This window comes from Lagenorhynchus albirostris, chromosome 4 (assembly GCF_949774975.1).
Source record: "Lagenorhynchus albirostris chromosome 4, mLagAlb1.1, whole genome shotgun sequence".
Lineage (NCBI taxonomy): Eukaryota > Metazoa > Chordata > Mammalia > Artiodactyla > Delphinidae > Lagenorhynchus > Lagenorhynchus albirostris.
In genome coordinates, this window is record NC_083098.1 from 124,511,786 (window position 1) to 124,583,874 (window position 72,089).

Below are 72,089 nucleotides of genomic sequence, written 5' to 3' on the forward strand. Positions count from 1 at the left end.
CCACACCTGACCTCATTACTAAAGGCCTATTTGTAGCACTTGCTTTTACCTGGTACATCACGTCTAACAAGAAAACATTGCAAGGCATTTCAAAATGCAATACATAAAATTTGAAGAGGCAGAGCAAGCATCAGAACCAGACATGGCAGGAAAGTTGGGATTATTGGACCCAGGAATTTAAACCAACTATGATTAACATACTCCGTGATTAAAGGGCTCTAATGGATAAAGTGAACAGCATAGAAGAACAGAAAGGCATTGTAAGCAGATGAATGAAAATCCTAAGAAAGAACCAAAAACAAATCCTACAAATAAAAAATACTATAACTTTGATGGGTTTAACAGTACACTTTGGACATGGCTGAGGAGAGAATCTCTGAGTTTGAAGATATATCAATAGAAACCTCCAATAATGAAAAGCAAAGAGAACAGCAAATGGAAAAAAAAAAAAGAACCCAGAACAGAATTTCTAAGGACTAGGGGACAAGTGAGACAACTATAAAAGTTATAGCATATGTGTAATGGGAATACCAGAAGGAGAAAAGAAAGTAACAAAAGAAATACTTGGAACAATAATGACTGAGAATTTCCCCAATTTAATGTCAGACACAAAACTACAGTTGAAGGAGGATCAGAGAAAACCAAGCAGCATAAATGTCCAAGAAGCAACACCTAGGCATATCACTTTCTAAATATAGAAAATCAAAGATAAAGAAAAAAAATCCTGAAAAAGGCAGAGGACAAAAAGCACCTTTGTACTCTATAAGCATATAGAGAAACAAAAATGGGAATTACGTCTGACTTCTCTTCAGAAACCATGCAAGAAAGTAGAGTGTAGTGAACTATTTAAAATGGTCAGAGAAAGACCACCAACCTAAAATGCTGTACCCTGTGAAATTATCCTTCAAATGTGAAGGGAGAAAAAGACTCTTCAAACAAGAAATTGAATTTGTTGCCAGTAGATCTGCCATGCAAGAAATGTTAAAAGCAGTTCTTTAAATAGAAAAAACTATTAGGTATACAATAAGCTACAAGGATATATTGTACAACATTGGGAATACAGCCAATATTTTGTAATAAGTATAAATGGAGCACAACCTTTAAAACTTGTGAATCACTATATTGTACACCTGTAACATATAATAAAAAAAGAAAAATATGTCGGAAACTTGGGTCTACATAAAGAAATGAAGAGCACTGAAGATGAAGTGAAGGTCACAAATTTCTTATTTAGTTGATCTCACATCAGCTTATTCAAAATAATAGCAACATGTATTTGATTATGTATATTTATGTACACAATATATATGCTTATGTACGTTTACAAAAGTGAAATGAATTACAGAAGTAACCAAAGGGATGGGAGAGAGGAATGAGAATTATTTGGTTAGTATAAGGTACTCACTGTACCCTTCAACTAGTAAGCTGTAATTCGAAAGTGAACTTGGATTAGTTGTTAAGCTATATTGCAAACTTGAGGGCAAGCTCTAAATTAAAAAAAAGCATAACTGATATGCAAATAAAGGGGATAAAATGGAATTACAAAATGCTCAGTTAAAACCACAAAAGGAAGAAAAAGTTGAAGACAAAAATAGGAAGAACAATGGCAACAAGTATAGTGATGAACATGGTAGATATTAATCTATCTATATCAATAATCATTTTGAGCATCAATGGTCTGAATACACCAACTAATGGACAAAGACTGTCAGAGTGGATCAAAACACATGAGTCAACTATACATTGTCTATAAGAAACCTACTATAAATATAAAGCACATGTAGATTAAAAGTAAACAAATGGAGAAAAATATACCAAGCTAACACTAATTAAAAGAAAGTAGGACTAGCTGTATTAATTTCAGACAGAGCCGACTTCAAAGCAAGGAAAATTAATCAGGAATAGTGATGGATATTACAAAATGACAAAGGGGACATTTCTTCCAGAAGACATAATAGTTCTTAATGAGCACACACCTAACAGAGTATCTAACTACATGAGGCAAAAACTGATAGAACTACAGGGAGAAATAGGCGAGTCCACTATAGTTGGAGACTTCAACACCCCTCTCTCAAAAATAGATCCAGCAGGCAAAGAATCAGAACATATTGAACTCAACAATACTAGTCAACTGCATACAATTGTTATCTATAGACTACTTCATCCAACAAAAGAATACTTCTCAAGCTCACATGCAGCATTTACCAAACAGACTACATTCTGGCTCATAAAACATAAAGAAATTTAAAATGGAAATCACACAATTTATCCTTTCAGACCAACATGGAATTAAACTAGAAATCAATAATAAAGAAAACTGGAATCCCAAAATACATGAAGATTAAGCAACACAATTCTAAATAACACATGAGTCAAAAGAGAAATTTCAAAGGAAAGTTAAATATTTTGAAGTAATTGAAAATGAAAACACAACCTATCAAAATTTGTGGGATGCAGTTAAAGCAGAGCTTAGAGGGATTTATAGCATTGAATACATATAACAGAAAAGAAGAAAGACCTACAATCAATAATCTAAGCTTTCACCCAAGAAACTAGAAGAAGAGCAAGTTTTATACAATGTAAGTAGAAGGAAATAAATAAGAATTAAAGAAGAAATCAATGAAATAGGAAACAAGAAAATAGAGAAAATAACAAAATCACTGAAACCAAACACTTGTTCTTTGAAAAGACCAATAAAATCAAAAAACCCCAGCCAGACTAACTCCAAAAAAAAAGAATTACCAATATCATAAATGAAACAGAACATTGCTGTAGATCCTGTGGAAATTAAAAGGCTGCTACAGGAATGCTATAAAGAACTCTATACCTACAAACTTGATAACCTAGATGAAATGGCCAATTTCTTTAAAGACATAAAACTCCAGAACTCGCACAGGAAAAAATAGGTAATCTTAATAGGCCTATATGTACCAATGAAATTGAATAATTAATAACCTTCCAAAACAGAAAATACCTGGCCCAGTTGAATCCATTGGTAAATTCTATGAAGCACTTGACAAAGTAATTTTACCAGTTCTCTACAATCTCTTTCAGATGTTAGAAGCAAAGGGATTACTTCCTAACTCATTCTGTAAGGCCAGCATTACTCTAATACCAAAACTGGAAAAAGACATTAAGAAAGTAAAACTACAGAGCAATATCTTTCATGAACACAGATGCAAAACCCTCAAATTATCAAATTGAATCCAACAATGTACAAAGTATACATTATGATGTGAGATTTATCCCAGGTATGCAAGGCTGATTCAAAATTTGAAAATTAATGTAATCCATCCTATCAACAGGCTAAAAAGAAAAATCACATGAGTATATCATTAGACGTAGAAAAAGCATTTGACAAAAATCTAACGTTCATACATGATAAAAACTCAGTAAACTAGGAATAGAGAAGAATGTTCTTGATGAAGAATATCTACCAAAACACAAAACAAACAAAAAAACTACAGCTAACATTTTGGAATAGAGAAGAACATTCTTAACTTGATGAAGAATATCTACCAAAACAAACAAACAAAAAACTACAGCTAACGTTTTAGTTGATGATGAGAAACTTGAAGTTTTCTCAGTAAGTTCAGACACAAGGCAAGGATGTCCTTTCTCAATGCGCCTTTTTCAATACCTTAGTGGAATTATTAGTAAGACAAAAAAGGGGTAAAATAAAAGGTATATAGATTGGGAAGGAAAACATAAAACTGCCTTTGTTCACAGGTGACTTGATTGTCTATGTAGTAAATTTGCATGAATCAACAAACTCCTGGAACTAATAAGTTATTATAGCAAGATTGCAAGATACAAGGTTAATACATAAAAGCCAATTGCTTTCCTATATGCCAGCAATGAGCAAGTGGAATTTGAAATTAAAAACATGGTATTATTTATAATACCACTCCCCAGAATGAAATACTTGAGTATAAATATAACAAAATATGTACAAAATCAACATGAGGAAAACCACAAAACTCTGATGAGTGAAATCAAAGAAGAACTAAATAAAGAGATATTCCATATTCATGGATAGAAAGCCTGAATATTGTCAAGATGTCTGGTCTTCCCAAATTGATCTATAGATTCAATGCAGTCCCATTCGAAATCCCAGCAAGTTATTTTCTGGATATCAAAAAACTGATTTTAAATTGTATAAGGAAACGCAAAAGACCCAGAATAGCCAACACAATAATTAAGGGAAGGAAGATTGTTGGAGGTGACACTACCTGACTTGAAGATAATAAAGAAACAGTAATCATGACAGTGTGGTACTGGTGAAAGTATAGACTAAATAGAAAAATGGAACAGAATGGAGAGCTCAGTAATAAACTTCTATAAATTTAGTCAATTGATCTTTGATGAAGGAGCAAAGGCAAAACAATGGAGCAAGACAGTGTTCAATGAATGTTGCTGGAACAACCAGACGACATCCACGTACCAAGAATGAAGCTAGACACAGACATTACTCCCTTCAAAAAATTAACATAAACCACAGGCCCAAATATAAAAGTCAACCATAAATCTCCTAAAATAAAAACTAGGAGAGAGCTTCCCTGGTGGCGCAGTGGTTGGGAGTCTGCCTGCCGATGCAGGGGACACGGGTTCGTGCCCCAGTCCGGGAGGATCCCACATGCCGCGGAGCGGCTAGGCCTGTGAGCCATGGCCGCTGGGCCCGCTGGGCCTGCGCGTCCGGAGCCTGTGCTCTGCAACTGGAGAGACTGCAACAGTGAGAGGCCCGCATACCGCAAAAAAAAAAAAAAAAAAACAACTAGGAGACAATCTAGGGTATGGCAATAACATTTTAAACACAGCATAAAAGGCAAAATTCATAAAAGAAATAATTGATAAGCTGGACTTCATTAAAAACTTCTGGGCCACAAAAGTCAACGGCAAGAGAATTAGAAGCCATGACACAAACTGGGGGGAATATTTGCAAAAGACACCTCAGATAAAGAACTGTTAATCAAACTTACATTCTGGTAAAGACAAAACTATAGAGATAGTAAAAAGATTGGCGATTGCCAGGGTTTGTGAGGGCTCTGAAAAGGAGAACAGAGGATTTTTAGGGTGGTGAAACTGACCTATATGATACCAGAGTGGTGGACACAGTTCACGTTATACATTATGTCCAAACACATAGAATGTCAAACACCAAGAGTGAACCCTAGGAAAATATAGATTTGGAGTGATTACAATATGCCAATGTAGGTTCAACTGTTCTAACAAACGTTCCGCGGTAAGGGGGGATGTTGACAATGAGGGAGGCTATCTATGCATGTTTGGGGATGGGTGCATATGGGAAAACTCTATCCCTTCTCAATTTTGCTATGAACCTAAAGCTGATTTCAAAACAGAAAGTCATAAAGAAATACACTGACTTGGAGAAATGCTCCTTTTATTTCCTTTATTCTCTCTAGCTGAATGTATACATGTGACCACCCAATTCTTGACCCATAAAGGAAGGATATCTTACACCTGTATTAATTTGTTGCCTCTATTACCATTCAGAGGCAAAGGTTTTCATAGACTCATGGTTTTCTGTCCCTAAGAGGAGGAACTGTGCTAATTAAGTACATTTAAAATGGAAAAACATAATCCTATTTTGCCTCTGGCGTTGTTCAGCCTCTGTTTATTTACTGATGCTTGTTACAATTTATTAACCATGAATTATACCTGTGAGTAAATTAAACCTTCTTTCCTTTCTGCCATACCTGTACTCACCCAATTTACCAGATATTAAAGTTGCATAAATTTGCAAAGCTGCCAATTGGTTTTCTGAGCATACAATTAAATTATGGAACAGTTTCCTGCAGTGCTAAATCCCAGATGGATTTAACAGCTTCTGTGAATTCAGTGCTGAGGCTTATTTTCAAGCCAGGAGCAAAATACCTAAATCATGTTCAGCACCCTGTACCTGTCTTCTGAATACTGTTTACAGTTATGTATACATATTAGTTTTCCTTGATTTAAAGCAATATGCTTTTTTTTCCTCTTTCTCTCTCCTTTCTCCCTCTCTTACACACACCAATGACTATCAAAAGTCAACGTGGTACATCAAAAAGTGCCAGTTATAAAAATTATTAACTGTCCAACCTATATCCTTTTATCATTGTACCCTGAATTGTATCTTTTGCTCTCTTTGACTGTTTACAGATTCCTTTTTGCTATTGAAATGTTCTAAGGAATGTGTAACAATTTAATGTTTTTTAGTACATATGATTTAAAAAAAATTGACATGTTGCTAGGTACACACAACACCCTGAATTTCCTATTTAAACTGAAGACTTTCTTAAAACTTGCAATATATATATATATACATATATATACACACACACATATATACATATATATATATATACACATACATATATATTTTTTTTTGTGCCTCTGCTTTCCACCTGTAAAATGGAGGTTGTGAGCTGATTAAATGAGATGATATATGTGGAGTGCTTAGCATAACACTTGGCACACAGTAAAGTTTGTACCTGACACCAAGGTTACAGAACTGTTGACTGGAAGAGCCATGAGTCAAACCTGGGTCTGACTCAAATCCGATGACGTTGGTAATGATAACTGATTTAACAACTCAGTGTTATTATTCTCCAACCATTTCTCTATCTCCCGAGACTGGCTATGCATTCAGGATTAAAAAAAATATTTTTACTCTGCACCCTCCATTGCTCTTAGAGACAATGTTTACAATGCAGCATCAGGTATTTATCTTACTTGGGAACAGAACATTAGGGATTTGCCTGTGTTTCCTATCAATGATGTCCACTATGGCCCAGGTTTGAGCAATGCCATATTCTTATTGGCTCTGTTGACAATTTTTATTCCTACATTGCTTATATGATTATGACTTGTGCTAAATTTCAAATCTTTCTCAAAAATATTTATGACAATGTGGTATCTCTGAGAAATCCAAGTGTGTCCTGTTCCATATTGTGTGGTGACATCTCAGGGACCATTAAATTACACTAAAATTGTGAAAGTTGTAAAAAGGCTGAAGATAATAAGTCATAAATTCAATTAAATCATAATCACTATTTTAAATTTGATATGTAGACTCTTAAAAAAGCTTAGGAAGAACTCATCCAAACAAGAAGTTGAAAAACATCTCCTCCTATGGTCATAGCTGCAATATTCACAATAGTCAAGACATGGAAACAACCTAAATGTCCATCGACAGATGAACGGATAAAGAGGATGTGATATATATGTGCAATGAAATACTATGCAGACATAAAAAAGAATGAAATAATTCCATTTCCAGCAACATGGATGGATCTAGAGTTTATCATACTAAGCAAAGTAAGTCAGAAAGACAAATACCATATAATATCACTTACATGTGGAATCTAAGTTATGACATGAACTTATCTACAACAAAGAAACAGACTCACAGACAGAGAGAACAGACTTGTGGTTGCCAACGGGGAGAGGGGATGGGGCAGGGATGGACTGGGAGTTTGGGATTAGCAGATGCTAACTATTATACATAGAATAGCTAAACAACAAGGTCCTACTGTATAGCACAGGAAACTATATTCAATATCTTGGGATAAACCATAATGAAAAAGAATATAAAAAAGAATATATATAAATGTATAACTGAATCACTTGCTGCACAGCAGAAATACAACATTGTAAGTCAACTATACTTCAATAAAAATAAAATCAAAAAAAATCTCCTGTTACATAAGCACATGGCATTCTTTTTTCTTTTACCAGTTCTGTGTTGAAAGTTCCTAACAGCTTCTTTATGTTGATATAAAAATATCAGGGAGAAAGACAGACTGACTTTGAAATAAAGTATATTTTAGATTTACAGCTTAATTAAGATGTTTTCTGCGAACTCTTCTTTGGCAGGAGTAGGCTATGGCAGTTTTTTGACAGTAACAGCAGTGTCAGACATTCACATCATGGCCCTGAGGTCCTGAATACGTCTATACAGTCTATTGTTTGTTTTTGACTAAAAGCATAGGAGAACATAAGAACTGCTAACATTATGACGGCTTCTTTCGCTACTAGGCTTTCAACTAGTAGACACACTAGATTCTTCCCTATTAAGTTAGTGAGGGTTGTGTCTCAAAGAAGGAAAGAGCATTTTCCTTTTCTTGTTTGGATCCTAGAATAAAGATTATTAGCCAAGACTGGGAGATTTTGACAGTTACTGGAGATAGTGGTTATCTATAAGGTTTATTAATGAAAGTGAAAAATTGTAGGATAATGACAGGATTTATAGTTGATATATATTTTTAATGTTTTTGAAAAGTATATATTTTTTTTTTTTACTATTTATTAAAGTGAGAAATTGGGTACTTATTCTTCAGAGCAGTGTCTTTGAACACCTATTTTTTCCTTAGTTTTTTTTTAGCTAGTACATCACAGTTGTTTCTATAGTATCCTTTCTGCTTAAAGTATCTACATTATTTTTTTTTTTTTTTTTTTTTTGCGGTACGCGGGCCTATGGCTCACGGGCCTAGCCGCTCCGCGGCATGTGGGATCCTCCCGGACCGGGGCACGAACCCGTGTCCCCTGCATCGGCAGGCGGACTCTCAACCACTGTGCCACCAGGGAAGCCCCTACAAGTATTTTTATCCTGTGTCTCCAGAATGAGGTCTTAAACTGTGAGACCATCAGTTTATTCTGGGTCATAACATTTTGTTCGAGGGCATTTTCAAAATGTACACTAATGAGTTGGAGATCTGGCAGTGGGACTACTTTCCATTCTATTTCTAACTTTGATTTTGATGCTTCTATTAATAACTAATGTCATTCATAAAAGTGAGGGGAACATTGAACTTCCTTTAGGATCTCTTGCTGTGTACTGTATAAAGTGTTAATCTATTCCTGAAAACTCCAATGGGTTCATATTTTTTCTTTCCTCTCAGGACCAGAAAAATCTATTTTCGTAGTAAAGCCTTTGTAAATAACTCCCAAAGAGCTTGTCAACCATTCATAGCTTTTCTAAACCTTTCTAGCTTTTCATGAAATTAGCTCTTTCTTAGGCCACCCTCAGGGTCTTCCTACATTGCTTTATTTTTCCATAACTTGCCTCTCATAACATAGGAAATGATATAGATATGGAAGCTCTAGATTGTCTAATAAATTATTTAATAAATATTATTCTAAATTCCTTTGAAATTGTCTTCCTTGCCTAAGTTTTGAATAATCTGACAATGTCTTTTAGCTCATAATGAGACTAGAGTTTAAAATTAAAATGTCTGTTCTTCAAAAAGTTTAACATGAAGAAGCGATTGAACTTTGGGCTTTCTAAACTGAAAAGAAAAATGAGGCTGATCAGAAAGAAGGCAGAGGGTAATGGAAAATAGTAGGGTAAGAGCCATTAGGCTCAGGTTGTGACTTGGAGGAAGCTAAAGTAGTATAGTTTTAGATGTTTTGCATCTTCATGGGACTTGGCAAACAATCTTTGAAGGAAGCAATTCTGGAATCTAATTTTTTGAAAGCTTCTAATAAGCTTTTTTAAAAAAAAATATATCTCCTTTCTTGTTCCAAGTTGTTTTCTAAATGAATATTTTTCCTATCAAATGTTTCCCCCAAATCGTCATGGTAATTCTAAATCATCTTTGAACTGTTGCCATGAAGAGTAATACATAAAATAAAATTCTAGAGACAATATATGGAAAAGATGGAGGTCTAGCCTAGAGGAGGCAAAGTTTCAACTGAGTTAAAACCTTCACTCCAATAATGTGATTTAATTATTTAAAAAACAAAAAACTCAGATCACCACAGATGGGCAGATGCCTAAGGGCAAATGCCAGTTTTGTCCTTTCTTAACTCTTCTGATTCACATTTATCACAATTTCTGACCTTGATGTTTCTTTCCTCCCTCCTGCCCCCATCCTAGTACCCAGTCATCAGAGACTGAATATATTGAAGATGGGCAATTCCTGATTCACAGAAGTTTTGCAGAGGAAATCTGGCTCTCACAGACAAAACAAGAAAGGAATAAAGTTCTCATTAGGTTTTGAAAGATGATTCAGGTAAATTTATTCCAACAAGTTACCACTGTGATGAGGCCTTCAGAATTTATCAGCTCTCAGGCTGGCTAAAGAGATAAATTCAACAGATCTATTCTCACCATCCTCTAAGCTTTGTTATGAACTCACAACAATAAGTAAGGAGGATTGATAGCATAATGAACAAATTTACTTCATTGTCAGAGTTGGACAGACTCCTGGGTACAAGGCTAGATCAGCACAGAGAAATTGCCTGGTTCAAGTCAAGGGTCTTGAGTCTAGAGTGGGGAGAAGGTCATGACTGGATCTCACTGGGGCCTCCAGGTTTGCTGACAGCCATGTCCACAAAATGAGCACTGGAATAATATGTTGATCAGGCAAGCCAAAATGTATAGAACCTATAGGACTCCACTCTGACATTCTTCATAGTGCCTCAGAAGGGAGAGGACACAGAATGATATTTATAGGGTTTTATGATCTGGACACAAATTGTTTTAGGCAGGTGTTTTTTTCCTTTTGTTAATACCACATTCTATTTTTTGAATTATTGAGGAAGTAAATATTTCCTTATTTCCTACACACATCTTAAGTTATGCCTCAAGCCTCATATAAATATGTATGTGTAATATTTTGACTTTGCATCATACCAATTTGCATATTGACCTAATTATGGGGTTGTTTTATTAATACCTGTACCTATGTAAATAAAACAGCAAAAAAATCTAAAATGGCATGAATAAACATGGATATTGTGTACTTGCATACATATAATCTCAAAGTTCTTTAAAATTCTCAAATATGATGGCTTAGTAAAGATAGTAACAACCTAGAATAGTTTTAAGGTTGAAATTATAAAGATCAAGAAGATAGCCCATTAACTTTTTTTTTTTTTTTTTTTTTTTTTTGCGGTATGCGGGCCTCTCACTGTTGCGGCCTCTCCCGTTGCAGAGTACAGGCTCCGGACGCGCAGGCTCAGTGGCCATGGCTTACGGGCCCAGCCGCTCCGTGGCATGTGGGATCTTCCCAGACCGGGGCACGAACCCGTGTCCCCTGAATCGGCAGGCGGACTCCCAACCACTGTGCCACCAGGGAAGCCCACCCTTTAAATTCTGAAACATTAAATTCAGAAGATATAACTTTGATGGTGTTGATTATAAAGCAGTGGAAATAACCAGATAACATTGTTTGCTATATAAAGTCAATTGCTCCATGTCAAACAGTGATGCACAAAACTACACAGAGTAATGCACAGAACTATGTAATATTATTCTGTAGAAAAATCATCCCTGTAGTACTTTTATACATTCAAATCTTCAGTGCAACATCAATAACTATACTATTCACCTTTATGCAGTATTTTAAACAAGGGAAGTAGATAAAACATTTTCCATATCAGAATACTTTTCATATATTTTATTGAGAATTATCTTGTTTTTCTGAACTATACATGAAACTGTTGAACCAATGAAGAGCAGGTACAAGCTTCTAATGCAGCCATTTTTTTGTGTGCGATAGTTTAGCGATAATGAGGTATCTCCTGATGGCAAATACTGAATAACACTTTAAAAATCCATTAGCCCCATTAACCTGCTACTGTATTTGGTATAATGAATGATGTTTATTTGCACGACATCTTTGCTCTTCTTGGGATCACACTCTCAAGAGACTGGGTAACCAAGCAGCCATAAGCCCAGATTCTAAGTAAATCAAAACTGTATATTTATCTACACCAAGGGAGCCTGAAAGAGAATGCTATTTCATAGAGTGAAGAATAAAAGAACAAAGGCACACAGTTTTGCATAAATGATGTAGTAAATGCACATCTCCTCTAAGATTCTGAGATAAAAGTGTGGAAGAAGGGAAAAGAGCTTTTCTAAAACATTGCTGAAGCAGGTAAACTTCATTGATCCTGGCACTCACTTGGGTGCCCCAGGAGACAAAGTGTCTGGGATCCCCAGGATACTAACATTACTGCATGAGTCTCAATACCAAGTAGGAACTAAGGACTGGAGACAGTGGAAAAAAGTACATAATATTCTGAGTAGTTTATGTGGCATGCTCAAGTGTCCCAGCTGGAGGCATGGGTTCCCTAGACATTGTCTGCCATTTCTCAATCTCTGAACTGAACAACAATCTGGTATTTCTTTATTTGGTCAACATGGACCATCTCAGAAAAAGTGAAATACCAATAAAAGGAGAGTGGGAGAGGGAAAATTGAGGCTTGTAGAGGAAATGAAAGAGTAAGATATACATTTTTAAAACTATAAAACCTACTACACCTGTTGATTTTTCTACCAAGAAAATGAAATTATAAAGTGTAGTCACTAAAGGCAGAATAAAAAAATAGTTAACTCCCTATCCACTAATTTCCTTTCTGAGCCCCCCAAAACATGAGGTTTTATATGAATAACTAACTTTAGCATTCTATAGAAATAGATATCCTGATAAGTTATGTATAAAAATTATTATTCATATTGAAATAAAATGGGATCTTTTTCTAGGGTATATATAGCTTCATATGGATTTCACATGTAGTATTATGTGGCAATTAGATTATTACAAAATATGTAGGAATAATAGTAAATATATTATAGCTATAAAGAACCATTAAAATATAAGTTTAAGAAAATAATACTGACAATGTTTATTACAAATGTGAAGGGAAAGAATTTATGCATAGATAAAATATTCCTGATTTTATCAAGATATAATTAGATATGCATTTGCCTGGCTAATAGGTACATAAACACAACTAGGATAAAGATGAATTTTATAATCAAAATGTACAATAAATATTGACTCAAATTATATTGGTATATTTCAAGTAATAGATAATTTCATTTAGAAATCTATAGATTTTTTGGAGTTTTAGTACGTTTCTGAAATATTTATAAATGTATTAATGTTTTATCAATATCAAGTTGAAAATTCTCATTGTTTCCTTCACAGTCAATTTAATTTTTGTTTACATTATAGTACAATATATATGTTTAGTAGAGTCCCTAATATGAATTAATTGCTCAGTGAAGTTGGCTACTATTAACGTCTTCTATTATTATTCACATAGTCAATGAATGTTTACATGCCCACTACAGCTTTAGGTTGCAACAATGTGTAAACGACAAAAATTCTTATATTTATAAAGTTTATATTCTAATCAGAGGACAAAAACATAACAGGTATGTGGCATGTTTAGAAGTGAGAAACGCTATGGAGAAAACAAAAAATGAAGCTGCAATTGTAAATAGTAGTCTGGGAAGGGTCACTGGAAGATATTTCAGTAAGGTTCTGATGAGGTAAGGGAAGCCACAGGGTATATAGTAGGATTATTAGTAAAAGACATTAAAGTTTAGGAACAAGTGATGCTCACAAACCCCTGTGAAGTACAATAGTCACATATTCTCATTTTCTCAATTACAGAAATTTAAAAAACTTTAGACTAATAGAATTTAAGTCTATTACAAATAACATGTAGGTTTTGAAATCAAGCTCAAGAATCCAATTCTTGTATTTATTTTATTCTCCCAGGGCAAGGGAGTATGATAAAGATCTGCATAGAAATGCCTGATAACTTTTTATCCCAGAACAAATCCACAGGAAATTATACAAAACACAACATTATGATAAGCATTTTAGTACCTCACTTTTGCATTTGAGAATAGGATTGGTCATTACCAGATAGTGAAGGAAGGAGCCACTAAAGAAAAAAGAGCCTAAAGGAATAAAACAAAATGGATGTCTATATGCCAGAAGGTGTTGGTCTATAGATGTTAATGATATCCAATTGATGGATGGTATTGAGTTCAACTATATCCTCACAGATTTTCTGCTTCCTGGATCGATTTCTGAGAGAGGGGTGTTGAAATCTCCAGCTCTACTAGTGGACTCATCTCTTTCTCTCTGCAGTTCTATCAGTTTTTGACTCATGTAGTTAGAGCTCTGTTAGGTACAAACACATTAAGAATTGTTATGTGTTCTAGGAGAAATGTACCCTTTGGCTAATGTGATATTATTCCTGATAAATTTTCTTGCTTTGAAGTCTGTTCTGTCTGAAATTAATATAGCTAGTCCTGCTTTCTTTTGATTAGTGTTAGCATTGTATATTTTTCTCCATCCATTTACTTTTAATCTACATGTGCCTTTATATTTAAAGTGGGCTTATTGTAGACTACATAGTTGACTTGTGTTTTTTGATCCATGCTAAAAACCATTTTTATTGGTGCATTAAAAGTGATTGGTATATATACACTACCAAATGTAAAACAGATAGCTAGTGGGAAGCAGCCGCATAGCACAGGGAGATCAGCTCGGTGCTTTGTGACCACCTAGAGGGGTGGGATAGGGAGGGTAGGAGGGAGGGAGACGCAAGGGGGAAGAGATATGGGGATATATGTATATGTATAGCTGATTCACTTTGTTATAAAGCAGAAACTAACACACCATTGTAAAGCAATTATACACCAATAAAGATATTAAAAAAAAGTGATTGGTATTAATCCAACTATATCTACTATATTCATGACTGTTTTCTACTTGTTGTCCTCATTCTTTGTATTTGCCTTTATTCTTGCTTTTGTGGTTTTGAGTATTTTATGATTCCATTCTCTATTTCTTAGCATACAAGTCATAAAAAAAAAATGCTTTCAGCATTCACCCTTGATTTTGCAATGTACATTTACAACTAATTCAAGTCCACTTCCAAATTACAGGATACTAATTCACAGGTAGTACAAGTATCTTTTAGTAACAAATAATTCCTTCCTCCCTTTGCTTAGATTGTTTATTTCACACATAAAAGTGTGATTAAATCTAGTCTTTTATTGAGCCTATGCCTCTGGACTGTGAGCTCTAAGTGGCTTTTGTTCCCCCCCACCCTTCCCTCCTTAGATGGGACAACATGGCTAGAGTGAGCTGGGGTTGGGTATATTCCTTTCCCCAGATCAGTTAGACTCTGATGGTACCCCAGCAGGTTAAGGTCTGGTAACTTAGTTTCTGAGGGCAGGTCTTGCTAAGACCAGAGTGGTCTGGTGTATTTCAAAATGGTTTCTTTTACCCTTCTGCTGGAAGCACAAGGAGAATTTTCTCTAATGTTAATTGTGAGAACCTGGGGGAGCTCCTGGAGGTAACTATCACTAGGGTAGGAAAACCTGAATTGGAATTGACAAACTGCTGTTGGCCAGTGTGGGCGACCCAGTTAAAAATGCCAAGTGTACCCAATCATTTGAAATACACCAGAGCACTCTGTTCTCCTCAGTAAGGCCTCTCTTAGGAGAAACTAGCCAGAATAATGCTGATACATTGTATGTAAACCACATTTTCATTACCTGTATCCATTATGATGGAATACATTGCCAGATGATTTTAAAGTATACAATGTTTTCTAAAGTTGTTTTCAGAATATTTTAAAATTCAGACAAGACACATGTGCTAGCTTCAAACCAGAGCAACTGGTACACTAACTCTGTTCATTTATTCTGAGTAACAGAAACATGGTCTTAGTAATTGAACTCAAGTACCTCTTTTATTTACCAAAGTGAGTATTGGCTTAGATATGGACTGCTTTAGTGGCAGAAATACTTTTCACCTGGAATCGCATAGCGAAAGATTGGAACACTGATCTAATCAAAAACAATCAACTGGCTTAATTTCTATATACATATTTGTAAAAAGTGATTGATATTTCAGATTTAAAAAACAGAGGCAATGGATTTATGAAAGTTAAACGGTAATTTTATGGGGAGAGGGAAGAATAGGTAGTCTAATTCTCTGAACTTCAAGACTTTCATGTAAGTAAAAAGAAATATGAGGGTTAACATTAACTATGGGAAAAGTGTTCTTGTCATTTAATTATAAAAGATTTTATTATCTAAATATTTTTATAATTGATGGGAATTAACTTTAAAGATACATTTTTTACCCAGGTATACCATTCAATTTTACATCTTCATAGCTTTTCAAAATATTCATCATGAGTAACTAAATAAACAAAAATATGTTTTAGATTGCTTTGTGCTTCCCTGGTTTACTGAAATGACCTTACTTTCCAAAGAAATTTAATTACCCATCCATTTGAATAGGTTAATCAGAGCACAATATTGAGTTAATCAAATAAACAGCATATAATACTATCTAAAGATGATGTGCTCAGATAAAGAAATGCTAAAAAAAGGTAATTAAAACCAAACACTTATAAGTGACTGAAAGAATAAAGAAGAACCAAATAAGCTGAGCAGAGATTCACTCAACACGGAGAAGGGCTCTGTATTTCAAATGTATTTAGTCTTACGCAGCAATGCAATGTCAGGTGAGAAAGTTTTACCCTCATTTTTGTGTTTTTTCCACCTTGTAATATGGTTTGGTGAAATAAGCACGCAGTCTGACCTAAATCAGGACACAGTCCTCAATGATTTTTTCTTACTGTAGTCAACAATGGATGCATCTTTTACATGGATTTGTGAAGAAACCAATATTTACTTCTGCATAATCCAGAATATTAAGACATTTTAAGTGCCAAAGAATATTTATAATTACCAGATATGCTGTAGAGGTCAGCTTCTGAAACTATGAGAAGCTGCTGGTTTAGTTCTAGAGTTATCCTAAACTTAAAACATCTAACAAAAAAACCTTGAGAAGTGCTATACAGATACATAAAATGAGAGAACTCATCTGTTGCTAAGATTAGTTCTTTTAATGCTGAATAGCGTTTTCATTTTAACTTAATAGGTAAAAATGAGTGATTTGCTTTCACTGTTATTTCCATGAGGAAAAATTATTTAAAAGAAAAAGCTAAACTGTATGAATTATGAATAATTCTCTTCTTTTAGTACAAAAAAACCTTTTCCTGGCTGACTTTGAACTTTCTCATGTTTTCAACTATCCCTTATATTAAAATGATCTTGACTTCTATATTTTCTTGATTTCCTAAGCCAAAAAGATTAAGCAAGTAAACATCTAAACAGGAACCTTAAATTCAATAGGCATAAAAAGCGAAAAATTATGACCTCTAATGAGCTTCATTATGATCCAGTGCCTTCCACTATTCTTTTGTTTTTTGGAGAATCAAACAAAGCATCAATATCTAGTAACCTACAGTAAAAATCTGGAAGTTTCTCGCTTAAAGTCTCTGCAACAATTTTGTAGCCAGGCCACTTTGTAAAAACTGGACAAACCTCCACCCAAAAGTTAGTTTGAATGTGGAGATAGATGACACACACACCCCAAGAAAGTATGAAAAGATTCATAACTTACGTAAGTGAGGTCTCTGGGATGAGCAGAGCAGTCACAAACAGGGCGAAAAACAGCTTGAGGGAGCAAAGGAAAGCAGCCTGGCTTGGGGCTTTTATTGTGGTTAGAGGGCGGGCCTGGGTGAGGACTCCCATAGGAAGGCAGGTGACTGGATAGTTTGAGTCATGTGCTAAAGAGGGGAACACCTGGGCTTCATTATCATAGTGCCCACGTGACAGCAGAGGCAGAAGGTGAGTCAGGTGTGAGGCTTAAAAGCTGTTTGCAGTCAAGCATCAAAATATGACAAACACTATTCACACAATCACCAACGTGGTCTTCCAATGTCACCACCCAAATTTTTCTTAGCTTTTCTTCACTCTCCACTCCTACTACCCCTCTTTTAGTTTTAAGAAGTTATCTTTGTCTGAATCTCTGTGATAGATTGCTGACTCATCATACTGCTGTAATCTTGTATTCAAATTCTGTCCTTCATACGTATGGTTTCTAGAACACAGAAAAAATTACACTAATCTTTCCACAGCATCCTCTGCTCCCAAAATCTTTTGTGCTTAAAAAAAACTAAAGTATATCTTTATTATGACACATGCAATATATTGATCTTTTTATCTATTTTTCATCTACCCATCAATCCATCTCCCTCAATAAGCTCTTTAAATAGGAGTAACATCTACTAATTATTTATCACGTTAATCGCCTCTGTGTCTGGCACATGGAATGGCAATAACAACTGCTGAAAAGTGAAACTTTGGAGGCTCAGGACTGAAGATCCCAACCATCATTGGAGGCTCCCTGTCCACGGAATTAGTTTTCTGAGGTACAATCTCACATGCTATTTAGAATTAGATCAAATAATTAGAATTATTTCAATTAATAAAATTAATTAAGAATTAGATCAAATCTCAAGTAATTCAAAACAGATCTTTTCAGTTTTCATATAATTAGAAAATGTATTTCTACCTAATGATGAGCCGGTGATAAAGTTAAACTAGTTCAATTCCTCCTGCGTGTGTTTGGTAGGCTTTTCTCACTGCATACTCTTAGGAAAGGGCCTAACCTTAAAAGCAAAAAGGCACTGTCTACTTTGAATAAAATTCCATTTGCATAAAAACTCATTAATGGCCAAGATACCATATTCTAAGATTTCAGTAAATAATAGCATATGAATAAAAAATTTTAAAGTTTTCAACACAATAGTTTGAAATGGAAATTTGGGCCCGAAAAATTATGTATATTCTGTTCTTTCCAGCATGTAATGCATTTGAACCTTTTCTTCAGCTGCATATACAGTACTGGACTTCAAAAATAACTAAACAAAAATGAATATAACTTCATTATTAATTATTTTCTATTATGTTAAAGGACACAGACTAAATATTGCCGAGTATATGGAGTGTTTTTGTTTTTTTCAGTCTTCACACACTCAGGTGTTAATAGTTAGTGTATTCTCAACTTATTTAACAAAAGAATTCACATCACTGATATTTGGGAGATATTTCATACCTAGAGAAAATAATGCGTCTTTAGCAAGACATAATTTTGCTCCCAAATTTGATCCTAGATATTCTCCAAAATTGACAGAATAAAGATTAGGAATCAAATATCTCTGCCTGCATTTGTGAGTAATCAGTGTACAATGTAAAAGAGATAAGATCATCCAGTGATTTGAATGAAAACTGAAATAACTGTAGCTTTATTTATAAATTTTTATTTATATTTTATTAATAATAAACCCTGAGTCCTTATGCAATACAATGTGTTCGAAATATTAAACATCTTTAAATAATCATTTATATAGATGCAGTTTACACAATGAGAAATAAAATATAATTCAAACACAGCACAATGGTCTTCATATGTGTACCTAAGAGTGTTCCATAAATTTGGACAGTAAATTTAAATCTTCATGTTTATATGTGTATGAATGGTTTTTGTGTGCATACCTCTCCCTACTTAAGATAACTTTCAGAGTTCTAAAATAATATAACAGAAATAAATAGTATCATTGGCTTTCCAAAAAAATTCTGAATTTGCCATATGTACAAATTTTAATTCATAAAAACTATTTAAATAATTATTATCAAGATGTACTGATCTTGATTTCATAGTTAAGCTAATTAGACTAGTAACATGATTAATAGTTTCTTCAAAGGCATTTTTTAAAAATGGTGTCCACTTCGTAATGGTGGATCCACACAGAGAACAGTTTTAAGATCATGGCACACATACTTTGATACTTCCTTCATTTTTCATAATTCAGGGAGAGGTGTATATTAGTTTGATCTGAGGCAGAGAAGTGAAGTAAGATTCGAAATTTTGAGGTAACAGACACCTACCTTAACATGACTGGTGATCATCATTGCTTCCTCTGTCCCTTCAGAGGGACATCATCAATATTCACAACAGTGGACCTATCCAAAGATTGCCAGCTACTTCCCTGAAAGGGAGATGACATCTATGAAGATGCTCTTTTCCAACCAAAAATCAAGTCGTTGACGAAAAAGACTCACTGAATTCCATTATAAAGCCCCATGTGTGTGATAGTAGCAAACAAGATAACTTTAGAGATGGGAGAGAAGGGTTTTCTGGGGTCTTTACTTTGGGAAATACTATTTATTGATTAGTTCATGATTGGATAATGATTCATCTAAGAAAAACTATTCAGTAAGGTAACTATCATCAAGGATAGAAGATTTGGTCACAAGGAGCAACAGAGAATGAGAGTAAACAGCTATCTGCTACAGCAAGATCCCTGTAAGTGGAAAACGGGAAAGCTTTCAACTGTAAGCTCTGTTAAGGTCTTGTCATTGGTTTTGTGGAATCCAGTGACATCCACAAGTGTTCTACATGTAGTTATTTAAAATATCTTGGTCCCAAGGATCCAAATTTACATATACTCAGATGTTCTCATAAACACTGAAATATATATTTATGTAATTTAGCCTTTAATTTTTGGAAGCCCCCCCTTTCCTGAAGCCATTTTAATTGATACTGAAATCTAATTGATTTCAAAACCAAAGTTTTGACTTGGGAAAAAAGATGAACTCTGGCTGTCCACTTGCAGAAGTGGCGGACTCTCAGGAGATAAACTGCTCTTGGTGAGTAGGAAAACCCTTTCCCTCCCCTTGATCTGGGTGTGGACATTGAAGAGGGTGGAAGGAAAAAACGCCTCTGGTGGGAAGGTCGTCTGAGAACACAACAATTGAACAGAGAGGAGACTGGCCCCTTGTTAAGTGTCTCAATATCCACACTATTGAAAAGACTTTGGATTGACCTACAAGGAGTTTCCTTCATCTCAATAAGCTGAGCGCCAAATTCCGTAACTAATACAGAGATTGTATCTGCAAAATCCACCGCCATTTTATCATCCACATAGGCATCACGTAAAGCTTAGCTAAGCAATTTATATTTGATTTTGCCTGCCGAACTGTCCAGAAAGTTTAGAAATATTTCATTAAGTGCCTCTGAAAACTTTTATGTACAATGTCTTTTGTCAGTACATTTACATTTTGAATTCACTAGAGCAACAAACTTGTGGTCAGTTTGCAAATAGGGTTCCAGAATCTAATTTATTGTCTTAGAAATGTGAATATATATGTTCATGTTTCTTTTATATCAAGATATTCTTGCGGCTGTGAAAAATTAAGCACTTCCCGAGACAAAATGAACTCTGGTTACAGACCACAAGGTTGGTATATATGCCTAATAAAATATTTATTAGAGTCATTGTCTATAATATTGCATTTATGTTTGGGGGGGAAGCATGATTTTGTGTGAAATGTATTTGAAATATTTTTACCTACCAGAAATAGTTAAAATAAGATGAGATATCCTGTTATACTATAATTTAAAATCCCTTTCAAGTTTTAGTGACTTAAAAATTAAGGGAAGTTTCTAACAAGTAATTTGATGCTTCCTAAAGGAAAAGACACTAGAATCTTGTATGTTCATATTAGTGAATCTCTATGTTATCAAGTGTTTCTAGATCACCTACTGTGTTGGCCATGAGAATACATCTCTCCTATCTTCAACTGCATAGAGCATAATGACCTGATAGCCCCAGCCGCTGAGCTCTGCAAGACGTCATCGCGTTTGTTTGGGGGCCACACTTCCCACAGGCTGCTTCCAGCCAGTGACTATACACGGCGGGGATACTCCCATTCCTGGGAGACTCAGGGGTCTTCTGGTGATGATTTTGGTTTAAGGGCTCCCTGAGGATTCCCCAAAGCTTTGCTGACCTTTTCTTAGTACTGCACCAAGTGTTCTTCCAACAAACTCTTTCCTTCTTTCCCTCTCCTTCACTCAGGATCAGAGCTGCACGGAGGTTGGATGGCTCTCTCAACCTTTCTTATCCCCCTTTCCCAATTCTCACTGGTTCTTCCCCTAATGAATTTCCTGAACAGTTTAATCCCATTTTGATTTCTGCTTATCTAAGGACCAGATTAACGTACTTAATGCCACGCAGTTTGATAAGTGCTATGAAATGTAAAACTTTTTTTTTTTTTTTTTTTTTTTTTTGCGGTACGCGGGTCTCTCACTGTTGTGGCCTCTCCCATTGCAGAGCACAGGATCCGGATGTGCAGCCCCAGCAGCCATGGCTCACGGGCCCAGCCGCTCCACGGCATGTGGGATCTTCCCGGACCGGGGCATGAACCCGTGTCCCCTGCATCGGCAAGCGGACTCTTCAACCACTGCACCACCAGGGAAGCCCTGAAATGCAAAACTTTTAAACCAGGGTCATTTGACCCATCTCTGCCTCCTCAAACCTTTCTTCGGTACCCTCACTTGTAAATGGTGGGATTTGATTAAATCATTTCCAGGAAACGTTTGGCTCTAAAATTCTCTTGAGTTTCACCTATAGAATTATTAATGAAGAATACTGTGGTGAATTAAAGATGGCCACAAATTCTTTGTCATTTCCCTAGTCAAGAAGTCCAGGAATCAAAGTTGGCCCTATATCTGTTTAAACCATAAGCGGTGGAGGAAGTGACACTGCCACTTCCTGGCTAAACCCTAAGAAGGGTGCGCAGCTTCCATGTTCCATATAAGCAGTTTAGCTGTCTTGCTGCAGAGAACACTCGGAGGTCTCCTGTGGGGAGGAGAGGCCCTAAGATTACATGCAGAGGGGGAGCAGCCCAGCAATCCCACTGACCCAGCCCCAGGCCCACCTGGCTGCCCAAGTGAGATCAGGAAGAGAACTACCCAGTGGATCCCAATTAATCAACAGAACCATGAGAGATATTCAGATGATGTTGCCCAAGCCCCTAAGTTTTAGAATTGTTTGTTATGCAGCAATAGGTAACTGAGACAAATGTAATGTCTCAATATCTCAATGAACATAATTATATTATTTACCTTTAAATGATATATTTCAGTTGACTTATTGAACAAATATTTAATGTATATATTAAATGTATTTAATACATGTTTCCACAGACACATACATATATACACATGTGTGTATATATGTGTGTACATATGTACACAATGTATATGTATAGGTATATGTGTATGAATATATGTACGTGTACGTGTGTGTGTGTGCATGTAGCCATTTAATTCTATAAAGGATTTTCAGTTACAAAGCAAAGGTGATGATGGGAGAGATAAACAGCTGTCATTTGATAAGAGAAGAAAGAGAACACTGTAACCAGGGCAGTTAGTGTGATGTTCCAGGAGGAGGGAGGATTTAGACAGAGCCTTGAAGGAGGATAGGATTTAGATATGGAAACAGAGAATGTGGGGAAGGGATGGAATGGATATGAGGGACACTGCTATGTCATAGCTCTGTATCTACCCAGCTACGTGTAATTTAAGCAAATACAAATAACCTGAGGTAAGGGAAGATCTAACTGAACCTGAAGTTTCTTCCTATGAATGATAGTTAATGGTATTGCACTTTTAATATTACATAACTTACTAGAGTAAAATCATAGGTTATAACTGCAGGGTATATCTCACATCTTTCTATGCCTGTATTACAATTATAGCTTTTTAATGTCTTTGTGAAGTGTTTTTCACTAAATATAAAATGTATTGCAACACTTTACATTTCAGATGCCAGCATTTCAGAGTTTGTTTCTTAATGTCAGAAGTGAAAGGCATGTCACTGGTGGATTACCTGTGATTATGCAGAGACGTATTTGCTCTCAACATTTGCAAATGATATCAGGAAACCACTGAGGGCATTTTTTCCTTTTAGAAGATGTAAAATACTGAATCATATATTTTTTTAGTTAACACTCCATGTCTACTTCTGAAGCCAAAGGTAATGCAGTGGTACACTGAAGTTCAAGAGAAATGATTGTCAATATAATGTTGATGTCAATTATTTCAATAAAGAGGAGAGAGAGAGAGAGAGAGAGAAACAATTCCCATCGTTTCCCAAATCCACATTCAGTGACATTACATTGGTAGACTGGAATACCAAGGTGGGAATATTTACACAATAGAGATTTGTGAATGTTTCAAACTGGGTTTTTATTTTTGTTTTTTTCCCTGTTTTCTTGAGAGTAGCTGGTTAAACATATACCAGTATAACTGAAGGTAAGATTTGGTCCAATGTATTTAAATAGATACATTAAGATTTGCCTAAAATCAAGACTTTCTACAATTATTTTATTCAACTGTACTTTGCCGTGGCCCCGTTTAGGCTTTGATGTAGACTCCCCCAAAATACTGTCCCTACTGAGACCTGGTCGTGTGACAGCTACTCCTCATTTCTTCTCTGTCTTCTTAGCTCTGAAAACTTCAACACACACTGATCAACTGCTGTCACTTCTTCTGTAGGCGATGGCGCTGTAGCAGCAGTTAGAGACAAAGGTCTTGGCCCCTCAAGTGCCCTTCACTCTCATTAAGAGAGCAGGTACATGTGAAAAATTATGCTCTTCCAGACAACTCCTCTGTGAATCCTTCTCTGACCTTCCAAACTTGGTAAGATCCAGTCATAACATGTGGTCATTTCATATTTCCTTTGTATCTTTCCCACAATTATCATATTGTACTTGCTAACTGAATCCCTTACCCTGTCTTATAGGGCAATTTGCCCCCCTCCTCAATTTGTCTCAAGATGACTATGATTATTTGATGCACCCTCTACTAAGTTCCAGGCAAAGGGGTCCTTTTTCAATTCTCCAAATAAGCCCATCTTTTCTGCCTCAGGGTGTTATTACAGCCACTTCCTTTGTCTAGACATGTTCTCCTACACTTTGTTTGGCTTCACCTTCTCAATCCTCTGGCTTTAAGTTTAAATGTTCCTGCCTCAGAAAATATTCCCCGATTGCCCAGATCAGTCACTTCTCCCTGCTACATACTCTCCCATCAAGCATTACTTTCCCTCTGTAACATGTACTTCAGCTACTGAGTTAATTGTGTAGTTGTGTGATTATCTGTGTACTGTGGAAAGCTATAAACCAACAAGGACCTGTTGTATAGCAGAGGGAACTCTGCTCAATACTCTGTAATAACCTAAATGGGAAAAGAATTTGAAAAAGACTAGATACATATATATGTATAACTGAATCACTTTGCTATAGACCTGAAACTAATGCAACATTGTTAATCAACTATACTCCAATATAAAATAAAAATTAAAAAAAAGAAGTCATGTTTACCTCTCTATGCTCTTAAATAGTAAATAACAGTGTGTCAGGACATGATATAACAGTTTTACAAGACAGCAGCACAGTGAACATCTGTTGCATAAGCGAATAAAGAGCCATCACTAAAATCCACAAATAGGAGTTCAGTCACTAGGGCAGTCTTTAAGTCGAACCACTTTCAATGAACGGACACTTCCATCAAATCCCATGCACTTCAAACTTGGGTGGCAATATCAACACTGTGAATGGTAGTGACTACTAGAACCATGTATCAGGCCTGTTCAGATGTAGGATGTACCTTTCACTGAATCTCACTTGAGTATCTAAATTTTCTATTCTGGAATTTCCAGAATTTTGTATATACATCTACTTACTGTATATCTATATCTATACTCATATATAGTCAATATATTATATTTAAATATATAGTTAGTATATATATTTACTTGCTTATTAAATATATACACATGCTTTTTTCTTCTCCATCCTCAGAACTTGACCAAGGAAAAATTTTCCGTTGTTTTAAAAAATGCTGTTTAAGAAAACCTAGAGGTACTAATTATTTTGTGGAATCACAAGCCAAATCACATAATCAGAGATAAAACCAAATTTATGTAACACAAAGCACACTCTGCAAAGTTTTGCAAAGTATTGATTGCAAGGTTCTGTAACATCAGCAAGGGGGCACACTTAGTTGTCAATGTAATCTATCTTTTTGGTTCCTCCAATGCCTGAAACTATGCCTGGCATAGTTTATGAAAAAAAAAAATCCTAAGTAAAACGAAATCATCGTGGAGTTAATTGCATAAACAATATGAAAGAAAAAAAAGAATGTCATCTGGAATATGTTTATTAATAACTAAAGAACATCAGGTGCTTTCCAATAATTAAAATCTATTAATTAGTTCTTGACTATTAATTAAAAAGTTTAGTTCTATCTTTCACAAAACTAACTATAAGAATGTAAAAATGTTTATTTGGAGGTCTCAAAATACTTTACATAAAATTGCTGAAAGTAATTTACTAATATTATACTCCAGTACAGAACATGTTTTGCTTGGAGACGAATGTGTGAAATTGTGTTGTTTATTAACTCTGCTGTGGTAGGCAAGTCAGAAGCAAGTTTGCCTGCAGTATATCCAAGAAAATTCCCACGTCTAGAAATTTTTAAGACAGGATAAGAAAAATGTACTTTGAGACATTATCTAGGCTTGACACATTAAATGGAATATGCGTTCCCATTTCAATGCACCCTACTTTTTATTTATTTGCATTTATAATTGTATTTGTTTTTATGTGCATTTATTTTGTATTGATTTGTATATAGAAACTAGGAAGAAATGAAAACTTTTCATACTATCTACCCAGCTAGTAAAGGAAAAGTTAACAATTACCAATTGATTGCAATCTTACACAATTTTAAGGGGGAGATCCTCTTATTACAAAGACAGGATTTAAAAATCAGAGTAAGAAGAAGCAGTTCCTTTTTCATAAAACCTACTTAAAAGTTTTTATTGCACCTAATAGAACAGAAGTAGATGCCATCTCAACCCTGAATGTCTTTGACTAACTTTAAGAGAAAATAGAGTTCAGTTTTCTAAGACTGAGGCATTATTAGTGTACGGTGCACACAAATAGTTACACTTACTGAATGAAGGCAAAAGAGCTCAAGAAAGTTTTAAGAAACAGGATACGCGAACCAAGCATTGCAGTATCCACTCCCATCAGCTTAGGAAAAAGGCTTCACAGGGGTAGAAGAACCAGCCCTGACAGGTACATTCCTGTTATTTGATACCTTACTAATATTAGCCATCAAAAGGCTGTCAACCTGCTGAAGGTCCCCTAAGGAGAAGTGTCACATGCAAAAACCATTCCCAAAGGACCCATTGGGTACAACTATATGAAGACAGAAGTGGAAAATAACAGCACTCCCAAACGCAGCAGCCAAGTTGTAATGTGCCTTTAAGAACAGTTTAAATGTCAGCGTTCAGAGTAGCGAAACATCAACAGGCTAACAGGCAGGCACACGTAAACAACCACAGCAAGCAAAAACTTTCAGGATTATATTTGGAACCCAATCGTCACCAAAAGACTCCCGGGATTTTTGTTGCTTAAATAAACTTGTTTAAAACAGGAAAGGAAAAGCTGGTTAAATGAGTGTCAGTTTCAGGACTCCTTTTCGAACCGCGAGAAACTTGCCCTGACCGTGCGCGCCGCCTCTGGAGTCCACATTCCAAGTCGCCGAGGACCGCCCGGTCCCTGGTGTTTCCTTCGGGCTGCGGGCGTCCGGGGATCCTCCTTCCCGGGTCCTCAGCCTCCGCGCCTCCTCGCGGCGGCCCCGCCCTCCCGGAGGCGCTCGGGGGCTACGTGGTGCCGGGAGCCGGGCCTGGACGGCCCCTCCCCTCGTGCGCCCGGGTCCCAGCGGCCGCGGCCGGTGGGCGCCTCGCGGATCCGGGAGCGCGGGTGGCGCCGGGGACTCGCGCGCTCGCTCCGACGCGCCCCGCGGCCCCCGCTCGGCCAGCCGCGCCGCTCCCCGCCCGCGCGCGCCTGCCCGGGGAAGGGGGCTGGAGGCACTTCCGTCTGCTGAGAGTCCCTGAAGCGGCGCCGAGAGGGCAGCTGTTCAAAGCTCCCCAAAGTTAGGGCGCAGTCACACACAGGATCGTTTACTCTACACTCCTAGGACCGTGGGTGGGAAGAGACCCATTATTCACTACATAAAAGAAACTCATTAGCGAAGTAGGATGACTGTCACTTAACCTGACAGTGAATTAGACCAGGTCACCTTTCTCCGATGGCTTTTGGTGCCGTCAGCATGAGTCCTTAGGGTCGCAGGTTCCTGACAATACAAATCACAGACTGAGAGCTCCCCCAAAGAAGAGGCTGAGCCGCTGCTTCTAAGTCCTCAGAATCCAGCAGTGTGCCTGAGCATGGAAGACACACGACAGCAGATGGGCTTGTTGAAGGAGTGGAATGAAATTATACAAGGAGGGAAGCTGAGCGTTTCCCTCTATTAGACAACTTTTTAAATGATCATTTGTCCTGGGCTCTAGCAGGCAAGGGCAGGCTAGAATTGACATAATTTGTTGTTTTGTTCTCCAACATCGGTGTTTGATTAGGGGGCTTAGTCATCACCCCCCTCCACCTCATTTTGGTTCCAGTAACACAAAGCACAGAAGGGCCAATCATCCTTCCCTCCTTCCATTCACTTTAGATGATCCAAACTCCTGCCCTGACAGCAGGTGACCTGATGTAGACTTGCCATTGATGTCATTATATCTGCCTAATGATAGGTGTCTTTCAGAGATAAGATTGTGGCATGTCACGTCCTCCAGAGACAGAAAGATAGCCATCCTTATCAACAGTTTTCATTCACTTAGAATGCACAAGAGTATACATTCACACTCTACATTTATGTTAACTCTCCCACTTTTTAAAAACGATCCTGTCACCTGTTACAGTAGAATCTGAGAAAGTCCAAACCAGCTGGACATCCAGCAAAATGTCACAGTGGTCCATATAATAAACAAACTGGATGTGGAAGAAGCAACTAGTGTCTTGGAGGCCTTGGTAAAACACACAGACTCTAAAAGGCGGTACATAAATCTTACAAAGATACATATCAGAAAACTTTTGGGGACCCTATGGTCTGGGACGTGCTAGTATATCCCTTCCAAAGTAAAGGATGAATTAATCCATCTCACACCTTCCAGAGCTAATAAGGAAGTTCAGTGCCTGGTATGCTTTTCTGAATCCTGAAAGCAGCATTTTCCATGCTTGGGAATACTGCTTTGACCCATATACCAGTTAACATTAAAGGCCACTAGCTGTGTGGAGAAAAGAGTAAGAAAAGAGCCTGAAGTGGGTCTGGGCGGCAGTGCAGGCAGGCTTGCTGTTTAATCACGGCAAATCCTGTGGAATTAGAGGTATCAGTGTGGGAAGAGATGCCAGGAGTTAGTAAGCCCCAGGCTGTGGGTATTAATGTCAAAGTTTATTTTTAAGAACAAAAATTATTGATTCTTTTTCCTCATGTGAAACTCAATCATTTGTCTTATTTTTTCCATAAAATAGCAACGATTTTATTAATATTTTAAGGTGCTGATAAAAATTATGGCAATGCAAATTTCCACTTTCTTAACTTAAGCTACTTAAAGTTTGAAAATTTGCTAAATCATACTTTGAGAGGTATCTTATTAAACTTCGTAGAAAATCTAAATGCTACCCTGTGTGTACAAGTTCATTCACCCCTCAGCTTCTGCAGCGACTGTTCCCTGGTTTAAAACAGAAGTCTGGGGCTTCCCTGGCGGCACAGTGGTTGGGAGTCTGCCTGCCGATGCAGGGAACACGGGTTCGTGCCCTGGTCCGGGAGGATCCCACATGTTGCGGAGCGGCTGGGCCCGTGAGCCATGGCCGCTGGGCCTGCACGTCCGGAGCCTGTGCTTTGCAACGGGAGAGGCCACAACAGTGAGAGGCCCACTTACCACACAAAAAAATAATAATAATATTTTTTTAAAAAAAAGAACTCTGGGATCACCATTGTTCTCTTTCTAGTAATAGCATATTCTGTCTATACTAGTGATTCTCAAACTTTGCACCCTATTAGAATCACCTAAGGAGATTTTAAACAGCCTGCTGTTGAGGCCACACTCCACACCAATTTAATCAAAATCTCTCTGGTGGAATTTATAGACATCAGTAGTTTTTTTTAAACTCTGCTGGTGATTCCAGATAGAAGCCAAGTTTGATAACCATGGTATACACTTTTCAAAGGGCATTACAGGCTTCCCTGGTGGCGCAGTGGTTGAGAGTCCGCCTGCCGATGCAGGGAACACGGGTTCGTGCCCCGGTCTGAGAAGATCCCACATGCCGCAGAGCGGCTGGGCCCGTGAGCCATGGCCGCTGAGCCTGCGCGTCCGGAGCCTGTGCTCCGCAACGGGAGAGGCCACAGCAGTGAGAGGCCCGCGAACCGCAAAAAAAACAACAACAAAGGGCATTACACACTTGCTACTTCCTTACGTTCTTGACATCCCAACAAAATGAATTTCCATGAGTAAATGGGCTTTCCTGTCCTATCATTCATATCATTCATTTACTGATCTGCATATGTAGAGATTTATTATGTGTTTTGTTAGACAGTTGATGAAAATAGGCTTTTTAACATCTTAAACTTTATTAATAAATAGCAATATTTTTCTTATTAAAATATGAGGTGGAGTTTTCAAATTAAAATTTATGAATTTATTTTATTTTTATTTTATGTATTTTATTTTTTATTTTATTTATAAAATAAATTTATGAATTTATTTTATATTTTATAGGGAAAAGACTTAACAAGAATATATAAAAGAAAAATGTAAACATAAGTTTCAGAATTCTATAAAATATCTGATATACATTTTTTTAAAGAGGTATGGCTGATTGTCATTATCTTTTTTTTTTTTTTTTTTTTTTTTGCGGTACGCGGGCCTCTCACTGTTGTGGCCTCTCCCATTGCGGAGCACAGGCTCCGGACGCGCAGGCTCAGTGGCCATGGCTCACGGGCCCAGCCGCTCCGCGGCATGTGGGATCCTCCCGGACCGGAGCACAAACCCGTGTCCCCTGCATCGGCAGGCGAACTCTCAACCACTGCGCCACCAGGGAAGCCCTGTCATTATCTTTAATATGCCTTGTTCTGAATTGAAGCAATCCTGTCTGTATAATTGTACTATATACCTTCAGGAAATACAAAAAGTCAATGAAAATACATGAGCATTACAGAGTGGAACAAGAAAAAAATATAACATTTTATGAAGGTTGCATTTCTATAAATCAGCACTCTCTAATTCAAGTTGAAAATAATTATTCATACTCAAAGGCTGTCATGTTTAAGAGGCACTTCATAAATGTTAAAAAAAAATAACAGCAGTGTTCTTTTGGGGGAAAGTTTCATAAGATGTATACCTATTACGTGATACTGTAAGACTATAAAAACAAGGATCCAAAATGCACATATTTAGGGGATCTAATGAAATAGTTGCAAAATATTTTTGATAACTTAATAAAATTTTATTTGTAACCTCATTAATCAATTTTCTAATCAGCAAACTAAAAAACAAGATCAATGGGGTGACATCATAATTTACAAAATATTTAAGGATTGTCATCTCATTGAACACTGAGATTGTTTTATGCCTTATTAAACATCTTGCTCATGATGTAGTCACGGCTTAGGAGATGTACTAACTTATTCAACCTGTAAGTCAGTGACAGAGAGAAGCCTCAACTGCACTCTTTCATCTCAGAGTCGTCATTCTTTTTTTGATTAAAAAACCCATAATACTTGGGGACTACTTTTACTGTGGTGGTAAGGTATTATATAATAATACCATCTCATATATTTAAAAAATAAAAATTTACTCCGACCATTTAAATCTCTGAAAACAGATTATTGTTTTCAAACAACACAACAGGGCTTTTGTAATACCGCAATTGTTTTCTTTCTCTGAAGAAAAAAGTATAAATAAACAGAATATTACCTGAAATTGGTACAATTTTAGATATAATTTCTTTTCTGCTTAAGAGAGATAGTGGGCTGACTTATCTGCCTACTTGTGGTAAAATAGAACGCTGGTGAAAATAGAAAATTTCTATTATTGTTTTTTTCTTTCATTGGCAGGTCATTTAGTACTTTTGGTATAGAAACTCTAGAACCCATTTGAATGAATTTTATACTCTGAGGTTTTATATAAGGTCAAATATTTCAATGATTTGCCATTTCAAGAATAATTCCACATGTCAGAATTAAGGAGAATCAATGATTTTTTTAGTAATGTTTATTTAATGATAGCAAATCAATTGCTGCCACAAATGTCTTGCCAGAAATGTTCCCTGAAAATCTCTGTAAATTCATGACCCAAAGGTCATATCTGTTTCCCCAGCTATACCTTTGACTAGAATGCTCATATCAGATCTTAGTCAGCCTCCTCTGTAGCCGCAACTACAATCATATGGAAAAAGCCAAAGTAACTACTGTGTAGCTAAATAGTTGGGTCTGAGTACTCTTCAGGAGAATGGATGACATCTCTAGTTAATAATATCAAGAATCTGTGATCAAGAATTCACTGCATACTCTGAGTCAATTTATAATTAATTTACCGTATATCATTTATCATATATACTCTAGGAGCTTGTGGTAAAGCAGGAAAAGTATGGAACTTGGGAGTGAGGGGCCCCCTTCCATGTCCCTGATTCTCCAATGTGCTTCCTGGATAAGAGTCAGTTGGAATTCTCATTAGAAAGCATATTTTGGATTCCAGCACAAAACCATACTTTAGAATATCTGATAGAGATATGGGGATCTATATTTTTATGAACTACTCAAGATAAATCCTGAGAACCTCTGTTATTCCCACTTCTATCTAAGTTTTTCTTATCTATAAAACAGAGTTTCTCAAACTCAGTACTGTTGATATTTTGGCCCCGATTATTCATTGTCTGGAGGCGGTACTGCACATTGAAGATGTATGACAGCATCCCTGACTTCTACCAACTAGATGCCAGTAGAACCATCCCCCAGGTGGGAAAACCAACAATGTCTCCAGACATCACCAAAGCCTCTGAGTGACAAAGTACCCCAGATGGAACCTGATTTTTTTTTTAAACTTAGAAATTATTGTAAAACAAAAAAACACTACGACCCAAGCAAAATGATGTCAGCCTGTTTGTGACTTTTGGTTGTAGTGCCAATCCTTTTACTTTAGAAATGTTATACTTCTTATAAAAGAATGCTTTGTTACAGCTACTTTGTTACAGAGCTGGTAATAGCAATGAGAGGTCATAGATCATTCCTTAAACACACACAGGTACTAATGAAAATCTTCGTCATTACAAATATTTTTAAAAATCTATTTTTAACACAGGCATAAAAGTAAAATCTCTATTAATATTTCTGGCCATTTGGATCTACGAAATATAGAGAATATTTTGTTACCTGAATATCTAATAATTCTAGAATATCTGAAAATTCTAAAGCTTCTCTTAAATGGATTCTCCTAAACCTTCACATTCCTAATAAGGACAAAATAATTCTGAGTGTGGTGAATCCCACTAGTACTATAAAAAATTATTTTCTAAAAGAAGAAATCACAAAAATGTGGAAATTTAGCCACTTTTTTACATCCCAAATGGCATTGGCATTTCAAGACAATTATTCACATGGATATGTTTGGCTGCTTAACTTGATAATGTCTATTCTCAGGAGTGGGATTTCAGAATGTTGACCTCTTTCTTTTCTTGCAGTTATTATTTACACCCTAAAATTCCTTATGTATAATTGGTCATCTCCTCTAGCCTAACTTTAAGCATTTGCTTGCGTTCTGCCTGCCTTCTCAATGTAGTCCTCCTTTTTATAACCACCTTTACTTTGCTATCTAAGCACTTCTAAGCATGTCAGTTAACTCAATGACATATTCACTTACAATAAATTACCACGTGCCAAACAATTATCATAAAAGGAAGACTCAGAAAAATAAACACCTTGGTTATGCCTCTTGACTGTCCACTGAGTTTGCCTTCCTTTTGCATTTCCCTCCTTCAATCTATGGCACATTCTAGCCTGGAATGATTCTTCCCAAAGCATCACTTTAATTAGGTCATTCCTCTGCTCAAAACTTAAGATGAAACTTGTTACCTAGAATTTTATATACAAATTTTCTTCAAATATTCTCAATTTTAATTTAGAACATTTCTATGTTTTCTCTATTAAAATTAGAATTATGGACAATTTATTTATTAATTGTATCTTTATTTGTCCTGCTAATCTTTTAGTCACTTGTTCCACTTCCTGGACTTCCCAGAAAATTCTTTTTCAAATATAGCAAAATCATATCTGGAGAGATTAATTTTTCTTTTTAAATATGGGTAGTCGCCTTCATTATTCTAAGCAATAGACCTTTGTTTTTTCTTGGCCAAGAGGGAACTTATTTTCTGCAGAAAAGTTGTCCATAGACTTTCCATCTTCCTGACTTTTTTTTCCCAGAAGGCCAAAAAACTGGTGGGATTCATAATTTGGCTGAGGGGAGAGAAGGGAGAATACTATCCTGTGGATGGAAAAAAAAAAGTGAAAGAGAGAGGGGTAGCCCACGAGTGGGAGGAGAAAGAGACTGGCAGGTGGCCCACCACTGGAAACACTGTCAGGACAGGTATACAAATCTCACAAAATAATGGCTTGATTTCTACTACACCTGGGGAGGAGAGACTTTGGGTACCATGTTTCTAGTACAAGCAAAGATTCTCCTGTCCAACTTCGCATGGGAGTAGTAGTCAGCGGCATTCAAGGGACTGCAGTCTTAATCTGAATACAATAACTTTACATTTTTGCACATCCAAAAATGGAGAATAATATACTGTATCCACCTTCACAGATACCATCCATTCGCCGAGACTGAATATGCCTTTACTGTAAGAGTTTTCTTAAATATTTGCAGCTTAATTCATTCTTTTTTCTGTATATCGATCTCATTTGGTGATTATAGATTTCCTTACTTTTTGATATTTAAGAAAACTTAAAAATACTTTCCTATAAGAGAATATTTTTTAAGAGAATGTTGAGCCTGCAAATAGTGTTCATGATTTCAACCAACCCATTGCAAGTTTTCTACATCTCTTGGCATTTAACATGCACCAGGATTGCTTCCTGAGCAGTGTTGCTAACCAACATTAATAAATTTTTAAATTTTGTAATTTAGCTTTTTTTAAAAAAATATGTGACAAGTTCAGAATAAGTATGAAAGACATTACCTACAATCTGATAAAGAAACAAATGCTCTGGCACTCAATTAATATTCTTTTGAAAATGCTCTGCTTTACTTGGTTAGTTTCCTTGGTTACATACATTTTAGATCATATTACAACTGAAAGTGATTCAGAAAAGAAAATATTAAGTCCCATTAAACTTTACAGTCATTTTTAAAACGCAAAACTCCATTTTACTTATATATTGCAAATACGAGTCAAATTCTGCATGTCATATTGATTTCTGTGATATAACAATCTCTCTTAATCCCTGCTCCTAGATGTCCAATCTATATAGCTGGGCGCTTTAAACCTCCACATCTAGGTTGAGCAGTGCCTGCAGTTCTGAGATAAATCATGCCCTTAGTTCAGGATGCAGATCTCTTTTATGGCAGGCTGGCTCCAGCCCAAAGCATATAATTAGATTTTTGCCTTGTTCCTAAGAACAGTCATTCTCTCGAGGACACTGGTAGTTTCCACCTGGTTTTTCAGTCTCTTTGCTTATCCAAACAATATGCTGGATGTTTCATACACAGTATTTCATTTAATACAGAGGAAAGCACTGAATTACTTTCAGAATAATTTATTTTAAAAACAACAGTAACATTAATTTCAAAAGAATAAATATTTGGCAAATTATCACAGCTTTTTCTTTAGTAAAGATTATAAAAGCAATAAGTGATAAATAAATATCATACAGTAGATATCTGATTGGTTTGCACATTACCCATTTCACCCTTCAAACAGCACCCTGATCTTATCTTTTCTCAGTCCAAGTCATGTGTTAAACTTTCTGCACCATATCCTATGGAAGAACAATAAGTTTATAGACACACACACAAACGAAACAAACAATGTTTCAAAATATATTTACGGTTCAGAAAACAATAGCAGAAAACTGTTACTGCCATCAAGTGTGATTCATTGTGATAATTTTCTTTTTATTCTATACTAGAATATTATTTTTAAATGGTGTAGAAAATTAATGTATTGATTTTCTGACCCACTAATAAGACATATCTGCGGTCTGAAAAATGCTCTTCAAGTCAGTAGGATCTGCCACTAGGGATGGTTCTCATACTGGCAGTAGTGATGAATCCAGGGATAAGCATCTACCCCAGCCGCTTCTCAGGAGATGAAAGGAAACTTTAACAGGGGTATTAGCATCCCGACTGGAGACTTTTTTTGTGTGAAACTTAAGGGTCACATTTTTACTACAAAAAAAGAGTATTGACCTAGAAAGAAACTTGGGCTTTGGTGACATTATTTGTGGTACTGCATCAAGCTTTGTCTAAAATCAGTCATTTCCAGACTTTCAGTTATGAATATCAGTAAATTCCCTTTACTGCTTAAGTGACTTTGCCACTTTCAGTTTTTTGGTTTTTTTTTTTTTTTTGCTGTACGCGGGCCTCTCACTGTTGTGGCTTCTCCCGCTGCGGAGCATAGGCTCCGGACACGCAGGCTCAGCGGCCATGGCTCATGGGCCCAGCCGTTCCGCGGCATGTGGGATCTTCCTGGACACGAACCCGTGTCTCCTGCATCGGCAGGCGGACTCTCAACCGCTGCGCCACCAGGGAAGCCCACCACTTTCAGTTTTTAAGGAGTGTTTTTTTATGCACGTATCCACAAAAGTTGATCTTATCAAATGAAATATGAATTACACTTTTTAGTTTTATCAACTAGAAACTATTTAATTATAGAAAAGCTGAAGTGACTAAAAAAGGGACATCCTTTTTCAAGACTCTAAGACATGATCATGAGCTATTCACAGGTAATGGAATAGAATAGCCTATTTTCAATTTATCACTTGCCTCGGTGAAATCTGAGTCAAAATACATTGCTTTGTTATTGACAACTTAAGTTCCTGAGGAGTAACTTATTCCCAAATGACTTATAACTGAAAGTCATGTGAGCTCTATTCCTGAGGACAGGGATCACAACTATTTGAAATGTAAATGGCATTTGTGTCATTTACATGTGAACCTTTCCAGGATATTATCTAGCCTGTTGGAAGCCTATTGGAAGAAATCTGGGGAATAACTGATATGATCTGTGGGGATAGAAGGAGAACAGCAATGCCAGGATAGGCTATTGAAACAATCCCTGGGCTGGGTGAGCACCCAAGTAACAAGGGAGTTAGTGTCCCTTTCAGGCTTAAGACACTAGGAAGTTCCAAAGGAGAAACTCAGGTCTGGTGTTTGGAGAACAATCAGAGAAAGAAAGGTTTTTAACCATTGTGGGATAAGTTATCATTTTAGAGATGATGACATAAAATATGCAGCCTACCCAGGGGTCATTGTGAGATACCAGACAGAACATATACAGTTTTGACTTCTGCCAAAAAGGAGATTTTAATAAGCCACCTAGATCTACCTGTTATAAGAATGCATGGCTTATCTTTTAGAGTTTTTCCAGTAGAAAAAGCAGGTAAAGATAAGGAATACATGTTGGATCCTGGTTTTACCACTTAGTGTGCTTGTGATTGTTAAGGAGTCTTTATATTTCCATCTGGAAGAAAGAAGAAAATACCTAAAACTATTCTCAATATTATAGGGGTTATCATGGTAATAATATGAAAAAATACAGCTGAAAAATATTTTAAGATCTGTAAAGCATTATGTGAATTTAAGTTATTATTTTTCTAGATTTATATGAAGAAAAGTAGTACTGCATTTGATGAATTCTGATACTATTAAGAAATAAAATAAAGTACAAGTTCAGAGGAACTGAGATTGAAGGTTAAATTCCTGAGTTCACTAAACATGAAAACATAAATGTTGTCTTCACTGTCAGTGAGAAGAATCCAAGGAAAATTGTGGAATGACCTTGGAGGTACAGAGTTGGAGACTGTATGGAAAAGGAAGAATTAGATAAATAGAGAATTACTAATCAGAAATACACCTTCTACCTTCGGTCTCAGGAAAAGATCAATAGAAAAATTATGTCAATAATCTTAATTTTGCTTTAGTTCCAAAAGGCAGTCGTGATAATTTTAATGAAAGTTCCTGAAGGTAAATGGTGTACTGAAAAAAGGAATTGTTTCAAAGTTCAAAAGTACAGTTAGACCAGTTAGGCACCAGGGTCTCCCCACATATCTAATCCAGGTAGGCACTTGTCTGTCCCTAAATTTGGGGGGGATATTAAGGTTTGCCCTCTGAAGATAGTGAGCAAGAGATACTCCAGTCCAGGGAATATGTAACATAGCAAGATGTGAACTAGGTGACCATGCCAAAACATGATGACTATATGAACTTTCCATATTGAATAGTGAGATTCAATTGCCGGTGTCCTTCTGCCTGTGCCACTTGGCCCAAAGATTGCTGCTAGGTAAGAGTTTACTTTTCAGCATGAGATTAGAAGATTTTTTTCCCCTAAGGAACTTGAACAGCCCCAGAAGAAAGACACGTGGTTACTAATATTTAGGGATTGCTCAAAAAAGAGCTAGGGTTTCTGGTCAAATACACCAGTTTGCAAGATCCACCCATGCATAGAGAGCATCAGTCAGCTTATAATCACCTCATTATTAAAGATAAACAGACAAAAATGAGTATCAAACATTTTAGAAAACTCTTCACAATAAAATACTGTGACAAAATCAAACAAATAGAACAGAAACATAAAGTAAATTGAGATGATGCAGGCAACACAATAAAACGTCAAAAGGGAAAATACAGATACTTTTAATAATGTAATAATAAAACAGTTCTTAGAAATTAAAAATAAGATAGATGGATTTTTTAAATGACATAATTTTAGGGTTGGAAGTTAAAATAATGGAGTTTTCTCAAAATAAATCTAAACTAGCATCAAAAAACTAAGAAAATTAGAATATTAATCCCAAAAGTTCAATATCAAACTGATAGTTGCACCAGAAAGAATACACAGAGTACAGGAAGGGAAGGGAACCATTAAAATATATAAAAATCACCTTATCACCAAGTAGGACTTATCCCAGTAATGGTTTAATATTCCAAAATAAATCAATGTAATTCACCATATTCATAAAGTTAATCATATTAATAAACTATATGATCATCTCAATAAACTCAGAAAAATTATTTAACGAAATCCAAAATCTTTTAAAAATAATTTCTGAAAGCTAGGAATGGGGGGAACTTCTTGAACCATGTACAAAAACCAACATTTAACATCACTCAATGGTGAAAAATTGAATGCTTTCTCCTAAAATTAGGAACAAGTCAAAAATATCTCCTTTCAACACTTCTACTTAACATTGTACTGGTGGTTTTAGCCAGCACACTAAGGTAAGAATTAGGATCAAAATCTCAATAACATTTTTTTATGGAAATAGAAAAAAAATCCTAAAATTCACATGGCATCACAAAAGATCCCAAATAGCTAAAACAATCCTGAGAGAGAACAAAGCTGGAATTATCACACTTTTTGATTTCAAAATATATAACAAAGTTATAGTAACCAAAACAGTATGGTACTGGAATAAAGACAGACATATAGACCAATGAAACAGAAAGGAGAGCCCAGAAATAAACCTATGCATTTAAGGTCAACTTTTCTTTGACAAGAGAGCCAGGAATACAATGGGGTTTCTTGGCTATTAGCTAAGAAACAATGGAGAAAGTGTTCAACAAATGGTGCTGGGAAAACTGGACAGTCACATGCAAAAGAGTGACTTTTGACCCTTATCTCACACCACACACAATTAACTCAAAATAGATTAAAGACTTAAATGTAAGACCTGAAACTACAAAACTCTTAGAAGAAAACGTAGTTGGTAAACCCTTTGACATTTGTCTTGGGAATGATTTCTTGGATATGACACTAAAAGGACAGGCAACAAAAACAAAAATTGACAAGTGGGACTACGTAAACTAAAAAGCTTCTGCACAGCAAGAAAAAAAATCAATAAAATGAAAAGGCAACATATGGAATAAGAGAAAATATTTGCAAGCCCTAAATCTCTTAGGGATTAATATCTAAAATATGTAACAAACTTCTAAAACTCAATAGCAGAAAGCTAAGATTAAAAAGTGGTCAGTAGACCTGAATAGACATTTTTCCAAAGAAAAGATACAATGACCAACATGTGTATGAAAAGGTGGTCAATATCACTAATCATCAGGGAAACACATATCAAAACCACACTAATGAGATATTACCTCACACTTGTTAGGATGTACATCATCAAAATGAAAGAAAAAAGAAAGATGGAAAGTACTGGCAAGGACATGGAGAAGTTGGATACTTGTACACGGTTGGCGGCAATGTAATATGGTACTGCCATTATGGCAAACAGTATGGAGGTTTCTCAAAAAATTAAAAACAGATTTTTAAGAAATATTTGTACTCCCATGTTCTTTCCAGCATTGTTTACATAGTCAAGATATATGGACACAATCTAAATGCCCATCAGTGGATGAACGGATAAAGAAAATGTGGCATATACATACAATGGAATATTATTCAGCCTTAAAAAGAAAGAAGGAGGGGCTTCCCAGGTGGCGCAGTGGTTGAGAGTCCGCCTGCCGATGCAGGGGACACGGGTTTGTGCCCTGGTCGGGGAGGATCCCACGTGCCGCAGAGCGGCTGGGCCCATGAGCCATGGCTACTGAGCCTGCGCGTCCAGAGCCTGTGCTCCACAACGGGAGAGGCCACAACAGTGAGAGGCCTGTGTACCGAAAAAAAAAAAAAAGAAAGAAGGAAATCCTACTGTATGCAACAACATGGATGAACCTGGGGGATATTATGCTAAGTGAAATAGGCCAATCACAGGAGGACACATATTGCATGAATCCACTTACACAAGATATCTAAAATAGTCTAACTCATAGAAGCACAAAGTAGAACAATGGTTGTCAGGGGGATGGGGGAAAAATAAATCAGGAGTTGTTCAATAGGTATAAAGTTTTAGTTATGCAAAGTAAATAAATTCTGGAGCTGTGCCGTACAACATGGTGCCTAACTTAAGATTATTTTATTGTACACTTAAAGTTCATTATCAGGTTTGATCTCACATTGTGTTCTCACCGCAACAAAAAAGGAAAAAAATTAAACAATTTTAAAAATTGAAGTATAGTTGATTTATAATATTATATTAGTTTCAACTGTACAACATAGTGATTCGATATTTTTATAGATTACACTTCATTTAGTTAGTACAAAATAATGGCTATATTTCCCTGTGCTGTACAATATATCCTTATTGCTTATTTATTTTATACAAAGAACTTTGTATCTCTTAATCCCATACCCCCATCTCACCCCTCCCCATTTCCCTCTCCCTACTGGCAACCACTAGTTTGTTTTCTGTATCTGTAAGTCTGTTTCTGTTTTGTTATATACATCCATTTGTTTTACTTTTTTTTAGATTCCACATATTTGTCTTTCTCTGTCTTACTAAGTCTAATATTCTCTAGGTCCATCCAAGTTACTGCAAATGGCAATATTTCATTCTTTTTTATGGCTAAGTAATATTGCCTTGTATAGATATACCACATCTTCTTTATCCATTCATCTGTCAATGGGCACTTGTTTGCTTCTATATCTTGGCTATTGTAAATAGTGCTGCTATGAACACTGGGGTGCATGTTTCTTTTCAAATTAGTGTTTTCATTTTCTTCACATATATACCCAGCAGTTGAATTGCTGGATCATATGATAGTCCTATTTTTAGTTTTTTGAGGTACCTTGATACTATTCTCCATAGTGGCTGCACCAATTTACATTCCCACCAACAGTATACAAGGGTTCCCCTTTTAAAAATTGTTAAAAAGGCACCCAGATTGGGAAGAAAGAAGTATATGCCTTTATTTGTAGACAATATAATTTTTTATGTAGAAAACTTTATGGAATCTACAAAAAAGCTACCTGAACTAACAAGTGAGTTTTACAAGGTTGTGGGATAGAATGTACAAAATGCCATTTATTTTATATATAGTAGCTACAAACAATAAGAAATTTGAAATCTAAAAACAGTACCAGTTTCTATAACATTAAAATGTGAAATACTAAATATAACAAAAGCTTTTCAAAAACTATACAGTAAAAACTACAAAACATTACTGGAAAAAAGTTTTGAAAAAAAAGAAACCTGAAGAGAGAGACATACCTTGTTTCTGGGTCTAAGGGCGCACTATTGTTAAATGTCTCTTTCCCCCCGAATTGATCTATCAAATCAATGCATTCACAATCCAAGTCCTAGTAGACGCTGTGTAGAAATTTAAGTCTACAAAATGAAATGCCAAATATGTAGAATAGTCAGAAAGAAACAGCACTGGAGGAAGTCCTTCTTTTATTAAATCTTTCTTGTGATGGCCAGGGAATGGGGAATAGGGGTTGGAGCAGATCTCTTTGGAAAAGTTTCTGTCAAACCTTTCTCAAACAAGGTTTCCCTGCTTCCCTGATTACACTCTCCCAGGTGTCCTACACAGCAGTTTGAGCGTTGGCACCAGTTCCCCCAAAATAGCCGGGCACTGCACATCCCAAGGCAACAACGAGGAGAACTGAGAGCAAATTTTCAACTGCCTTACTTTTTTTTTTTTTTTTTTTTACAGTACGCGGGCCTCTCACTGTTGTGGCCTCTTCCGTTGCGGAGCACAGGCTCCAGACGCGCAGGCTCAGCGGCCATGGCTCACGGGCCCAGCCGCTCCATGGCATGTGGGATCTTCCCAGACCGGGGCACGAACCCGCGTCCCCTGAATCGGCAGGCGGACTCTCAACCACTGCGCCACCAGGGAAGCCCATGCCTTACTATTTTTTTTAATGCACCCCCTGCCTGAGGCCGCTGCAGCTCCCTGCAGCCCAACACAAAACACTTCAAACTAGCTTTTTTGTTCCCCTTAGTGTTGCCTCACAGTTTTCTCTAATCTGTTCTCTCTAGTTCCTCAAATGTAGATCATATAGGAGGGAGCTTGCTTCAATTCAGCATCTTGGAAGAAACATAAATGGATGTTACGGAGACTATTTTTCCTTTATACTTCCTTTATATTATTTCCCATATATCCTTTATATTGGTTGTTTATCCAATAACAACCTTGGATGGATGTTATTCCCGAGCCTTCGGGACCACCTGTGTTAAGTAAACCTGTCTGCATGAGAACTGAATGAGAATAGCAACAGCATTAACATTGCTGGCACATTAAGGTGTGTGTGTGCCTGTCTGTGTGTATCTATCTGTGTCTGTATGTATGTGTGTGTGCGCAGATACAGAGAGACAGAGAGAGAAATCAATCACATGTTTGTGAATCTGGGTGTTGTGCCTGAATCACCCCTGGACTTCCTAGTTAAGAAGACAATAAACTTCCTTCCCTTTTGCTTGCTGGTTTGAGTTGGATTTCTGATCCTGGCAACAAAAGAACTTTGTTTAATGGGCAAGATATTTCTGATGGATCCAGGGTTGGTATGCTGTGTGTAACACGTTTCAAACTCTAAGTATGAGATAACTATCAATTCTGCTTCTGTCTAAGCCGGTCCTGCCGGAGATCAAAATGACACACTTTGAAAATTATTGAAGGATACATGCTACAGAGGCTCAAGGGCCTCTGAAAACACTGAATTAATAATTTATGACTCAAATTAAGAATTAAGATAGATTCCTTTACTATATCTTTATTAGCATGCAAAAAAAGGATAGTACTATTTCTTAGGCATTAGATTTATGTTCTGATTGTATAAACTATGTTAAAGTGATTGAATAAAATTTGGGAAAGTACCATTATGCTTTAGTTTCCTAAATAAGGTAACAATCTTGTAGTGTGTTGGATGTCAATATTAACCTGAGAGGCAGTTGTTTATGACTCCAATCAGTAAATCTTTTTTGTTTTCTTCCCAGAAAATATAGGCCACTTCACTTAACTAATCCCACTATATCCATTCTCCTCCCCCCACAGCTGAGGTATGTGCCCAGATTTCAATGATGGCAGCTGTAAGAGCTGGAAAAAACAAGGGGAACAGGGGTGATTGTGAGTGTCTGTCCTTTGTGCTAATAAGACTTCAGGATCAGTAGAGGAAAGAGGTACCCCACTGGGGCTTATCTCTGAAGGACTGTCACAGAATGTACCTAGACCACCCATAGCGGCCAGAGCTAGGGCTCCATCCTTGAAGGGTTGCATACTTTGGAGCCTGACCTTAACTTGGTATCACAGCTTCCTTGGGGCAGCTTCAAGTTTCTGTCACAACATTCGCAAGCCTGCTAATCTCCTGCTCTATCCTCGTGGGAGGTAATGGTGTAGCAAGGGCAGTTTCTGTGTCCTCCAGAACGTGGATGAGAAATCCTTTGGTATTTTGTGAATGCCCGCATTCCTAGAGAGCTAGGAGAGTAAAGAGAACCTACACCTGCGTGCCTGCTTGAATGCCAAGAGAACCTACAAGAGAACCTACACCTGCGTGCCTGCCTGAATGCCAAGAGGTATTCTGTGCCGTAATAAAGGATTAAGCCATGAGAAATTGGTCTTGATGCTACTCTGGGTACACTGAGGATTTGCGGTACCACTGTGGGGTGACATTGATTACACTACACCCCAAGCAAGCTAGGAAGCTGGACACACATATTTATTTGATAATTAAATGAGACAAATTAAATGATATAACACAATATTTGGCTTATGATGGTTACTCAATGAATGGTAGTAATCACAGTTATTTCTATTATTAATACTACTACCACTGCTACTACAGTGTTACCTCAGCCAGGCTCTGATTGCATTTTATGGCAATAATAATGTTTAATCTTTAATCTGACTGGGTAGTTTAGTCTTCCATTTCACAGAGGACCGCACCAGCATGGTGTCCTACAATATACAGCATTGTGCTGTATTCCATAGTACACTTTTAACATTTTTGTTAAATGACTGAATGAGTCTCTAACTTTGATAGCACTGTTCTCAAATATGTATTGCACACGGCTATGAGTTCATGTGCATCTGTCATCACAAATGGAAAAAGCAGACAGCTTATCCTAGCTAGTGATATTTTAAAATTAAATTTTGGATTTGCCCATGTCCTGACTTTTAAATGCCAGCTTTCTTTTTTTTTTTAGACTCTGTTCTTACAGATGAAACTTTGACTCCTAGGAAGTGTTAGGATGGAAGTTACAGATCTTCTCAGTCTGTGCGTATTCAAGCATCGCCAGCCACTCGAGGTGGCTCTTGGCAAAGGGAAAGTTGTTGAAACACAGTTTGTGCCACAAGCAAAGTGCTGTCCCCTCACTGTACTTCCTTCACTTTCCAACATTTTGGAGGCAGCAACTCACAACACACTGTAATGTAAAGCTGGGTTTACATTTCAGTCAAAGGGGAAAACTTAGCAGATGATAAACGTTTATAGTCTCTTTACATGGTGCAGTTGATAGAGAAACAAAATCTACAGTGTATTCTTTTTCTCTTGCTCTATTTTCTTTGAACTCGGGGCATGTAAAACTTACTAAATCAGCCGAGTTTGGACACAAGTTTTCATAGCAGATTACTATTATTCTTGTACTTTTTTATGAATGTTACAGAATTTTCCCACTGGTACCACATCTCCCCGCCCCTTGGCCTGTGCTTGAACAGAAACAGTGAGCCTTTCCTGGGCACAGAATAATTTGAAATATAAGACTAGCTGCTGAGCTTGACCCTGTGGTTACGAAGATGAAGGGAAGACGGATGTTCTCTCACTGCACTCGGAAAGAATTCCCATTAAAATCTCTACTTACTTTGAAAGAATCTTAAAGAGACAGACCAACTGTATATATTCTGCTCCCAGCTTCCACTTACACATTTACACTGTTTGTCTGCTTCATAACTGACTTCAGGCAAACAGTTTAACAATAGCACAAAGAACACACACAATAGCACAAACTATTAAACCAAGCTTTGCAAATGGTAGAAGCCTTGATAATATGTTTGGAAGAACAGGGGATATCACTGTATGAGAATGACTTAGTATGTTGATTCATGCAAGGCAAAGATGTTGGTGATAAAACACTATCTCCGCTTGTGTATAAGCTTAGTCCAGGACTATTAGATTAGATAACAAGAAATATTGGATGGATTGTCTTGAAATAGGCCTGGTATTAATTTCTTTGTTTAAAAGCAAAGTGTTTCATATTACTTTAGCAGTAGTGGTTGGGTGATTGATAGCGGGTTTCTCATTTCCATGCAGCCACCCACCTTGTTAGTCAAGTTCCTTACATTTTCTTTATGATCCCAAAAGCCAGTTGTTGAGCTAAAAATACTTTGCTGACTATGCCCTGAGAGCTTCTGCCTTTTTATGCCCTGCCTTTCAACTCCAATAAACATATTCTGAGGGTACTGTTAGCAAAAATTTGATCCATGGTTAATTTGTAAGCATTTGGTGAACAATGACTATGGGACAAGAACTGAATGTGAAGATGCAAAGAAAGTATGGTTTGTAATGCTGCTGTTTGGCAGAAAAATACTCCATGAGTTTTCATTGGTGACTTTTAATAAATGCTATTCAGTAATGACAACCAGATATGACTTGAATGGAGGGGGATTTTGCTCTTAGATAATCTATATTAAAGCACCCAAAACATGCACTGTACATGAAGAGAGTGTGACATGCAAAGAGGCTTTAAGGGATGCCCTCTAGTCCCCCTCCCTTCTGCAGCTAACTCAGACAGCAAAGGGAGCTGCCACTGATGCTTTTGTGGAATGAGAAGTTTTTTCTGTCTTTGTGTTTCAAATCTGTCCAGAAAAAGGTAATACATCTTTACAAAAGATCCCTGGTTATCAACACAATGAAACTATTTCCATATCTAGAGGAATGATCCAAAAAGAAGTTTATGTTAAACAATTTTAAGAATTTTTTCCAAAATGAATACATTTACACAAGTGTTTTCTCATTTCTATGCAGGTGAAGGTCTCTTAAAATAAGATTAAAATGCAGTATAAAATAAGTGATATTTCCAAACAGTCTCAAATATCCATCAGTTTGCCCAGAAAGAATTCACTCCATCTGGATTCTGAGTCTTGCTGACATGTGCCCTTCATTCTTTGAGCATCTCCCTGCCTTTTGATATAATAATATATTTCATGCACAGCTTGTACTTGGAGTGTTGCTTTTCCTAAGTCCTCTCAGTGGAGAAAGCTAAGGGGTATTTTTATCTATACATTTACAAGTAAATAAACCTATACATAAAATACTGACATATTCTTTTCTCCTTCTCCTTATATATAACTCCCTTTCCCACCATGAGAAGGAAACCTGCTTCCACTACCCTACTGTTTAATTCATTTGATCAATATTCTTGACTAGAACTAAGCTCCCATCTCTGCTGCAAACCCCTCCCTTGGCCTGGATAACCTCCTGCACTTTCCTGGACAGGCTGCACCCTGTCCCCTATCCTAGACTTAGAAGAACACCTCACTCTGCTTTGGCTCCAATGTCCCATGCCAGTCCAGCCCCTGGTATGATCTTATCCTCATCTTGCATGGGTCCTGGATCCTTCCAAGGACACCTACCTTGCTGTTCCCCACCAAAAGGCTTTAGAAGTGAATGGTAGGGAAAGAAAAAGGAACACAAGAAATAAAGCATATAAACCAGTGGTCCCCAACTTTTTTTGACACCAGGGACCAGTTTTGTGGAAGACAGTTTTTCCACGGACAGGAATGGGGGGCAGTGGGATGGTGCAGGCTGTAATGCGAGCGATGGGGAGCGACGGGGAGCGGCAGATGAAGCTTCGCTCCCTGGCTCCTCCACTGATCACCTCCTGCTGTGCGGCCACGTTGGGGACCCCTGATATAAACAACCAGCGGGAGAACTGAAATGAATAATCACCTGACATAGGAAACAAAAGAGTTAAAATACTTAGAAACAAAATATGAATGATATCTATGAAGAAGATGATTGTATGAGGAGATGATTGTTTTTTCTTTTATTATAAAAGTTATATTTATTCACAATGCTACATTTATTGCATTCCCTTAGAAAAATGGAGACTATTTATGTACCCAATTTGCACATATAAAACTTTATACAAATTATGTGTAGCACATAAAGGCCTCTGGTACAGCTAAAATCTTGACACTACAATTTGGGTAATCCTGCTTCAGGGTCTCCAGTTTATCAAGTCTGTCCTTAGAAAATAAAAACTGGAATTATAGTCAGTCTTGCTGCTCACACTTAGAAATTATTTTAAATATAATAAAACAAAATGTTCAATTACTCTAAACCCCAAAAAAAGTAAACTGGAAGGGGATACATTTTACCAATTTCATTTTAACAGTATGACAAATTCACACCTTATTTTGGCTGGGTCTTTTAAAAAAAAAAAATCACCTTAGTTTTGACATTATCTTCCTACGCTGTGGCTGCTTCAGAAGGTAATTTGTGGAGAGGAAAAAATAAAGCCTATTTTTGGAATATGTGAAAATATTTTATAAAGCTGCTCAATTCCATTTATTTTATTCTCTAATTTTCATGAGATCTTATTAAAAGTACCAACAGAATTACACACACACGTGTGTTTTAACTAGTTGATTCTAAAATTCGTATAGAAAAGTGTGCACAAAGATACTGGCAAATTTATAAAAGAGGTAGTGCCATGGAGCAATTAGAAACAAATTGCTAGTAGTGCAGCCCTAGACAAACACGTCAAAGGGATATAATAGTGTTCAGAAATAGATATCCAAATATATAACAATATATTATATTTCTGGATGGCATTTTAAGTGAGTAGCAAGAATATGAATTACTTAATAATTTTCGGTGGGAAACAGTAGACTTATGGAAAAGCTACAACAAAATCCTAACCCCAGATCAATTCCAGATGAATTGAATACTGAATTTATGACATTTAACCACAAAATTATTAGAATAAAGGAAGGAACATAAAAATGATATTATTTCCAATAGGAAATTAATGCAAAGTATTTGTAGCAGTAAAATGTTGATAAAACTCGAATATTCTTCAGAAAATAAAATCATGTCAACTACATTTCAGATGTCTTTGGGGAATCCTAAGCACCCCATTGCACATGGTGAGCTTTATTTTGTATGTATTTCCCCACCCTAAATAGCCCTTCCTGCTCACATCCTCATTCTATCAATCTCTTTCATTTCATGCAAAGATTTTCTGGTACATATAGAATGTAGACATTGGTGATTTATTACAATAGTTCATTTTTCTCACACAGAGAATGTGTGAAAGAGTGAGATTACTTTTATTTAAATATTCCAAAAATATTCCAACAGATTAATACTTGGCTGAGGTCAAGGAAGATTCGAATCCCTTTGTGGCTATCTGGGGCCTGTGCTTGTAGGCCTCTTGAGATATACTGACATGAAGGTCTTCGCGGTTTTAGGGAAAGGGGAGAATGTTTGGAAAACATTATAAGTTGAATTGAGTCCCCCAAGAAAAATATGTTGAACACCTAACTCCCAGTAAGTCAGAATGTGACCTTCTTTGGAAATAGGTTCTTTGTAGAGTTAACTAGGTTAAGATGAGGTCATGAGAGTGGACCCTAACCCAATATAACTGGTGTCCTTATAAAAAGGGGAACTTTAGGCACAAACACAGAGGAAAGACAATGCGAAGACCCACAGGGAGAATATCTTGGGAAGAAGGAGGATTGGAATGAAGAATCTAAAGTCAAAGAATATCTGAGGCTCTCAGAAATTAGGAGAGGGATCTGGAACAGAGCCTTCCTTAGAGCCTTCAAAGGGAGCATGGCCCTACTGATGCCTTGATTTTGGACTTTGGCCCCTGAAGATAAGAGAAAATAAATTTCTGTTGCTTTAAGTCACCCAGTCTAGGATACTTTATTATAGCAACTCAAGGTCTCTACTGGGCAAGAAAAGAGACCATTGGAGTGTTAACTTTCCTCACCTTCCTGGACTATTCTTTTTCTTATTCTTTCAGCCCATGTCAAGAACAGCAGAGACTGAAAGCACTGCTTCCTGGAGAACTCTTTGAGATATGGGGGAGAAATAGGAATAATCGTTCTGCCTAGAGTGCTCAAGCAACAGAATGGAGTAAAAATTGAGAGTTCATTCTTACCACTGCACCTCTCTGAGACTTGAAGATGATGGCTTTGGGACATTTTGGAGCCAATATTCTTGGTGACTTCACATGGTAGGGGCCATCAGGAATGGCAGAAGTGAGGCACCCACAAGCATATTTATGAGCAGAAGATATCGCCAAGGGGAAGCTGGAGCAGGAGAGGAAGATCAGAGTAGAAGTGTCAAGGTAAACTTAAAGAAGGTTGAGAGCCCAAGTGGGTTATCCCCAGGAATGACTGAGAAATACTTGGGCACAGATGCCAGAGGAGGCTGGAGAATTTTCCCAGACATATGGGGACAAAAGCAAGTTATTTGTGTTATGATTATTAAAGTGACTCTCATCTGCCTCCATGTACTAAGCATCCTAAGGACAATGAGTTTACTATTATTTAATTCTGACTAAAAGTCAATGACGATTGGGCTCTGACATTTGACTTTTAGTTTGGCCAAGACTCACGACAACTTTCCTCCATTATTTTCCCTTGTTAGTAAACAATTTATTCATTCATTCTCTAACAATAATGTATTTATTCAGCCTTGAGCAACAAACATTTAAAAAGTACTACAGGGACTTCCCTGGTGGTCCACTGGCTAAGACTCCTTGCTCCCAACACAGGGGGCCCGGGTTCGATCCCTGGTCAGGGAACTAGATCTCACATGCATGCCACAACTAAGAGTTTGCATGCTACAATTAAAGATCCCATATGCCTCAGTGAAGATCCTGCATGCTGCAACTAAGACCCAGCACAGCCAAATAAATAAATAAATAATAAATAATTAAAAAGTACCACAAAAATCATGTTATCCACACCCACAGTGGTTTCCAGTAAGAAGCCAACGAGCATATCTATAACTATGACATGATACAATATTGCAAAATGTTTGATGGCTGTATATACAGAGTTAAAAATTTGTACAGGGAAACAGAAGCTTAAGGGTAGATGGCCTCCCACAGGAGGGAAAACCTAAGTCATAAAGGAGTAGAGATGCTTTCCAGATGGTAAGAGGGAAAGGGATCATTGCAGACAGAGGGAACAGCACATAAAGAGATTTGTTAGTGAACTGCAAATTATTTTAAACTTTAAGCATTTAGGATGAGAAGCATGTGGTAAAAGACGAAGTTGAACTGGTATTTAGGATACAGGTAATAAAATTATCTTTATGCATGCTATGCACTTTATTATTAAAAAAATCCCTGAAAATTTAAGATTAAAGGATATATAAGACTGTTTTTGTAAAGTATAAAACATTAATGATATTATACATCCTAATAAGTATAAATAATTACACATGAGTGTTCCTAAAGATTCTTCAACTCAGCTTTCCATTTCTCTTCTTTCTCTGTTGGACCTCTCTCTCTCTCACTCTGCTTGGATCTACCTTGAATGTCCAGTGCAAATATCTTGTGAAAAGACTCCTTAGAGGTAAGATGAAGAAAATTCATGAGATGAAACCTACGAGGGCATGTTAGAATAAGGTGCTCTCACAGAACTGCCAATGTTTTTATTTTTTAAGTGCACTAAAACACCATAGAATCTGCTGCTCGAGAGGCATATTTAGAAAGGCCATTCTCCATGGAAGACTATCTCTCTATATTACCCCAGTGCCTTTAATTTCTGGGCTAAGATCAACAATTCAATGATCCACATTTTGACATTTCTTTACTTTTTTTTACTTCTTAATAGACATTGCTTTACTAAATCCTAGGTCGGGCCTTGTTTGTTTGTTTTGTTGTTGTTCTTCTAGCTCTTTTCCTCCTGTTGGAGATATAATTCCTTAAGGAATCCTTGCATAAACACATTTTCTTCCTCACAGGAGGGAGGTCTTAAGCACTAAACAGTGTATCTGTACCACATTGAATTCACTAGTGTCAATCTTGTTTGCACTTACCATGTGGAGCCAGCCCAAACACCAAGAGTCCCAGGATTCTCCAAAGAGAGGATGGAAAGTGTTATCCCCTGACCCAGTGTTTGGACTGTGGCCATCACCGTGAAGTGGATACATTTTCTTTACACTTGAGAATTAGTAAATAAGATGTTCAGTGTATTATACTGCCCCCCAAAGCGTGGATATACATCCAAATTGTAAATTATAAAATAATATTATTTACAATATCTGGGAGGTAAAAATTGTTGTCCCAAGTGATATTACGATTCAAAAATGACCTATGTGATTAGATTGGTCTCATACGGATAATCAAGGATAATATCTCCATCTCAAAGTCCTTGATAACCAAGTCTGCAAAGTCCCTTTTGACATGTATGGAAACATATTCTCAGGTTCTAGGGATTAGGATGTAGATAATTGGGGGAGGGCATTATTCTGCCTACCACATGTAGATTCATTTTTTTTTTTTTATACCTTCAGCTAGGTAAATTGGTAAGATCTTGTGAGTGTGTGTGTGTGCATGTATTTAATTATTCAAATAAGATTTAACATAATAGCAAGACTTGTGGAATTTCCCTCAGCACTTCACATCTGATAATGTCTGAGTTTTTATATATGTAAAGTAAGAAATATTAATATATCCTTTTTTGCTTCTGTTACATAACAATATTTAAAATACACAAAGATCTTAATAATAAGTTCTTACAAATTATTGTGTTTATACAGTATGTCATTAAGTATCTATTTCTATGAAGAGGTCGATTGAAAGCAATGAGAAAATCGATACATATGAAACACATACTATACCCAAGCCCAGCATATGCAATATCTTATTTCAACCTTAATCAGAGTTTACATGAACTGTTGTTTTCTATATTTTATAGATGAAGTTACTGAGGCTCGGAGAAGTTAAGAGTTGTGGCCTGAATTGTACAGGATGTAAGGGCTGGAGCCTGGAATCAAATCCAAATTCTCCTGGCTGAGAAACCACATTCTTGGGCTTCCCTGGTGGCGCAGTGGTTGAGAGTCCGCCTGCCGATGCAGGAGACACGGGTTCGTGTCCCGGTCCGGGAAGATCCCACATGCCGCGGAGCGGCTGCGCCCGTGAGCCATGGCCGCTGAGCCTGCGCGTCCAGAGCCTGCGCTCCGCAATGGGAGAGGCCACAACAGTGAGAGGCCCGCGTACCGCAAAAAAAAACAAAACCACATTCTTTCCAGACTACAGCAATGAGAACTGTGAAAACTAGTAGCACCATTGAATAAATTAAATGTTCTTTGCCAAAATCAAGCAATTTTTAACACTGAAATTCCAAAATGTTTCCAAAATAGGTATTTGAATGGATTCACCTAAAATATGATTAAGTCAATATCTTATGTGACCATTTTTTTTTTTTTCAGGCTAAGGATGGACAGATTTGCTAGTTATCACCTTGCTGAGGCTGCAAATTGAGTAGATACTTAGAAGCTGTTGAAATAACGGGTGGAAAAAATTTTCCTCGTGGTAGTTTTTTAACATATTGAGACAGCAGCGTAATACTTTTACATTCTGGTCTCTGGGGCTCACTGATATGAGGGATTCATTTTTTTCTCCCTGCTGGCAAATACTTCAATTATAAGCCACTGTCTCATTTTCACTTAGGGTAAAGATTTAAACAAAGATCCTATTTGATTCTGATGTGTGGTTTTGTGGTTTTCCTGAACAGAATTATTGATCAATATAATGATTTAATTTTAGCTTAATGTAACTTAACTGAAAGTTTAAAAAATAATATGCTTTACATTCTATACATGTAAAAATTAAATGTTGCTCTTCAGATTATTTTTTCCTGATCAAATTGGATAGATCGATATTTAAATTTTTTTAATTCACAGTGGGCTTCATAGAAAGTTCCTCTTTAACTGATCATCCCCTATCTTTATTTTTAGATAATTTTGAATGGGAAAGAGAGTGAAGGTCTTACAGTTACCAACAGAAGGAAGAAGAGAAAGAAAAACAAGATAAATAAGGTAAGAAGTTAGAAGAAGGGGGAGGTAATTAAAAACTAGGGTAAAGAATGAGGAAGTCATTGCAGATTCATTTTTGTGAATAATCTGTGACAGCTGACCTCATGGAAGTGGACATGGACGCCCAGGGCTGGAGCTGATTGGCAGGTCTGACTTTGCTTTGGGAAAAACCCCTGGCAGCCTCTATTTTTACACAGTGGTTTGTTCCCAGAGGGGCCAGAGTTGTCTTAAAGATGATCTGGCAACCACCAGATCTTTGGGAACTATCATCTAGGAACCCAGAGGCTCCTTTCAAGAACTATAAAAAAACAAGAGCTAGGATGTTTAATACTACTGCTAGGGTTTGGCACCTATGATACAAAGTCAGCCAGCAGTGTCTCCTTACACTCCGAGATGCCAAGCCAACCTTAGAAACGGCCTTATAGCACTTTATTCATTAACACTAAACAGATCTTCAGTGTTTCCTCCCTCTTCAACCCACTTCAGAGACTCATTGACATAAAGCAATATGATTTAAATCTTAATGTACAGATACCATGAACTTATTCATTTTTTTCTAAAAAATGGTGAAAAAGTACGAAGAAAACAGTCATTGAGAGACAGTATCTGCCACAGGAATTAGAAGAATGTGGGGTGTACAAAGGAAAAATCATAAGTTTAAAAAATGGAGAGATCCATGTATAAATATTGGCCTGGTCATTTACTAGCTATGTGACCTTGAATAGATTATTTAACTCTCTGAGTCAAAGTTTCTTAATACAGAAAATGGAATAGTAGTATCTACTTATTTTGATCACTATGAGATTTAAGTGAGGTAGTATATCAAGTGTCTTTTATAATGAGCACATCTTAACTGCTAATACTTGGTAACTGTTAGTATAATTACTATTTTATAAATTCATAACAGATAAAAAGATAACTTCTACAGTGATTACTTGAATGCCTAAGTGTCACATAATTCCACTCCTGTAAACACAATAATGTATCAAGATGAATCCCTTGGGAAATCCAAATTTAAAGTCATTTTTCAATACTGAGAAAATGTCCCTCTTTTGTCCCATTTGTCAACTCTGTCTCTATTGTTCCATCCTTACAGCATGAATAAGCATCAGAACACACACCCACTCATAACCTAATTTAATAAATAAATAACAAATTGTTGAATTACCGTGATGATAATGAATTAGAAGTTGAGAAATTACACAGGATTAGATATAAACCATGGAAACCTTTTTGTCACCTACCCATTTTCAAATCAAAATATTTTACTTATGTTCCTCTAAAGTTTAGTAACTTTTGATATTATTATCAAAATGAATATCTGCTTTACTCAGTAGCAAAATTCTGACGAATTGCTTCCATAAACTCTGAAGCAGCATTTGCTTTTTTGTTTTCCTAACTTAACAGCAATCCTTTCCCACTAGCAGTACTTTTGTAGTGATACATAGGCTCAATATGTTCTATAGATAACACAAGACCAAAAAGTGCAGAAGTAAAATAAATGGCGTATGAGGATCATCCGTTGTCCGCAGGCAGTGCCTTGGCAGCAATTCCGTTTGCTTTACTGCAGTCTTGACAAGCATCCTGCTCCCTGACATTGACGTTAACATGCTTTGGCAGCAGCTGCAAAAGCAGCTTTGGGCGATTAAATCTTAATGTTTCTGTAAAGGAGAAACTGTCTGTGATGTCTTCTCACAACCACATTAAGTCTCATTACAAACCTCGTCATTTCTCTGTAGACTTAGGCATTAACAATTAAAAGTGTCCATAGACTATGTTTTATTGTTCAAGCCATTTGCCTCTATAATTTAGGTGGCAATAGGGTTTACATGCTCATTAAAAAGAAGCTAAAAATGTAGAATATATATTTCTGTAAACATCGAACCTTTGATATGCCCTTGAATTCTAAACTTGCAAGCATTTTTTAAATAATCAGAATAATTAATTTTTATTCTTTCTTTGCTGGATATAAAATATCTTTCAGCTCTTTGAAGATGTATTCCCTTACCTTCTGCTTTCCATAGTTTCTGAGAAGTCAGCCAGAAATATCATCAAGTTCACTTGTACAAAATGAATTGATTGTCCCTAGCTGCTTTCAAAATTTTCTCTTTACCTTTATCTTTCAACATTTTTACTGTGATTTGTCTAGGTGTGGACCTCTTGGTGTTTTTCCTACTTGGAGTTTATTAAACTTCTTAATGTGTAGGTTAATGCTTTTATCAAGTTTGTAAAGTTTTCAGCCATTAATTCTTAAAATATTATTTTCTTTCTCTTTCTCCTCTCCTGGTAGTCTCATTATGTGTATGTTGAAACATGTAAAGTTGTCCCACATTTTCCTGAGGGCTTATCCATTTTTTCATGCTTTTTTTCCTTGTCCTTCTGATTGCCTAATCTTTTTTGACCTGTATTCAAATTCACTGATTCTTTCTTCTGCTAATTTAAATCTACTGCTGAGTATCTCTAGTAAATTTTCCATTTCAGTTATTTTACATTTCAACTACTGAATTTTAATTTGGTTCATTTATATGATTTATATCCTTATATCCTTACTGATATTCTCTATTTGATGAGACATCATTATACTTTACTTTTTAAAGCATAATTTATTTTATTCATTGAATATTTATAATGGCTTCTTTGAAGTCTTTGTCCATCAAGTCTGACATTTGGGCCCTCTTGCAAGCAGTTTTTGTTACTTGCCCTTTTTTTTCTGTATATGGGTCACACGTTCCTGCTTCTTTGAATGTCTAATAACATTTTGTTGAAAATAGAAAATTTGAGGTAACATATTGCAGCAATTCTGGATACCCCTACCCATTTGGAAATTATTCTTGGGTTCTTCACCTACTTGTTTAGTGGCTTAGCTGGACTATTTTTTAAAAGTCTATCTCCCATACAATATATGGGAAGCTTATGATGTCATTCCTCAGAGGGTGCAAATAGGGCTTGCACAGTCACCTGGAGATGAGAGTGGTTCTATTTGGGCTCTCTCCTTGATCTTTCTGTTAAGTTTCTGCCAGAGTTTGTGTTACACCTCCTGTTAGACTTCACCAAATATGGCTTCTTTCTATTTTTGTGATAATGCCTAGGGCATAAATTGGTCCACGGTATGATTCAATTAAATTTAGGCTTCTTTTCAGGGGTGCTTTTGTGGCTAGACTTCAAAGTATGTTCTGACACTAGTAGGATGCTTTTTAACTGTATATTACCCAGATTCCCTTTGTGAAACTAATAGCCTATTATTTAGTTTGCTGCTCTCATGGACCTACGAGCCTCTTAATTGTTAGCCACTAAAATCTCCACTATTTTTGACAGTGCCCTTAGACTTGAACTTCCTCAGATTCTTTTTGACAAAGTCAGTTCTATGGGGAGAGGTCAAAGCTCTCCATTCTTATGGCATGTGTCCACCTTCAGCAAAATTTCTATGCAATCTCTCTGGAGCTGAGGTCAAGGACAATGGCCTACTTTTCTTACAGTAAACCCCTGCTTTATGAGTAGTTAGGTAAATGAGGGCATTAGCCTCTGGTCTTGGCTTGGATCTACAAGCATAGAACCTCTACTCTAAGGGAACATTAAGGCAAGAGCAATTAGGGCCCCAGGATTCTCAGCTTATCATTCCTGAGGTAGAGCTTCATCCTATGAGTGGCAGGGTGGTGGTGGTGGTGAGGGAGGAAAGGAGCTCTAAATAGCACTCACTAGGATTCAGTCTCTATAACGCAGAGCTGGAATGGCATGAGAAATGCTGGTGGACTGCACCTCCAGGAAAGGACTATACCATAGCTGGAGAGAGGGAACACCATTAAATTGGCCATTGCCAAGAAGAGTGGAGATTCTTTCACAGTGTGCTGAGGGGCTCAGGGAGCAGGAAATGGCTCAAGTGACACAGACTCCTGCTGTTCATTTAGAAATATAGTAGGTTTTCTTGAAGAAATGTCTCTTCATTTCCTAAATGCCCCAAGGAGAATTTTCAAGGACTATATAAATTTTTGTACGTGTTGTTGCTGTTGTTTGTAATTTTCACCAGTTGTCGTAATGGCAAATCTTCAGAGCTTCTCACCTCACCATTACAGAATTCCACATGGTTCTTTTGAAATGAGTTAATTCAGGAAGATTAAGTGAGTCAAGTGGAAAGTTACATGGGGGCAAAAAGAAGCTAGAATGACTTTCTAGAGTTTATTATAAAATAAATGTGTATTTATATACCGAAATCCCCCAAAACCGTACCAATTTTAATCAGAAAAAAATGTAGCAACTTTCCACCTGTTTGTTTGTGTCAACTTCATTTCTTTCATCAGCATCTTATAGTTTTTAGAGTACAAGTCTTTCACCTCCTTAGGTAGGTTTATTCCTAGGGTTTTTGCTTGTTTGTTTGTTTTTAATGCAATGGTAAATGGGATTGTTTCCTTAATTTCTCTTTTGGTTATTTTGTTGTTAGTGTATAGAGATGCAACAGATTTCTGTATATTAATTCTGTATCCTGAAATTTTACAGAATTCACTGATGAGGTCTAGCAGTTTTCTGGTAGTGTCTTTAGGATTTTCTGTGTATAGTATCACGTCATCTGCAAACAGTGACAGTTTTACTTCTTCTTTTCTGATTTGGATTCCTTTAATTTCTTTTTCTTCTCTGATTGCTGTGGCTAGGACTTCCAAAACTATGTTGAATAAAAGTGGTGTGAGTGGGCATCCTTCTCTTTTTCCTGATCTTAGGGGAAATGTTTTCAGCTTTTCATCATTGAGAATGATATTATTTGTGAGTTTGTCATATATGGCCTTTATTATTTTGAGGTATGTTCCCTCTATGCCCACTTTCTGAAGAGATTTTATCATAAATGGATGTTGAATTTTATCAAAAGCATTTTCTGCATCTATTGAGGGGATCATATGGTTTTTATTCTTCAACTTGTTAATGTGGTGTATCACACTGATTGATTTGCAGATATTGAAAAATCTTGCATCCCTGGGATAACTTCCCCTTGATCATGGTGTATGATGCTTTTAATGCATTGTTGCAGTTGGTTTACTAGTATTTTGTTAAGGGCTTTTGCATATATGTTCATCAGTGATACTGGCCTGTAATTTTCTTTTTTGCATGATATCCTTGTCTGTTTTTGGTATCAGGGTGATGGTGGCCATGTAGAATGAGTTTGGAAGTGTTTCTTCCTCTGCAATTTTTTGGAATGGTTTTAGAAAGATAGATGTTAACTCTTCTCTAAATGTTTGGTAGAATGCTCCTGTAAAGACATCTGGTCCTGGACTTTTGTTTGTTGGGAGTTTCTAAATTACTGATTCAATTTCAGTACTGGTAATTGGTCTGTTCATATTTTATATTTCTTCCTGGTTCACTCTTAGGAGATTACACCTTTCTAAGAAATATATAGTGTTCTTGGATAGGAAGAATCAATATTGTTAAAATGACTATACTACCCAAGGCAATCTACAGATTCAATGCAATCCCTATTAAATAACCATGGCATTTTTCACAGAACTAGAATAAAAAAAAATTTAATTTGTATGGACACACAAAAGAACCCAGATAGCCAAAGCAATCATGAGAAAGAAGAACGAAGAATCAGTCTCCCTGACTTCAGACTATACTACAAAGCTACAGTATTCAAGACAGTATGGTAATGGCACAGAAACAGACATACAGATCAATAGAACAGGATAGAGAGCCCAGAAAAAAACCCATACGCTTATGGTCAATTAATCTAGGACAAAGGAGGCAAGAACATACACTGGAGAAGGACTCTCTTCAACAAGTGGTGCTGGGAACACTGGAGAGCTACATGTAAAAGAATGAAATTAGAACATTCTCTAACACCATATACAAAAATAAACTCAAAATGGATTAAAGACCTAAATGTAAGACTGGATACTATAAAACTCCTAGAGGAAAACATAGGCAGAACACTCTTTGACATAAATCTCAGCAATATTTTTTGGGTCTGTCTCCTAGAGTAATGGAAATAAAAACAAAATTTTAAAATGGGACCTAATTAAACTTAAAAGCTTTTTGCATAGCAAAGAAAACCATAAGGAAAATGAAAAGGCAACCTACAGAATAGGAGAGAATATTTGGAAATGATGTGAAGGATTAATTTCTGAAATATACAAACAGTTCATACAGCTCAATATCAAAGAAACAAATATACCAATCAAAAAATGGGCAGGAGATCTAAATAGACATTTCTCCAAAGAAGAAATACAGATAGCCAAAAGGCACATGAACAGATGCTCAACATCACTAATTATTAGAGAAATGCAAATCAAAACTACAATGAGGTATCACCTCACACCAGTCAGTATGGCCATCATCAAAAAATCTACAAACAATAAATGCTGGAGAGGGTGTTGAGAAAAGGGAATCCTCCTACACTGTTGGTGGGAATATAAATTGGTGCAGCTACTATGGAGAACAGTATGGAAGTTCCTTAAAAAAACTAAAAATAGTTACCATATGACCCTGCAATCCCACTCCTGAGCATATATCCAGAAAAGACAAAAACAGTAATTTGAAAAGATGCATGCATCCCAATGTTCATAGCAGCACTATTTACAATAGCCAAGACATGGAAGCAACCAAAGTGTCCATCGACAGATGAATGGATAAAGAAGATGGGGTACATATATACAGTGTAATATTAGCCATAAAAAAAGAATGAAATAATGCTATTTGCAGCAACGTGGATGGACCTAGAGATTATCATACTAAGTGAAGTAACACAGAGAAAGACAAATATCACATGATATTGCTTATATGTGGAATCTAAAAAGATGATACAAATGAACTTATTTACAAAACAGAAACTGACTCAGAGACATAGAAAACAAACTTTTGGTTACCAAAGGGGATGTATGTAGGACCTGGTTCTTCCCTTTGCACACTACTCATCTCGGTGTACTGAAGTAATAATTATAACTTGATTAACTGATTATTTTGCAAAAAAATAAATGTAAGTCTCACAAAAATTTATATTAGGTCTACTTTTCTAGTATTTAACGCTTGATAATATTTTAGCAGATATAAACTACTAAGTAGATATTTATTTAATAAGTGAGGTGAGTGTTGAAGAATAATTGAGTTATCCAAGTGAAGAACAGGAGGGAGGGCTTCTCAAGTAGAACACAGTTAAGAAAACTATGGAGATAAGAAAGCATGGTGTGTGTTATAAACCACAAAGAGAAAGAGAGAAAATGATACATCAGATGAGTCAGTGAAGAAGTTATAGAGTGATTCTTGCAAATTTTCTGTTTGAAATTATTTTATAATAAAATTAATAAATTATTTGGAAATAAATATGAAATTGGAATTAAATACCAAAAAGTAAAGAAAAACACCTAGAACTTTGGCTTTATATGAAGTTAGTTATGTAACATAAGCTTTTAAAAAATTATACTTTTCAAGGTCTTCCTCAAGAGCTCATTTATACTCACTATTGTATTTTTCTTTATGATTTTGAAATTTTAGATCTTTATATTACATCACAAAGTCTTCTAAACAGATGGGAACATTATGGGTGTTTAATGTAGATTTTGTTATTGATTATTCTACTGAACATAGTTCGGCAACACAAAAACAAGCAATATTTACAAAATCACAGTTGTGTTATACCTTGGTTTTCTAATTAAAAAAAAGGTTATATTAGTGTTCTCATCCTGCCCTCCCAAAGAAAATAAATTTAAAAAACATCAATAGTACTAAACTCTGAGCTAATAGATGCATTCTTTAAAGTGCAATAGTTTTTATAGAAATTGATTTATCTTTTCCTTGCTATATCAGGTTCAAAAAGAACAATGTCAAAATGTGAAACTGAATGAACAGAAGATTTGATGGAGCTTTAGATGTGTTTTGTTTTTACTAATCACAGCAGCTGAAAAGATCCTAGTGAGAGAAACTTATACGTCTAAAATTAAGAAATTATTCAGATCTAGAACATTACACTTAATATCAGATATTCAAGAATATGCTAAGTCAACAGACACTTTTCTCAAACTTCTGATAAGACTGGAGTATGATAAAATATGCTAGTAATATAAATAACACAACAGGCTATAACTAGACTATACTGACTCAAATACATTCATTTTGATTTCTTTAGAACTCTGGAGGAGAGTGAAAAACAGACCTTTGTGATTTGCCTAATAAAATGTCATCATTTTAGACAAGCAGATTTAATTAATTCTATAGACCAGCACAGCGGAACTGTTTTGATTTTTAGTAGGGCATACTGCTTTTAGACATCTTATTTTGTTTTGAAGAAAGAAAAATATTGTAAAGAAATTCCAAGGCTCTGATTTTCTTTTCACTTAGCAAGATAGTTTTCAATGTGTAATTCTTCATAGAAAAATACATTTAGTTACTCTTTATCTATGTTTACACACTTGCACTAATGGTTTATATACAACATTTATGATCTTCCTGAAGAAGCTTTGCAGATATTTGATATCAAGAACAGATTTATGAGTTTGTATATTATTTTGTCTTAAGGTATTCAAATCTTTAAATGCTAGGAGACACAATTTGTGCTTGCTGAGAGTGATCGTCATTCTTTAATTTATTAACAAGTTTTAATGTTTATATGTCTAATTTTGCTTTTTCTCCTGGGCGAAGTAAAAATTGATAGAACATATTCATTGACCCATTTTTTACCTATTTTAACTTGTATAAATAACAAGTCAACCACACTTGTTATTTATACATCAAAACACCACTTCACGCTATGGGAGGTAATACCTTTTTTATGACACTAAAGTTATCAATAATAGTTTATAAATATTTAAATTGTTTGTGAATGCAATGATAAAAAATTTCTTTGTAGCTCCTTTCTAAGAGAAACTGAGCCTTAAAGTAGGATAAGAATACCTCCTTTTCTTTGATAAATTTAGCCCACATCTAGTGACGGGTCTATTACCCATAGGGGCAGATAAACTGTTTTTTTTACAGTAAAGACAGGATTGGTTGAGTAGTTCTTTCTGATATGGGTCCATCTTGCAGTTACCTCTTTGTAAGATGGAGCTAAAAATAATTCCTTATAAAAAAAGATGACCTGTAAAAAATGTTCCAGTCATCACAGAATTAATGTCTAAGATTTTTGGGATGGGAAAAATGTGTTATTCACACTACTGAATTGATTTTATAGATGACTCATTTAGCAGCTTCAAACATTTTAAGAACTGACCCCATAACTTTTGAAAAAGGTGGAAGATAGGCAAGCTTTATATATATACAGAATCTTACAATGTAGCTTTTCTTAAAGTAGATCTTCTTAAAGATACTATAGAAGTCAACTCAATATGCTCCTTTAAAACAAAGTTTGCTTTATTTTATTGTGGGGGAAAAAAATTTTAGGTGTATTTGAGAGTATGACTGCAATGAGAAAGTTCTCACCAATTCTCATTGCACTACAATGCAATATCTTTAGCAGTATCAGAGGCTGCAGAGAGATTAAGGTGGAAAAGAAACTCATGGGATTAAACAATTAAAAGACTGAGTTTTGGACTGACAGTAGAGCTATTTTTTATCTTTTGTAAATTATTGAGAATGGGGTATTTGTAAAAACATCCAAAATGGGCAAATCCTGTCCTAATTTTCATAAAGGAGAAAAAAAACCTGTGTAATAAAAAATACAGATTACAAAATTTTCCAGTTTCTAGAATATATTACTTGACTTCGAGGCAATGTTAAAAACAGAAAATTCAAAATTTCTAAATTATAGTTATATTGCTCCAGCAAAAATTATTTTCATAATCTTCAGACACATGCAATGATTAATGAATTTTATGATATATCACTATTGATGTTAACGTTGATCACCTGGCTGAGGTAGTGATCGTCAAGTTTCTCCTTTGTAAAGTTATACTTTTTACTGATTTGCATAGTGTACTCATCAGAAAAAGTTGCTATGTGCAGTCTACAATGAAAGACTAGAGGGTTATATGTCACCTCTTTGAAGAGGCAGTATTTACACAAATTATTTGGAATTCTGTTCTGGAAAAACGGGACATTTGTCTGTTCTCTCTCATTTATTTGGCTATTCAATTATTTATTATGTCAGTATAAATTGATGGATATTTATTTTATGCTGGGTTATAATTCAGTATTATTTAATTAATTAGTTTTGCTCAAATTATTCTGGCATTGGCCATTGGTAGCTCTTTGAGTTGGCTCATATGTCTTTTTGACATAACCCCATTGTGATATTTTGTTTTGTTTGATTTTTTAATTGTCTTTTTGTTGTGTACTTTCTTAATTTGGGGCACCAAAAGATGCCCAGGCTTATTATGTATAATTCCTGACCAGTCTTAGAATTAGCCACTTCTCCAAGGAGCCCTGGTTCCTTCCTTTATTGGAGAATGGTGTCAGGAACGAAGATCCAGGCACAAAGTATGCTTATTGCTACTGGGTACTTTTAATACTAGGTCCCCTCAACCAACAGAACAAGGAAATATATGTGTACATAAACATGTAATGTATACAACAATCTGTGTTATGTATACATACCTATAAATATGTTTATATGTAATCATTTATATCTATATTAAGCTAAGTGTAAGTTCACACTGTTCTCTAACTCTAATCCATTATCACATGGATCACTCTAGAAATCACCTGGCTTGTATGTAACTTCCCCATTTACTATAAGAAACTTGACTCTCATCATCCACCATCCATTTATTTAATTGTCCAATTCCAGTATACATACTTCAAAATTATTAACTTGTACACTCACAGGAGCCAACTTCATCAACTAGAGTACAGTGCTTATGTACGGTTCTTCTTGCTTTTAGTGTTACAAACTCTATTCATTTCTACAATGGTTACTCTTCCACTTACATCTGCCAGAGTCACAAGGAGATCTGTTTTTGGATATTCATTGGGAGAACTCACTGGGGTTCCTGGAGGTGATGTCCATAAAGATATGGAGACCCATGCGACTGTGGCCCCCAAGATCTACTTGATTACCACACTACTCTACACTCATTCTCCAGCAATTCCTTAATATATCCAGTTAAGTTTTCCTACCAATTAAATACTTCCAGTGTCTTCTGCTCTAGGTAAGAGATCTCAATAATTATCTCTCTCTGGATGGGTCTGTCTCTCCAGATTCCAGGGTGGCCCGAGAAATAGAGTTGGTTTTCAAGTTTTTTCAGCTCTTTATTGTTGTAAGGACCAGAGTGGTGATGTCTAAGCTCTCCATGTTAGAGCTGAAAGTGGAAGTTGGGAATTCTTTTTATTATGAATGTCAGGCAGCTGAGGAAGGAACAATTACTTCCTCATAGATACACCACTCATGGATTAAATGTACTTATATTGTCATTTTTATGCTAAAGAAACTTTAATAATGTATGACAGCTTTGATCACAGTGATTTGTTTCTTGAATACTCCAAGGTTTACTGGTTGGATTTTTTACCATTCTGGGACATTTCCACAGAGTCCATTTGATTTTTGCATTTATACATCTATTTGCACTGCTATTCTTGTGATCTCGTCCCAGTTGACTTCCTGCCTGATATGTTCATTTTCTTAACATATGTGCTGTGTTCAACTATTTCACTTTTTCTGTAGTTTCCTTTGGACTGTCCCTGGGAGAGAAGGTGGTAGATGAAACTTCTTACCTTCAAGGTCTCACTTCTTCAAGGGTAATGAATTGCTATCTTCTCAGGCAACAGTTTCACTGAAAGCACAGGTTTCTTCCTCTTTTTATTGTTTATGCCTTTTCAAATTCCCAGGAAGTATGATTTCTAAAGCATGGTCACTGACTGGGCCACTTACATTCTTAACATAGAAACTGCTTCAGAAGATCAGGGAATCAGCCTCTTTCTAATCTTCCACTGCATCTCTTAATTCAGTGTGATTCAAAAGAGTTTTAGTAACTACAATCATGTGCCATATGTTGTTTCAGGTCCTGGTAATCAAGACATGAGCAAGATCATACCAATTTCAAGATTAGATCACTGGGTCATCAGAAGACCTAGCAGTTGGAGACTGACGGCAACTGTCTACCACAATGGAAGCATCTGCATAATGACTGACCATCATCTTCTTAGTAAATATTTTCTTCTTAGATAGCATATATTTTACTTAATAACATAGATTTGATTACATACCTATATTATCTAGAGAGAGAAGGTGAGGTCAAAGACTATTCGAAGTACCTAGGTCTTTTAGGGTAACAACTAGGTATCTACTTAACATATCTGAAATTCAATTTTAGAGCCTTGGTTTTGGTAGATAATTAATATCTTGTTCTCATTTGATGTACTAGGAATAACTTATATGAAAAATTAAAAGATGTGAACAAACCAGATTGAAATTTTTAAATTTAAAAATGTAATTTCATTTCTCATATACAAACAGAGACTAAAAACAGCATAAAAGAAGTTGAAAGGAGAAAGCACCATTAAAAATGGATGTTTCTTATATTCTATGAATTCACATCAGTTCAAATTAAAAGACCCACACTTTTCTGATGATACTCAAAAGCTGTCTGTTATTCACATGCTTCCTCACTTTCTCTTGCTTTCCTGCTTTCTTCTCTTCTTTCATCTCATTTTAAATCTACTTCACATATGTGTAAAGGGAAGGGAATATGATTACTGCCTTTAGAAATTTTCTTCTAAGCAGTTTAACCTGAGTATGGAGCCATAAACCTTAAATTCAAACCTTTACCACCCCCTATTTCTGTGTATTATACACTGAAATTACCCATATTTTTTATCTTCAAGATAGAGTCATAAAAGACTCTATCCTGGAGACTCTTTTATGACTCATAAAGTCATAAAAATTACAAGAGTCATAAAAGTTCAAAGAAGTACAAAATCTACATGATGATTCCTGACCACTGCTCTGTGCGCCGTAGCTTTATTTCCACTTCTTACTGAAACATCTGTTCTAGAGTTTATAATATCTAAACTTTTACCACTTTTTAAGGTTAAGAGTAAGAAAAAAACTTTATTAACATTATTGTAGGATACTGAGCTTTGGCATTGTGGGTCTTTGGATTTGTTGTTTTGGATTCAACATTTCACCCAGTTTCCCCATCTGCATAATAAGAAAAATGATGCTGGACTTAGTGTGAAATGGTTGTTTTAACTAATGTGTATAAATTTTTTTGTAAACTGAAATACATAGTACAAGTAACACCTAGAATATACAACTGAAACATCACTCACAATCCATTCAAGGGGTAGAACATATGTTAGAATTCTATAATTAGTACTGATTTCCACTTTTAAAAATGATATTCAATTCTTTCATAATTGACTATAACAATAAATTAACTTGCTCAGCTATTAAAATGTTTTAAATCTGAAATTCAAATTCCATTTAAAGTATAAATATTGCCTTTTCTTTTGTCTGTACTTTCATACCTGTTTAAAATATATTATAATCTATGCAAGCAGAAAACTGATTATGTATTAAAGAACAGTGTAGGCTTATATATATATCTGCATCCTTTGTTTTCTGGGTCACTTATGTTTAAATTACTGACAAAACATATCTCTAGAGCTCTCAACCATATATATGAATTTAGCTGAGGAGATTTGAAACTGAATTAAAAATCTGCTTCATGTAATGCTTAGAATGACAAAATTTCTAAGTCAGTTTAGTTTTGATTAGAGAATATTTATTTTTGGTGCCAAATGTTGAAAATACAAGAAACTAAGTTGAACTTTTAAAATGCTGAGAAGGAAATGCATATGGGAAGTCATTATGACATTTTTAGCACTCCATTGTGTGGTGTAATAGAGTTTGGCTACATTTGTGTACAGGCAGTAATTTTGGGGGGGAAAGGTAGATACATATTTGCATAAAATCACAGGCTTAACAATGAAAAGAAGGTTTTTGATTCCCAGGAGAGGTTGATTGCTTCTCTGCAGAAGTTTGGTTGGACAAAACTGGACTGAGATCAGGCACAGTTAGCTATAATTTCTGTGTTTCTTAATGATGCCCTGTGGGTATGATAAATAAAAGGGACTTCACATATGCTGCATTTATATCTATTCAAACACTATCTCACTGTATTGAAATAACTGCATTATTATGTTTTTCACCTAGTCAAGGTAAAATTTTAATGATTTAGAGGAAGCTAGGTAAGACATCTTTCTCCTACCTTCATTGCAAATATTCAGCTTTTACAGAAGAGGGAAGGAATCACTGTTACTTGCTTGGAATTCTTGTGCTCTGGGCATGACTAAGCTAACATGGATCTATTTATGCATGGAGATATTCACTGGCCAAACCTGAATCACTGGTGGGGATGTGTCAGAGTCATGTCAGGATGAGTCCATTGTGAGGGTTTGACAGTGATTTTCTTACTCTTCACTTGACATGAAAGTAGGAAAGTGTGCTTGACCAAATGGATTTTCCACCCTTGCTTCCCTATAGTCAAACAAGAGGCAAAGGTGGAATTCTTTTGCTTAGAATAGGATTTTTAAAATTTTATTTCCTCATCAAAGAATTTCTATTTCTTAAGAATTCCCACGTTGGGCTTCCCTGGTGGCGCAGTGGTTGAGAGTCTGCCTGCCGGTGCGGGGGGCACAGGTTTGAGCCCTGGCTCAGGAGGATCCCACATGCCGCGGAGCAGCTGGGCCCGTGTGTCACAACTGCTGAGCCTGTGCTCTAGAGCCCACGAGCCACAACTACTAAGCCTGCGTTTTACGGCTGCTGAGGCCCCCGCGCCTAGAGCCTGTGCTCTGCAACGAGAGAGGCCACTGCAATGGGGGGCCCTGTGCACCGCAACGAGAGGAATGGCTCTCACCAAAAAAAAAAAAAATTCCCATGTTGAATAAAGGGGAATTACTTTGAAAAAACTAATCAAAGTAGGAGAAAAGCAGTGAATAAGTCAGCTTTGTTCTTTTATCTGCACCCTGGTGTTTTACAGACTAAACAAATTCAGACCTAAACTTGTAATTACCCATATTAGACTATAAATAAAAATTGGTTCCTTATTTGCTAAGACATACTGGGTAAGAGCAAGATTAGAAATTGCTAATAGTCTATAACTCATAAAAAACTTGCTATTTAAATAGCTGCTCATACTTTCCTTATGATAGGTAGGCATTTCCAACATTTTTTTTTTTTTAAGTAGAGCATTTACCTCTTTTGTATCTGTAAATCCAAGGCACTGGATGAACAAAATACACAATGAGTTGGTACTCTTCCAAAGATTGTTTTTCTGCTTTGCATAGTGAATGGAACTCTTCTTTTGCAATTTTGGAAGTGAACTTTTACTATCACTTTTTGGAAGTGATAGTAAATGTACACACAGAGAGAGAAATGTTGATGTGCAGATAATATTAGTAAGAAGGAAATATGACCTTTAGGACAATGATGGCTGATATGCTCTGATATACACATGATATAATTCATTTCAGGCAGGTAAAAATAACTGAATATGTATGATAGGTCCTGATAAATAAATGGGATAAATCTCAAATACATGACAGCCAGAATCTCCTCTCATTTTCTTCCAAGAGTGTGAGGGAAGAGGAATAATGTTACATTTTGTAAGGTGAATCTGACACAGCTGTCAGTTGTATTAGCTCAGCTTCCCTTCCATAAGAAGCATGATGATGTATTGGTTCTCACTTCTCCATGCATTTACTTTCTGTTTTGAAATAGACAAGTGACCTCAGCTTAGTAAGTGACCTTCAGCTGCACAGAAGAAGAGCAGTTCAATACCCAAGCACAAATACTGCTGAACTAAGTGGTTTATACATATGTTCCTAGTTTTTGTGAGATGCCTAATCCCAACCCAAGAGCCACTGGCTGGGGTCTCAGAAACCACCAGGATCTGGGTTTCTAAATGATCCCAGCTTCAGACGCCTTTGGCTCCTAGGTACAAATTTTTAAGTGACAGGAGTCACAGTGTAATGAAGAAACCAAAGTTATTTTCAAAAACTACAACTGACAGAATTCTGTTTAATGGAATAGAGCTGACAAGGCATTTGGAAAGAACTGTTCATAAATATTTAAATGCACTCTTAGGGCAAAAATTAGATTGAATTACATTAATGTGACTAATTTAGTTTGGTTTTTTTTTTCAATTACAGAAGAATTCATTTAGTGAACAAAATAGCTTTGGCTTTGCCAGCTTTAATTTTTGCAGTCTAGTCGCTTTAATTTAGCATCCTGTGTCTAGTCATGTATTTGTAAATGTTGCTAATTCATCAATAGAAGGTGAATTCAATCTCCATACTAAATAAGTTAAAGTTGAAGTTGCTGATTACAGACATCAAGTAACTTATTAGTAATTTTTTGTGTCACTTTGTTCTCTAAGTGTAGGTTCATTCTTCATGACATTGACACCTTGACAGTTGAAAAGAAATTAAGGAGAAATAAATGGCAGTTAAGCACATATATTAAAATTAAAAGAGTAACAGTGTATGATTTCAGAGATATTGAAGAAGGTAGTCAGCTGGCTGCCACATGGTCAAAACACAGGCTTACATATTGTCTGCTTTCAATCACAGGTGCAGAGCTATGCTATTAGTCAACAATTGCATTTATTTTTTCTTTCTTTATTATTTTTTTTCTGTTCCAACATGTCATCCTGTTTAAGAGAATATATTTTACTACAGTACCTGATTTCTCCTACTTGAAATTCAGATGAAATAGGAATGAATCCTTAACTATTGAAGGTTTCTTGAGTCTTTGATAACTGGCTTGTAGAAGTGGAAAACACTATACAATAGTCAAGAACCCAACAATCAAGAGCAACTTCAATGAATGTAGTTTTGTCTTTGTGGAGGGCACAGCAACCTAGTGTGCCATTGCTTTTTTTGTTACAGCTAGGCAAAGATGCATTAATATGTAGCAGTAATATTGTGGTTTTTCTTTTTTTACTTACCAGTGAATTTGATGTGTATTCCTACATGTTTTATTGCATAGCTGAGGTTTATAAATATGCATAAATATACAAAGCATCTTAATTATTCATTTTAAGTAGACAGAGCATTTTAGGTTGGAAGTTAGGCTAATTTTTGGAACTCTATTTTCTCAACTTTAACTGGATTTATATAAAACCTTTAGTGCTCTTTGGCAAGTACGTGAAAACAGTTTTTATTGCTTCAATCAATAAAACCTTTTTATCTGAAAAATGTGCATGCCTTTCTTTTTTTAATTGAATAATAGGTTTTCTGATATTTCTGGTATTATTTTTAAAGTAATTCATTGTATTGGCAATTATGTTTAGCCACTAAAAACAAGCATGTAAAGAGAATTTAGCTTCACAAATAATATTCAAAAATTACTTCCTTTTATTCACTAATCTTATTCTTATTTGCTCATTGATAGCTATCATAGTAATGTTAATGATACCTAATGACATGTTTTACTTTTGGGCAGTTGCAATAATATGCCCTTTATGGACCTATTTCAGTTTTGAAATAACCAGATTAGGGAGACACTACTGCCCACATTTTACACGTAAAGAAACTGAGGCTCAGAATTCCAGCTCACAAGCTCAAATCCCTCGTTTGAACATTGGTTCAAATCCCTGCCCTTTCATTTACTAACCACGTTATCTTGAGGAAGCTATTAACCCATTTAGGATTACTGATTGTAAAATAGGAATAATAATGCCTGTAAGATATGATTATCGGGATGTTGAAATGAAGTCATCTGTGACTGGTATAAAATGAGCATTTGATAAAGAGTAGTTACTATTATAGGGTCTAACTACTCTACCTGTGATTTTGAGCCCACTTTGTGCCCAGAAAGTTCTTCATAATTTATGTCTCCTTTCATTTCTCTCATCAATTTCTCCTTATCCACTAGAATCTAACCTTCAGACTACAAACATGTCCTCATTTCATCTATCCTAATGAAAGAAAACAAAAACAAGCAAATAAAAATATCTAGACATTTAAAATAAATAATTAGCAAACCCTTTCCTCCAAAACTTTGCAACACACTGCAAATCATTGTTGTGCCCTTTCTTATCTGCTAAAGTTAACAAGTTAACCTATAATAATAGAAATCTGAATAGGAATCACTTTCCCACTACGCATCATTTTTTAAAAAATAATTGCAATGTGGTTTTTATGAAAGTAATATGTTTTAAATTAAATAATTAAAATTATTTAATAACCAAAACAAAAAAGGAGACAGAAATGGAGGAGGAGGAGGAGGAGGAAGAGGATGAGGAGGACAAGGTTCAGTTGGAAGGAAGGAAGGAAGGAAGGAAGGAAGAAGGGAGGAAGAAGAAAGGAAGGAAGGAAGGAATGGAGGAAGGAAGGGAGGGAGGAAGGGAGGAAGGAAGGAAGAAGGGAGGAGGAAGGAAGGAAGGAAGGAAGGATTTTACATTATGGAAGATGAAAATTAACTTAGTATCCCCAAACTTCCAGCCCTTTTCCACCCGCAGGGTTCCCTTTTATTCATCCTAACAGTATATCCAAAGGAACTCTGAAACTCTTCTCCCTGCAGTTAAACACATCAAAGAATTTTTTATTCCATTTCCTTCTCCTGAAGCTGCTTCCATCCTGTGTGATCTCTCTCCAGCCACAGCCATGGTCTTAGGGTGTCCTTCCTCAACTGTGTATCTTCTGTCCTTGCCTTTTCTCTTGTGTCTAATCCCAAGTTCATGGATCCTGCCTCTTCCTCACTTTTAGC